General features: G+C 42.8%; 1 protein-coding gene across 1 annotated transcript; it reads left to right on the forward strand.

The window, feature by feature from the left end:
* The first annotated feature begins 10,791 nt into the window (after positions 1 to 10,791).
* LOC145858550 (uncharacterized) lies at positions 10,792 to 40,408 on the forward strand. Its single transcript, XM_082956601.1, has 3 exons — positions 10,792 to 11,097; positions 11,198 to 11,356; positions 38,440 to 40,408. The coding sequence occupies exon 3, from the start codon at positions 38,485 to 38,487 to the stop codon at positions 39,232 to 39,234; it is 750 nt and encodes a 249-aa protein (XP_082812727.1). The 5' UTR covers positions 10,792 to 11,097; positions 11,198 to 11,356; positions 38,440 to 38,484; the 3' UTR covers positions 39,235 to 40,408.
* Positions 40,409 to 60,948: the final 20,540 nt, after the last annotated feature.

Below are 60,948 nucleotides of genomic sequence, written 5' to 3' on the forward strand. Positions count from 1 at the left end.
CTAACCTGTCCACCCCCGCTGGAGACCTCGGGCTGATGCGCGTCGCTGGAGACCTGGGGCTGATGCGCGTCGCTGGAGACCTGGGGCTGATGCGCGTCGCTGGAGACCTGGGGCTGATGCGCGTCGCTGGAGACCTCGGGCTGATGCGCGTCGCTGGAGACCTCGGGCTGATGCGCGTCGCTGGAGACCTCGAGCTGGAGGTCAATTCTGGAAGCTCCGGACTCGAGGGCGACTCTGGCTGCGCCGGTTCCGGACTGAAGGGCAACTCTGGCTGCGCCGGTTCCGGACTGAAGGGCGACTCTGGCTGCGCCGGTTCTGGACTGTAGGGCATCTCTGTTGGCTCCGGACTGTGGGCCGTCTCTGTCGGCTCCGGACTGTGGGCCGTCTTTGCAGGCTCCTGACTGTAGGACGTCGCGGGACGCACTGGACGAGGAACTGTCGCCGGAAGCTCTAGACGGGGCACTGTTGCCGGAAGCTCTGGACGGGGCACTGTCGCCGGAAGCTCTGGACGGGGCACTGTCGCCAGAAGCTCTGGACGGGGCACTGTCGCCAGAAGCTCTGGACGGGGCACTGTCGCCGGAAGCTCTGGACGGGGCACTGTCGCCGGAAGCTCTGGACGGAGCACTGTCGCCGGAAGCTCTGGACGGGGCACTGTCGTCGGAAGCTCTGGACGGGGTACTGTCGTCAGGAAGCTCTGGACTGGAGCTGCGCACTGAAGGCCTGATGCGTGGAGCTGGCTTATGAGGCGCCAGACAATTTTCACGCACCACAGGGCTAGTGCGAGGAGCAGGAGCAGGACGAACTGGATTGGGCTGACGCGCTGGAGGCCTGGTGCGTGGTGCTGGCTTTGGAGGCGCCAGACTGGAGACACGCACCTCAGGGCTAGTACGGGGAGCGGGATACAGGACACACTGGGCCGTGGAGACGCACTGGCGGTCTCGAGCGCAGGACTGGCACCACCCGTACTGGCTGGGTGCCCGCTTCCCCCCGGCAAATGCGGGATGCTGGCACCGTGCACCGTGCACACCGGCCTGTGGATGCTCGGCCTCGAAGCCGTGCGCATCACCCCATAGCACGGGGCCTGACCAGTACCACGCTGCCTCCGGTAAGCACGGGGAGTTGGCTTAGGGCTCAACCCTGGCCCAGCCAAACTACAAACTACCCGTGGAAGCCTCTCAGGCTTCCATGCCAGCCGTGTTCCAACACGCCAGCATGCCAGCCATGTTCCAACACTCCCGGTCCTCTCCAGCCTTCCTCCATGGTCCCTCTCCGGCTAGAATCTCCTCCAAGTCCACGACTCCAGATAGCTCCTCTCCAGCTCCTTTCCCCACAGCGGGTACGTGAATGCTCATATTTACTTTATATAGAACATTACACAAAACAAGAAAACGAAAAAACTATCGACAGCTAAACAGTTCTGCAGGCTAACCATAGCAGTGCAAAAACAACTTCCCACAAAAGACAGGTGGAAAAAGGGCTACCTAAGTATGACTCCCAATCAGCAACAACGATGTACAGCTGTTCCTGATTGAGAGCCATACCAGACCAACACAAAGAAATACACAACATAGAAAGAACATAGAAATACAAAACATAGAAAAATACCCAAAAACCCCCGACAACACAAAACAAACACACCCCTGCCACGCCCTGACCAAACTACAATAACAAATAACCCCTTATACTGGTCAGGACCTGACATTATCATAAGCAGGAAATACTGAAACATGGAAGTGAAGGAAGCCACAGAAGAGCAAGTTCAACCAAACATAGTTTGAACACATGACAAAACATTTTCTGCCCTCCTACTCTCAAATCGCGTGGCTCTTAATTCTTCTTCATGGAATGATAACAATGAGCCTTAGACATCTCATTTGTAGGAATTTTTCCCCCCTGAGACTTATGAAAACTAAGAAAAATGTTGTGAAAATTCTACACGGGGACACTCAAAGTCAATCTTAAAGAATTATAGATAGACTACTCCTGGATGCAACCGCTGTGTCAGATTTTAAAATAGCTTTACGGAGAAAGCACATTTTTCAATATTCTGAGTACATAGCTCGCCATCACAGCAAGCTATGCAGACACCCGCCAAGTTTGGGGTCACCTAAACTCAGAATTAGTATTATAAATATTCTCTTACCTTTGCTGATCTTCATCAGAATGCACTCCCAGGACTGCTACTTCCACAAGAAATGTTGTTTTTGTTCCAAATAATCCATATTTATGTCCAAATACCTCCGTTTTGTTCATGCGTACAGATCACTTATCCAAAGGCATAACGCACGAGCGCGGTACCAGAGACGAAAAGTCAAAATGTTCCATTACCGTACTTAGAAGCATGTCAAATGCTGTTTAAAATCAATCTTTATGGTATTTTTTATGTAAAATTGCGATAATATTCCAACCGGACAATAGCATATTCATTCAAGAAGAAAAAGAAGGAACGGCGCCCTTGCGGGATCGTGCATATCCAATCCCTTTGTCCACAGGCAGTCTACTGATTGACTGAGCTCCTATTATCTGCCCAGTGACAGGAAAATGCTGAAAGAACTTTCTGAAGGCTGTTGACAGCCAATGGAAGCCTTAGGAAGTGCAACGTGACCCCACAGAAACTGTAGTTTCGATAGAGAATCAAAAGAAGAACTGCAATTCTCAGACTTTCCACTTCCTGGTTGAATTTTTCTCAGGTTTTTGCCTGACATGTGAGTTCTGTTATACTCGCAGACACCATTCAAACAGTTTTCGAAACTTCAGAGTGTTTTCTATCCAAATCTACTAATAATATGCATATTCTAGTTCCTGGGCCCGAGTAGTATGCCGTTTAATTTGGGTACGTTTTTCATCTGGCCGTGAAAATACTGCCCCCTACCCTAGAGAAGTTAACTTCCCCAGGAAAGGGGGGCAGTATTGAGTAGCTTTGATGAAAAGCATGCCCAAAGTAAAATGCATGCTACTCAGGCCCAAAAGCTAGAATATGCATATAATTAGTAGATTTGGATAGAAAACACTCTGACGTTTCTAAAACAGTTTAATGATGTCTGTGAGTATAACAGAACTCATTTGGCAGGCAAAAATCTGAGAAAAAATCCAACCAGGAAGTGGGAAATCCTGAGGTTTGTAGGTTTTCAAGTGAATGCCTATCCAATATACAGTGTCTGTGGGTCATATTGCACTTCCTAAGGCTTCCACTAGATGTCAACAGTCTTTAGAATGCTGTTTCAGGCTTCTACTGTGAATGGTGAGAGAATAAGAGCTGATTCAGTCAGGTGTCTGGAAAATTGGCATGACCTCAATCATGGGCGCGGCCGTGAGAGCGAGCTGCCTTTCCTTTCAATTCTAAAGACAAAGGAATTGTCCGGTTGGAATATTATTGAAGATTTGTGATAAAACATCCTAAAGATTGATTCTATACATCGTTTGACATGTTTCTACGAACTGTAATGTAACTATTTTGACTTTTCGTCTGGACTAAACTCGCAAACAAAATGGAGGTATTGGGAAATAAAGATGAACTTTATCGAACAAAACAAACATTTATTGTTGAACTGGGATTGCTGGGAGTGCATTCCGATGAAGATCATCAATGGTAAGTGAATATTTATAATGCTATTTCTGACTTCTGTTGACTCCACAACATGGCGGGTATCTGTATGGCTTGTTTTGGTGTCTGAGCGCTGTACTCAGATTATTGCAAAGTTTGCTTTCGCCGTAAAGCTTTTTTGAAATCTGACACAGCAGTTGCATTAAGGAGAAGTTTATCTATAATTCTGTGCATAACACTTGTATCTTTTATCAAAGTTTATGATGAGTATTTCTCTGAATTGATGTGCTCATTCACCGGATGTTTTGGAGGCAAAACATTTCTGAACATTACACGCCAATGTAAAATGGGGTTTTTGGATATAAATATGAACTTTATCGAGCAAAACATACATGTATTGTGTAACATGAAGTCCTATGAGTGCCATCTGATGAAGAAAAGAGAAATTTGAATTATGAGATTTTTGTTGTTTTGAATTTGGCGCTCTACTATTTCACTGGCTGTTGGCGGGGTGGGACGCTAGCGACCTTAAATGTTGCTGAAAATCCACATTTACCGGGCGTTGCTACGGGGTCCTTGAATGAGCTATCGGACAAACTTTAGAGTCCGTCTCTATGGACCGAGGCGGTTTCAATGCACCTAGTCTTGCGACTCTGGGACTTTTCTAAATGTCGTCATTTTCGTGATGTCGAAATGAATTGCTGTTATTGCAAATGTACGAGGCTGTTTCTCGGTCTGAGAACCTTTTAGAGCCACATAACTCACCGTGCACTATCGACTTGAGCTCTCGAACAGGTTTCTAAAGTTTCAGAGCTCTTGGTCTGACGGTTCTTTGACAATTCGAACAAAGGTAACTATTGCAGGCTCTGTGTGTCTCTAAGCCCCACGCTGTGTCACTCTGTCCTTGCTGTGTGTGTGTGAGTTTTTATTGGAAATCTGATGGGATAAATGACTGATTTACAGTTCATGAGGGTTACCTAGTCACACATATGAAGTTTTGGAAATATGTGACTTTTTTAACCCTTCGAAACTGCAACTGTGACCCCAATTTAAGGTACTTCCGGTTGGCACAGGAAGCTAGAAGTACACACATATCCTCATTGGGGTAGGCTTTTACAGAATCCTGAGTTTTAAGTCTTTATGTTAAGAACTGACTGATTTACACCGGTTTGAATGCAGTAATTTTCACAATCTGCAGGTTGGTTACATCAAAACACCTTTAGGGTGTTTTTAACAACTTCCGGTTGCTCCAGGAAGCTTAGAATCGACACAGGTAGACCTCACAGTGGCCTGATGGATTGTCATCAAAGACAGGTTCATAAGGCATTCATAACACACATAGGCTTCAGGTTGAATTTAGGGGAATAGGCAATGTATTCCTACGGGGAGAGATGTCATTGTAATCTGTGAGATGAAAACCCCTGTTTTTACTGTTAAGGGTTAACCTATTGGGGCTAGGGGGCAGTATTGACAATTTCGGAAAAAATATGTGCCCATATTAAACTGCCTCCTACTCAAACTCAGAAGCTAGGATATGCATATTATTAGTGGATTTGGATAGGAAACACTCTGAAGTTTCTAAAACCATTTGAATGGTGTCTGTGAGTATAACAGAACTCATATAGCAAGCAAAAACCTGAGAGAAATCCTACCAGGAAGTGGAAATCTGGATGCATGGGCTCTCTTCAAGTCGTTTCCTATTGAATACACAGTGACGTAGTAATAATTGTGCACTTTCTACGGCTTCCACTAGATGTCCACAGTCTTTACAAAGTTGTTTGAAGCTTCTACGATGAACAGAGCCCGAATGACAAGGAGGGGAAGTTGTTGAGGCAGGGGGTGACATCACTTCTTGGAGCGCGTTCATGAGGATGGATCCCTCCCGTTCCAAAACCCTTTTTCAAGACACAGGAACCGTCCGGTTGAAATATTATTGAATCTTCACGTTCTGAAGGCCCTAAAGATTGATGTTTTACAACGTTTGACATGTTTGAACGAACGTAAATACAACTTTTTTTAAACTTTTCGTCGCGACATCGTCCGCGCGCTTTCTACACTTGGAGTAGCTTACTGGACGCACAAACAACGAGTTATTTGGACATAAATTATGGAATTTGTCGAACAAAACAACATTTGTTGTGGACCTGGGATTCCTGGAAGTGCCTTCTGATGAAGATGATCAAAGGTAAGGGAATATTTCTAATGCAATGTATGATTTTAGATGACGGCTATCTGTATAGCCTAGTGTACTTTTCTGAGCTCAGTACTCATTGCAAAGAGTGCTTTCCTCGTGAAGCTTTTTTGAAATCTTTCATAGCTTTTGCATAAAGGAGATGTTCATCTATAATTCTTTGAATGACAGTTTAATTTTGTATCAATGTTTATGACAAGTATCTTTGTAAATTGTGGCGCTGATTCACTGGCAGTATTTGAGGGAAAATATTTTCTGAACGTCACGCGCCGATGTAAAATGCTGTTTTTATATATAAATATGAACTTTATTGAACAAAAAATGCATGTATTGTGTAACATGATGTCCTAGGAGTGTCATCTGATGAAGATTGTCAAAGGTTAGTGCTGCATTTAGCTGTGTTTTGGGTATTTGTGATGCATGCTAGTTGCTAGGAAAATGGCTGTGTGGTTGTTTTTGTTGATGTACTCTCCTAACATAATCTAATGTTTTGCTTTCGCTGTAAAGCCTTTTTGAAATCGGACAACGTGGTTCGATTCAGGAGAATTGTATCTATAAAATGGTGTAAAATAGTCATATGTTTGAGAAATTGAAGTTATCCTCTATGGGCTAGTTGGGACGCTAGCGTGCCACCCGTGGTGCACTCCATCAACAGCAGGTGCATTTCAAGAGCGGCAAATTTGAATCCAAATAAATGTCAAAATTCAAATTTTTCAAAAATACAACTATTTTACACCATTTGAAAGATAAACATCTCCTTAATCTAACCACGTTTTACGATTTCAAAAAGGTTTTACAGCGAAAGCATAAATTTAGAGTATGTTAGGACAGTACATTTACAAGAGTTGTGTGTAATGTTTTGTCAAGTCAAAGACAGGGTCACCAAAACCATAAAACCAGCTAAAATGATGCACTAACCTTTTACAATCTCCATCAGATGACACTCCTAGGACATTATGTTAGACAATGCATGCATTTTTAGTTCTATCAAGTTCATATTTATATCCAAAAACAGCGTTTTACTATGGCATTGATGTTGAGGAAATCGTTTCCCTCCAATAACCGGCAGTCAAGTCAGCGTCACAAATTAAATAATTAAAATTAGAAAACATTGGTAAAATATTATATTGTCATTTAAAGAATTATAGATTTACATCTCTTGAACGCAATCAACTTGCCAGATTTAAAAATAACCTTACTGGGAAATCACACTTTGCAATAATCTGAGCACTGCGCCCAGAAAAATACGCGTTGCGATACAGACTAGACGTCATGTTGGGGAGATCTAAAATCGAAAATACTATGTAAATAATCCATTACCTTTGATTCTCTTCATCAGATGTCACTTCCAGGTATCACAGGTCCATAACGAATGTAGTTTTGTTCAAAAAAGCTCATCATTTATGTCCAAAAATCTCCGTCTTGTTAGCACATGATCTAAGCCAGCCGGACTTCTCGTCATGAACGAGGGGAAAAAATATATTTCCGTTCGTTCAAACATGTCAAACGTTGTATAGCATAAATCATTAGGGCCTTTTTTAACCAGAACATGAATAATATTCAAGGTGGACGAATGCATACTCTTTTATAACGTATTGGAACGAGGGTACCCAACATGAACTCGCGCGCCAGGTGTCTAATGGGACATCATCGTTCCATGGCTCTTGTTCGGTCAGATCTCCCTCCAGAAGACTCAAAACACTTTGTAAAGGCTGGTGACATCTAGTGGAAGCAATAGGAAGTGCCAAAATATTCCTCAGCCCCTGTGTTTTTCAATGGGATAGGTTTAAAGTCAATACAACACATCAGGTATCCACTTCCTGTCAGAAAATGTCTCAGGGTTTTGCCTGCCAAATGAGTTCTGTTATACTCACAGACACCATTCAAACAGTTTTAGAAACTTTAGAGTGTTTTCTATCCATATATAATAAGTATATGCATATTCTAGTTACTGGGTAGGATTAGTAACCAGATTAAATCGGGTACATTTTTTTTATCCAGACGTGCAAATGCTGCCCCCTAGCCCTAACAGGTTATAGCATTTATGAGGTATTTGTATTTCGCGCCACGCGATTCCACTGGCTGTTGACTAGGTGGGCGTCCCTCCTTACCCAGGGAGGTTTTAAAATCCCTGACCACTAGGAGTTTCTGGATGAGCATTTTCTTGTTTGCTTATGGCCTTATAGAGTTGGTTGAGTGCGGTCTGTGATGGTAAATAGACTGCTACAAATAATGTACATTACCACTCAAAAGTTTGGCTCACTTAGAAATGTCCTTGTTTTTGAAAGAAAAGCTAATTTTTTGGTCCATTAAAATAACATCAGATTGATCAGAAATACAGAAATATATTCTTCACAGATTTCAAGTAACAGACACATCTCAACATCAACTGTTCAGAGGAGACTGCGTGAATCTGGCCTTTTCTACAGAGAAACCACTACTATTAACATTGTTTTTAAAAACCTTTATTTAACTAGACAAGCCAGTGAAGAACACATTTTTATTTACAATGATGGCCTACCCCGGCGAAACCCTAACCCATACGATGCTGGGTCATTTGCTTTGGGACTCTCAATCACAGCCGGTTGTGATACAGCCTGGAATCAAACCAGGGTCTGTAGTGACGTCTCAAGCCCTGTGATGCAGTGCCTTAGACCGCTGCGCCACTCGGGAGTCCCCCCAAGAAAGAGAAGAGACTTGCTTGGGCCAAAAACACGAGCAATGGACATTAGACCAGTGGAAATCGGTCCTTTGGTATGCTGAGTCCAAATTTGAGATTTTTGGTTCCAACCGCCGTATCTTTGTGAGACGCAGAGTAGGTGAACGGATTATCTGCGCATGTGTGGTTCCCACTGTGACGCATGGAGGAGGAGGTGTAATGCTTTGGGGTGCTTTGCTGGTGACACTGTCTGGGATTTATTTAGAAGTCAAGGCACACTTAACCAGCATGGCTATCACAGCATTCTGCAACGATACGCAATCCCGTCTTGTTTGCGTTTTGTGGAACTATCATTTGTTTTTCAACAGGACAATGACCCAACACACCTCCAGGCAATGTAAGGGCTATTTTACCAAGAATGGAGAGGGATGGAATGCTGCATCAGATGACCGGGCTCCACAATCACCCGACCTCAACCCAATTGAGATAGTTTGGGATGAGTTGGACCACAGAGTGAAGGAAAAGGAGCCAACAAGTGCTCATCATTTGTGGGAACTCCTTCAAGGCTGTTAGAAAAGCATTCCAGGTGAAGCTGGTTGAGAGAATGCCAAGAGTGTGCAAAGCTGTCATCAAGGCAAAGGGTGGCTACTTTTAAGAATCTCAAATATTAAATATATTTTGATTTGTATTAACACTTTTTTGATTAATACATGATTCAATATGTGTTATTTCATAGTTTTGATATCTTCACAATTATTCTACAATATAGAAAATAGTAAAAATAAAGACAAACCCTTGAATGAGTAGGTGTGTCCAAACTTTGGACTGGTGCTGTATATAATCTGTTTTCTTAGATACTTTACAGTTGGCACAATGCATTCTCCTGCCATCTTCCAAACCTAGATTCATCCGTCAGACTGCTAGATGGTGAAGCGTGATTCCTCACCCCAAAGACCGCATTTACACTGCTCCAGAGTCCAATGGCTGTGAGTTTTACACCACTCCAGCCAACGCTTTGCATTGCGTATGGTGATTTTAGGCTTGTGTGCGGCTGCTCGGCCATGGATACCTATTTCATGAAGTTCCCGAAGAACAGTTCTTGTGCTGACCTTGCTTCCAGAGTTACTGTAGTTTGGAACTCGGTAGTGAGTGTTGCAACCGAGGTCAGACGATTCAGAGGTCCTTTTGTGGCCTACCACTTTGAGGCTGAGCCGTTGTTGCTCCTAGACGTTTCCACTTCACAAATAACAGCACTTACATTTGACCGGGGCAGCTCTAGCAGGGCAGAAATTTAACGAACTGATGTCAGCAACAGGTGTGGTTGAAATAGCCGAATCCATACATTTGAATGGGTGTCCACATACTTTTTGTCCATGTAGTGTATGTTTAATGCACCTCTATGACCTTGAGGGTAGTCTTATGTCCACACTTTAGCCCTCTATCCACACACTTTACCCCACTGAACCTGATGAAATCAAATCAAAAAGTGTGTGTTTGAATGTAACCCCAATCCTCACATGAATCATATTTCCAATGCTTCTACAGAATCACTGGTGTTTGGCTAGGCAATTGGATTGGTGAAACTGTGGCCTCAGCTCTTCACTTACCAAACACTCCCCTGAGGGAGCTTGACCTTGACAATGACCGGGAGGATCCAGGAGTGAAGCTGATCCCTGATGGACTGTTGAGCCCACACTGTAAACTGGAGGCTCTGAGCTCAGCATACTCCCATAATAACAAATAAAACAAGATTTTATCAAACATTTAAGAGCAAATGATTGAAAATAAAACTGTCACCTTTCTGCTGTCACCCAACTTAATTTTTTTACTACCATGTTCTTTTCCTTACACTGCATTTTATATGCATCTTCTAGCAACATAGAATTGTCATAAACATGACTTTACACTTGGATTGACGTATCCATTTATTATTTTACCATTGATATTCAAACAAGTAATTTTACACATATTTTCTCTGCCTTAATAGTCTTTCTGGTGATGGACTGTCAGCTGATGGACATGCATCTCTGGCCTCTGCCTTCAAATCATTGAGCCCACACTTGAGAGAGCGGGACCTGAGTGGCAACGCACTGCAGGATTCATTAAAAGAAGTACTCTCTGTCAGACTGGGGAGTCCACACCGTAAACTAGAGAAACTGAGGTCAGTGTTTTTGCTCGCACTTTTGTGTGTACGGTAATGGCATAAACCATGTATTTACTCTTATAATACTTACATATTAAAACAAGGTCAAAATGACAAATAAATTGAAATGGTTTGAATATGTGTTATTCAAGTTAAATCAAAATATGCAAACAAACTCTTTGAAGTGCTAGCCTCAGCTCGAACTCCTCCCACCTGAGAGAGCTAGACCTGCCTTTCAGTGAGTTGCTTTGTGTTTTGACTGAAAAGTCCACACTGTAAACTGAATACATTTAGGTCAGTATGAGTTTTTGTTCGTAATCTAATGTTATAACCTGAATTATCTCTATTACCTAATCTATCTTGATATATTTATTTATATTATTTAGGCTATATCAGAGTAATCTGACTGAAAACTCTTGTGAGGTATTGGCCTCAGATCTCTGTTTAAACTCCTCCTGCCTGAGAGAGCTGAACATGAGTAACAATGACCTGCAAGATTCTGGAGTGAAACCGCTCTCTGCTGGACTGAAGAATCCACACTGTACACTGGAGAACCTACGGTCAGTATTTACACACATACTCATGCTGTAAGTGATTGAAGCAAGTTTTTGCCAAATAATCCCATCCCATGACCTTTCTGCCCATTTTGTCATTATGTAGAATCACAGAGGAAGGCTGTACTTATCTGGCTTCAGCTCTTATGTCAGACTCATCCCAACTGAAAGAGCTGGACCTGAGCAACAACCACCCAGGAGACTCAGGAGTGAAGCTGCTGTCTGCTAGACTGGAGGATCCACACTGTAAACTGGAAAAACTCAAGTAGGTGTAGTTGATGAGGAAATAAATGCAGTACATATTATGACATGGAGGGCCATCATTCAGCAGTCCCTTTCACATATCTGCCTCACACTGCCAGTCAGGCTCATCTAGTCACTGTCTGTCTCTCCGCCTTTCCTTGGACCACAACGAAGAGTGCTGGGTGAAGTTAAGCCTGCTGAGGAAGTGTCATGTCAAAAGCCAGTGTGTTGTGTTCTAGCTGATTACCTATTAGGTTTTTCTGGTGTTCATCTACTTACATGTTAGTCATTTAGCAGACACTCTTATCCAGAGCGACTTACAGGAGCAATTAAGGTTAAGTGACTTGCTCAAGGGCACATCGGCAAATGTTTCACCTAGTTGGCTCAGGGATTCAAATCAGCAACCTGTCAGTTACTGGCCCAACACTCTTAACCGCTAGACTACTTGCCGACTTCCTGTCTGCAGATACCTGTAAGCTTACAGTACATTGGACCCAAACACAGCACACAGGAAACTATTTCTGTCTGAACAGAACAGATCTGTGAAGGGGGTTAGTGAGCAGCCATATCCGGAGGATCCAGAGTGATTTTTGGACTGCCCAATCGTGCTATGTAAAGAGGGTCTGACAGGGCGCTGTTAATGGGAGGCAGAGTGGAGTGGCTTTGAGTTTAAAATCGGGATGACATACAAAGGATCAGGAAGAGTTGAGACGATGGGGGCATTGGACTAGGACAAAATAACAAGTCATGGTGTATAATTCCTCATAGCACAATGTAATTATGATAACTTAAATATATCATTCCCCTTCAGAAATTTCTGTGCAGCTTTTGTAAAATGCAGACTAGGAGTATCAGGACTCATCGGCTGGCACTCTGTCCTTCTACATGGTTGACAGAGGCACATTGACCCACCTGTATACATTCCACTCCACATTCTGAGCCCCTCTACCCAGCATTTCAGATCAGTGTAAACTCAGAATTAATGCTTAGTGATCTTGACTGTGGTACCCAAACTTTTCTTCAAGAATACCCTGTGAGGAAAAGTAATGGGGCTGTGGATTTAATGTTGTACCTGTCAAATTTTACTTTTTGTACTGTTTTTGTGTTTTACATACCCCTCCCCTACCTTTGTTAACTTCTCTAGGGTAGGGGGCAGTATTTTGACATCCGGATAAAATGCGTGCCCGTAGTTGATCAATATTGTCTCTGCACTGTCCACATTTGGATGCGAACAAAGTAATGTTTTTCTAGAGATCAAATAGGGAGCGCCCACTAAAGGTTTTGACCCTCCACATCTCTCAAGACAGCTGGAGCACTGGGCTAGCCACTCTTAAATAAGAAACACCTTCCCAATAACAAGATGGCAACCAGCACAGGTGTAACACAGACTGACTAACGAGATGACACCAATCGGTGTGCCCTACGTGATAACGAGCTATACGTGCTAAAGTCCAACCTCAAAACATACATATAACTAATTTCAGGACACTAGGCATATGTCGCGGGTCACTACCTCACAGGAGAGCCATTTGAATCTAAATGCGTTTTTGGCCATAAATCCCTCCTGGAACATGTGAACTTTCATGTGCCTTAATAACAAACTTGCATGCCATCTGTAAATACAAATAAAATTGGTAAATTACGAGCCTAGTTGTTTTAGCCACAGAAAAAGACAGGAACCTTCCCGCTAGCCATGATTGGCTGAGATAATGGGTGGGCTGGACATGCCGAGAGATGAGTTCTGATTGGGCTGCCATGTAGCCCGCTTCTGACTATAACATGAGCTGGTCTATATGTGTAGGTAATCCTTTCTAATGCAGCTTTTTTGAAAGACATCACGTTGTAGAACTGCAAAGGTGTTGCTCTCCACTTTCTGGAGGACCAAGTTTTGAAATCAGTGGAATGCATGGTGGAATTAGAGTATGATAGCTAAGGAGATGGAGAAAATTCTGCCATTGATTGCAAATATGCAGAGGGAGTCTAAAAGAGAACACACAGAAGGCTGTTGAATAAAACACCAGTCTCCGGATTACATCTTCAAACTAAGTCAACCATGGCATCTGTGACAAAGAGGGAGAAACGTCCATCCATGCATATGGGTAAGATAGTTTAGCTAGCTATATTTTTAGATATTACACATTTCAAATTTTGTCAGAAAGTTGTTTTCGTTTCAAGTTAAAGTTTACTGTTAGCTAGCTAGCTAACATTAGCTGGCTGACTCACTAGCTAACATTACATGTATGATCTTTGTAGTAATATTATTTGTATCTCAGACACATTTGCATTGCTAGTTATAGTCTAATGTTAGCTAGCTAGCTAACATTGATTCTGGTTGGTTAGCCACCTGCAGATTCATGCAGGGTAGTAACTTTATGAGTTGGGATTATGGTTCATTGTGTAGCTAGCTAGCTAGCTATATGTCTAAACAAAAGACTCCACTATGCAAGTACCCATTTCAATACAATGTTCATGATGTTACTGCGACAACTGTCGATAGACGTAGCTGGTAAATTCACTCTGGCTATCTATCTACTCCGATTTCAGAGCACTCGTCTGACTGTGCCAGAGCACAGAATAACTGACAAATTTACGAATTTACAAATTTACGATTGAATATTGCCGGTGTCAGTAAACACTGGCAAAAAAGCGTAATTAAATTGTTGCCAACAGCACAGTTGCAGTCTAATATGATCAGAGTGAGCTGTTCCCTCATTTGTGTCTGGAAGTAGCTAGCCAACATTAGCCAGTTAGCTTGGGTGCTTGACTGCTGTTGTTAGGTCAGAACACTCGGATCAACCCTACTCCTCGGCCAGAGCATCCAGTGTGCGTTCTGAATTCTCCGAGAGCAAAACGCTCTGAATTTACGAACTGACACTGACACCACTCTGAGTTTACGAACGCCCAGAGCACACTCTGGCACTCCAGATTGAATTTACGAACACACCCAAAGTATAAACCAGCCTTTAGTCTTGAAATCTTTGGTTGTTTAGTACATGCAGTTAGCCTAGTGGTTAGAGCGTTGGTGTAATAGCCAAAAGGTTGCAAGATCGATTCCCCGAGCTGACAAGGTAAAAATCTGTTAACCCACTGTTCCTAGGCCGTCATTGAAAATAAGAATTTGTTCTTAACTGACTTGCCTAGACAAATAAAATGTAAAAAAAACATGGCCTTAAATGTGAATCCTTAAAGAGCTGCATGGGGCTAAAGCTTAAGAGGGTGTGAACGATGCTGAATGGGTGTAGACAAAGCTCTCAAGTAGGTGTACCAAAACATTCAAGGGCCATTTTCTCAAAAGTGAAGTTACAAGTTTATCAACTTTTAAAGCAGAATGACTTTCCCATTGTTCCTCAACTGTAGTGTATGATATACAGTTTTCTAGCTCTGAGTCTCTACTTTTATCCAATGTAAAAAACACAATTTCTAATTTTGCTACACAAGACCGAATCGAGCCGGTCGGTCACAAATGGAAAACCACAGCCTGTAATACTCATCATTATATAGTTTAGGCTTGTTGTGTTATTCAGCTAGCAATAATAGTGCTTGCTAACACACTGTAAAGTGGCTGGAAGTGATTGAGCAGTTGTAAGGTGGCAGGTCTAATTTACCTACCAATGATCAATACTGTCTCTGCATTGTCCACATTCGGATGCGAACTGATAGCCTATCCCCACTGGCAATTCCTGGTTGATGAAACTCTATAACTTCACGGTTGTGAAACAGTGGCGGTTCTAGAACATTTCAATTGGGGGGGCCAAGCTGGGGCCAGTTGTACTGTTAGAGGGGCCAGTTACATTAGACGTTATTCTTGTCATATCATTTTCTTCACTGCATTGCAGGCATTATCAGGCAAAAGACCATGTTCATAATCATCATCGTTGCAACTGTCTAATAACGGATGTAAAAAAGAACGATAGCAAAAATTAGTTAAGTAAAAATTATTTCATACTCCACATTTAGGGGAGCCACAAGGGGGTCCAAAATTGTTGTCACAGGGGCACTGCCCCCCCCCCCCCCCCCCAGAACCGCTATTGTTGTGAAAGCATGTGTTGGTGGAGCCACTCGTATTTCCATCTAAATTGATAAGACCATCTTGTCCTCAAAAGTCTGGTGATTGTATGTACTGTTGTATTTGCTGATTTGAATATGAAAGCACATTTATATTGACCTGTGGAGATTCTTACTTCAATAACTATGTAGTATCTCGTTATACCCTGCCTCTATATTGTAACTATTAACGACTTCAATTACCTACTTATTTAGTCTAGGATAGAAAACCTTGAATTAATTATTTGTGGCATGGAGTTAATTTACAAGCGATTGGGTTATTGAAGTTTCTGAGCTCGACAACCATTCAGAATGAGAATATAGTAAATTGACTTTTGATTAAGACTATTAGTGATATAGGATTAATGGTATAATGGATATAATGGTATAATGGTTCCAATAATTAATCAGTACATTATCTTGTAATTATTCTGTACTTATTTACAGAGGTGAAAGTAGATTTAATTTCTTACCGGTAAGGGACAACCAAGTGTGTGCACGCATCATTTTTTACACCACAAAAATGACAGGGTAGCCTACTCTGCTGACACTGACAAACAAGTCAATCAAAATGATGTTGTCTGATCCATATCATTTGCCTACAAAAAGGGGAGTCACAAATACAATATGATGTCCATCTAACCTGGGGGAGGAAATGATTCTCCAAAAACAAACAAAAGTGGCACTGACCCAATGACAAAGATAGTGAATATGCACACTCACCGGGGATATAGCCGATGTTCTCCGCTGGTGCCAATAAGATTGGCTAATGTTTGCTCAATTAAGTTAATCATTTTGATAACTAAAAGACAGATTGGAGTCTTTTCATTGTCATCTCTTTACAACAATAGCCATTTGCTTTCCAAACAGTTTTTTTGTGATTATGTTTTTAAATATGCCACAAAAAATGTATTTAATTGGTTTATAGAAGCATATACCCACATGCCATCTCCTCATTGGTTATACCCATGTGGGTGATTGAAAGATGAACTGCGGCCGGTCGGTTGTGGTAATACACCTTATTATGAAAGTTAGATGACAATCGCCATATAAAGTCCAAAGAAGAAAAAGCCTGGAAGGAGGAGGGATGACTAAAAACGATTCGATTTACCATTTTATGTGTGGATTAATTGTCAGAGTAGAGGAACTTGTGCATTTTAGGTAAAATACCTAAACATTTATATCCCAGGAAAAATTAGCTAGCAACAGCAAGCTAAATAAATAGTAGTCTGGGTAGCCATTTGATTAGATTAGAAGCTGTTTAGAAGCCTCTTGGACCTAGACTTGGCCCTCCGGTACCGCCTGCTGTGTGGTAGCAGAGAGGACCATGTTTAGGGCCTTCCTCTGACACCGCCTGGTATAGAGGTCCTGGATGGCCCTTTGTAGTGCCTTCCGATCGGAGGCCGAGCAGGTGCCATACCAGGCAGTGATGCAACCAGTCAGGATGCTCTCAATGGTGCAGCTGTAGAACCTTTTGAACATCTGAGGACCCATGCCAAATATTTTCAGTTTCCTGGGAGGGAATAGGTTTTTTTCGTGCCCTCTTCACGACTGTCTTGGTGTGCTTGGACCATGTTAGTTTGTTGGTGATGCGGACACCAAGGAACTTGAAGGTCTCAACCTGCTCCACTACAGCCCTGTCGATGAGAATGATGGTGTGCTTGGTCCTCCTTTTCCTGTAGTCCACAATCATCTCCTTAGTCTTGATCAAGTTGAGGGAGAGGTTGTTGTCCTGGCACCACATGGCCAGGTCTCTGACCTCCTTCTTATAGGTTGTCTCATTGTTGTTGGTCATCAGGCCTACCACTGTTGCGTCATCAGCGAACTTAATGATGATGTTGGAGTCGTGCCTGGCCGTGCAGTCATGAGTGAACAGGGAGTACAGGAGGGGACTGAGCATACACCCCTGAGGGGCCCCGTGTTATGGATCAGCGTGGCGGATGTGTTGTTACCTACCCTCACCACCTGGGGGCGGTCCGTCAGGAAGTCCAGGATCCAGTTGCAGAGGAAGGTGTTTAGTCCCAAGGTCCGTAGCTTAGTGATGAGCTTTGACGGCACTATGGTGTTGAACGCTGAGCTGTAGTCAATGTATAGCACTCTCTCACATAGGTGTTCCTTTTGTCCAGGTGTGAAAGGGCAGTGTGGTGTGCAATAGATTGCATCATCTAGGGATCTGTTGGGGCAATATGCAAATTGGAGTGGGCCTAGGGTTTCTGGGATAATGGTGTTGATGTGAGCATGACCAGCCTTTCAAAGCACTTCATGGCTACAGACGTGAGTACTACGGGTTGGTAGTCATTTAGGCAGGTTACCTTAGTGTTCTTGGGCACAGTGACTATGGTGGTCTGCTTGAAACATGTTGGTATTACAGACTCAGACAGGGAAAGGTTGAAAATGTCAGTGAGACACTTGCCAGTTGGTCAGCGCATGCTCGGAGCACATGTCCTGGTAATCCGTCTGGCCCAGCGACCTTGTGAATGTTTACCTGTTTAATGGTCATACTCACATTCGCTGCGGAGAGCGTGATTACACAGTCGTCCGGAACAGCTGGTGCTCTCATGCATGATTAAGTGTTCCTTGCCTCGAGCGAGCATAGAAGTAATTTAGCTTGTCTGGTAGGCTCGTGTCTATGGGAGGATCTTGGCTGTCCTTCCCCTTGTAGTCTGTAATAGTTTGCAAGCCCTGCCACAGCCGACGAGCATCGGAGCCAGTGTAGTATGATCCGATCTTAGACCTGTATTGATGCTTTGCCTGTTTGATGGTTTGTCGAAGGGCAGAGCAGGATTTCTTATAAGCTTCCGGGGTAGAGTCCCGCTCCTTGAAAGTGGTAGCTCTTCCCTTTAGCTCAGTGCGGATTTTTCCAGTAATCCATGGCTTCTGGTTGGGGTATGTACGTACAGTCACTGTTTGGACGATGTCATCGATGCACTTATTAATGAAGCCAGTGACTGTCATTGGAAGAATCCCGGAACATATTCCAGTCTGTGCTTGCTAAACATTCCTGTAGCCTAGCATCTGCTTCATCTGACCACATTTTTATTGACCGAGTCACTGGTGCTTTCTGCTTGTAAGCAGGAATAAGGAGGATAGAATTATGGTCAGATTTTCCAAAATGTACCGTCTGTGTTTGTGGAGTTAAGGTGGTCTAAAGTTTTTTTCCTTCTGGTTGCACATTCAACATGCTGATGGAAATGAGGTAAAACTGATTTAAGTTTCCTTGCATTAAAGTCCCAAGCTACTAGGAGAGCCGCCTCTGGATGAGCGTTTTCCTGATTGTTTATGGTGATATACAGCTCATTGAGTGCGTTCTTAGTGCCAGCATCGGTCTGTGGTGGTATGTAGGCAGCTACGAAAAATACAGATGAAAAATCTCTAGATAGATAGTGTAGTCTACGGCTTATCATGAGATACTCAACCTCAGGTGAGCAAAACCTCGAGACTTCCTTAGATATCGTGCACCAGCTGTTGTTTAAAAATATACATAGACCGCCACACCTTGTCTTACCAGAGGCTGCTGTTCTACCCTGCCAATGCAGTGTATAACCTTCCAGCTGTATGTTATTCATGCCGTCTTTCAGCCACGACTCGGTGAAACATAAGAAATTGCAGTTTTTAACCTCTATGGGCTAGGTGGGACGCTAGGTGGGACGCGCGCCACTGGCAGCCTGTGGCGCGATTTTCAAAACGTTAAAAATCCTATTACTTCAATTTCTCAAACATATGACTATTTTACAGCTATTTAAAGACAAGACTCTCGTTAATCTAACCACACTGTCCGATTTCAAAAAGGCTTTACAACGAAAGCAAAACATTAGATTATGTCAGCAGAGTACCAAGCCAGAAATAATCAGACACCCATTTTTCAAGCCAGCATATAATGTCACCAAAACCCAGAAGACAGCTAAATGCAGCACTCACCTTTGATGATCTTCATCAGATGACAACCCTAGGACATTATGTTATACAATACATGCATGTTTTGTTCAATCAAGTTCATATTTATATCAAAAACCAGCTTTTTACATTAGCATGTGACGTTCAGAACTAGCATACCCCCCGCAAACTTCCGGGGAATTCGCTAACATTTTACTAAATTACTCACGATAAACGTTCACAAAAAGCATAACAATTATTTTAAGAATTATAGATACAGACCTCCTCTATGCACTCGATATGTCCGATTTTAAAATAGCTTTTTGGTGAAAGCACATTTTGCAATATTCTAAGTACATAGCCCAGGCATCACGGGCTCGCTATTTAGACACCCGGCAAGTTTAGCACTCACCATAATCATATTTACTATTATAAAAGTTTGATTACCTTTTGTTGTCTTCGTCAGAATGCACACCCAGGACTGCTACTTCAATAACAAATGTTGGTTTGGTCCAAAATAATCCATCGTTATATCCGAATAGCGGCGTTTTGTTCGTGCGTTCCAGACACTATCCGAAATAGTAAAGAAGTGTCGCGCGCATGGCGCAATTCGTGACAATAAAATTCTAAATATTCCATTACCGTACTTCGAAGCATGTCAACCGCTGTTTAAAATCAATTTTTACGACATTTTTCTCGTAGAAAAGCGATAATATTCCGACAGGGAATCTCCTTTTCGGCAAACAGAGGAAAAAATCCCAAAGGCGGGGGCGGTCGGGTCACGCGCCTAAGCCCAGTGTCCCTTGATCGGCCACTTGAGAAAGGCGATAATGTGTTTCAGCCTGGGGCTGGAATGACGACATTCTGTTTTTTCCCGGGCTCTGAGCGCCTATGGACGACGTGGGAAGTGTCACGTTAGAGCAGAGATCCTTAGTAAATGATAGAGATGGAAAAGAAGTTCAAGAAATGGTCAGACAGGCCACTTCCTGTAAAGGAATCTCTCAGGTTTTGACCTGCCATTTGAGTTCTGTTATACTCACAGACACCATTCAAACAGTTTTAGAAAATTTAGGGTGTTTTCTATCCATATGTAATAAGTATATGCATATTCTAGTTACTGGGTAGGAGTGGTAACCAGATTAAATCGGGTATGTTTTTTATCCAGCCGTGTCAATACTGCCCCCTAGCCCTAACAGGTTTTAATATCCCATTGGTAGGATATACGTGCTTTTAGCTCGTCCAATTTTATTTCAGAGATTGTACGATGGCCTGTAGTACGGATGGCAAGGGCAGATAAGCCACTCATCGGCGGATCCTCACAAGGCACCCCAATCTATTTCCGCGATATCTTTTCTGTCTCTGTCTCCTACGAATGACGGGAATGAGGACCAGTTCGGGTGTCTGGAGTAAATCCCTCTTATACGGCTCATTATAGAGAAATTCTTCATCTAGATCAAGGCTGAGTAATCGCTGTTCTGATTTCCAGAAGCTCTTTTAGGCAATAATAGATGGTAGCAGCAACATTATGTACAAAATAAGTTACAAAAAATGTGAAAAACAAACAAAATAGCAACGTTGGTTAAGAGCCTATGAAACGGCAGCCATCCTCTCCGCCACCATACTAGCTAGGTCCTCTAAGGTCATCTACAAGTGCGCCTAAAAATAAACTGGAGAAAGGATTCAAGTTGTGTGTGTCTTCCTACCTGAGCAACTATGAAGGTATGCACAGTAGCTAGAGCTATTTAGCTATGTGTTGTAGTTGTTATAGCTATTGTTAGCTAACCTGCTGGTTAAAAGGACAGTTTAGGATTTTGTCAATGAAGCCCTTTATCTACTTCCCCAGTCAGATGAACTTGTGGATACCATTTTTATGTCTCTGTGTCCAGTATGAATGAAGTTAAGGGTAGCTTTGCAAGCCAATGCTAACAAGTGTTAGCGAAATGACTGATAGCATGCTAGCAGTTAACATAGATTTCCAGTAATTTCACTAACACTATTTAACAACTGTGCTAATGTTAGCAACTTCCTTCAAACTGCATCCATGTAGTCTGCCACATTAACTACTGATCTACATAACATCGATGTATTCTTTGTCTTTGAAAGAAGACAGTTGTGTGAGGAAGTGAATGAGGATGCCATTGAAATGTTGTAAAGGATAACAGCTGAGAAGAGAGTGTTATTTCAGAATATGAGGTGCTATTGTATATATTCATAAAGATACATATGGTGCATAGGAAGTAACGACAGGAGAACTGTTGAAGATGCACCATGGAGTAATAAGTGAAATTACTGAGTTAAGATTGAAATTTGGTTAATAAGTACTGAGTGAATGTGTAAAAGTGCGTGTGATATTCTATATATATGCTGTAAGACTATAGAATCAATAGGGACCATATTATTTATGACTACATGAACTACTGACTATAGACACCGAGAGTTTATAGATACTGTAGAGACTATGGCGACTGTAGAGACTATAGAGGAACCGTGGCAGTGATACATATGACAGAAGAAAGCTAGAGCTAGTGTTCTAGAGAAGACTAGAGCAAGGGCAAGTAACGGTACCACGGAAAGCCTTGCTGACAGCTGTCTGTAGGCATTTATAAGAGAAGTGTCTACGTGGTCTGTAGCCACTGATAATAGCACAAGGTGCTATTCTACATGTATAGTGAAGACATATGGTGCATAGGAAGTAACGACAGGAGAATCGTTGAAGATGCACATGGAAAAATAAGGGAGATTACTGAGTGTGTTTGGGAATAGTACTAAGTGAATGTGGATGTAAAAGTTGTGTGATTGTGAGATATGACATTTTAAACTGATTCAAATATGGATAATAAAATATTGAAAGTTGGATAATAAAAGATTGAAATGTGGATATTAAGCTGATTGAAATGTGGATAATAAGAGATTGAAATATGATAATAAACTGATTGAAATGTGGATAACAAGCTGATTGAAATGTAGATAATAAGAGGAATGAAATTTGGATAATAAGCTGATTGAAATTTGGATAATAAGAGAGTGAAATGTAGCTATTAACGTCTTACATCTAGACGTTCCGCTAGCGGAACACCTGCTCCAATATCCAGTGATAGGCGTGGCGCGAATTACAAATTCCTCAAAAATACAAAAACTTCAATTTTTCAAACATATGACTATTTTACAGCATTTTAAAGACAAGACTCTCCTTTATCTAACCACACTGTCCGATTTCAAAAAGGCTTTACAGCGAAAGCAAAACATTAGATTATGTCAGCAGAGTACCACGCCAGAAATAATCAGACACCCATTTTTCAAGCTAGCATATAATGTCACAAAAAACAAAACCACAGCTAAATGCAGCACTAACCTTTGATGATCTTCATCAGATGACACGCCTAGGACATTATGTTATACAATACATACATGTTTTGTTCAATCAAGTTCATATTTATATCAAAAAACAGCTTTTTACATTAGCATGTGGCGTTCAGAACTAGCATTCCCACTAAACACTTCCGGTGAATTTACTAAATTACTCATGATAAACGTTGACAAAATACATAACAATTATTTTAAGAATTATAGATACAGAACTCCTTTATGCAATCGCTATGTGTAACGGCCATCGTCAAAATGAGACCAAGGTGCAGCGGTGGATGTGTTCATCGTGAATGATTTTAATGGACCGAATGAACACTATACAAAAATAAACCAAAAAACGACCAGCAACAGTTCTGTCAGGTTAACAAAACTAAACAGGAAAATATTCACCCACAAAACCCAAAGGAAAAACAGGCTGCCTAAGTATGACTCCCAATCAGCAACAACGATGTACAGCTGTTCCTGATTGGGAGCCATACCCGGCCGAAACAAAGCAATCCCAAACATAGAAAAACAGACATAGAATGCCCACCAAAATCACACCCTGACCAAACCTAAATAGAGACATAAAAACGATCTCTCAGGTCAGGGTGTGACAGTACCCCCCCCCCCCCCCAAAGGTGCGGACTCCGGCCGCACAACCTGAACCTATAGGGGAGGGTCTGGGTGGGCATTTCTCCGTGGTGGAGGCTCTGGAGCGGGACACAGACCCCGCTCCACCACTGGTTCAGCCCACTTAGGTGGCGCCCCTGGCTGCGCCGGAGGACTGGCGGGCGACCCTGGCTGCGTCCGGCTGGCGGGGGCCTCTGGCTGCGCCCGGCTGGCGGGCGACTCTGGCAGCTCCGGACAGGCGGGCGACTCTGGCGGCTCCGGACAGGCGGGAGACTCTGGCGGCTCCGGACAGGCGGGAGACTCTGGCGGCTCCGGACAGGCGGGCGACTCTGGCGGCTCCGGACTGGCGGGCGACTCTGGCAGCTCCGGACAGGCGGGAGACTCTGGCGGCTCCGGACAGGCGGGAGACTCTGGCAGCTCCGGACAGGCGGGCGACTCTGGCGGCTTCGGACTGGCGGGCGACTCTGGCGGCTCCGGACTGGCAGGCGGCTCTGGCACAGGATTCACCAGGCTGGGGAGACATGCAAGAGGCCTGGCTCTGGGCGCAGGCACAGGACTCACCAGGCTGGGGAGACCCACTGGAGGCCTGGTCCGAGGAGGAGGCACAGGATAGACCAGGCTGGGGAGACCCACTGGAGGCCTGGTCCGAGGAGGAGGCACAGGATAGACCGGGCTGTGGGGGAGCACTGGAGTTCTGGTGCGTAGGCTTGACACCCCTACTCCAGGCTGAATGCCCACTCTAGCCCGGCACGGGTGATGTGGAAATGCGATACCCTAGGAAGGAGACGGCCTGCTGGAAGAACAGGCATTTCTCAGTCTTGACGTGCAGGTCATGCTCCGACAGTCGTCCAAGTACCTTGCTCACCAAGGACACATGCTCTGCGCGTGTAGCGGTGTATATCAGAATGTCATCGATATACACCACTACACCCTGCCATGCAGGTCCCTGAAAATCCCATCTACAAAGGATTGGAAGACTGATGTAGCATTCATCAACCCGTACAGCATGATGAGGTACTCATAATGCCCTGAGGTGGTACTAAACGCCGTCTTCCACTCGTCTCCCTCCCGGATATGCACCAGGTTGTACGCACTCCTGAGATTCAGTTTAGTGAAGAAGCGCGCCCCGTGCATTGACTCAATCGCTGTGGCAATAAGAGGTAGCTGGTAACTGTACCTCACCGTGATTTGATTGAGACCTCGATAGTCAATGCACGGGCGCAGACCTCCATCCTTCTTCTTCACAAAAAAGAAACTCGAGGAGACAGGTGAGGTCGAGGACCGAATGAACCCCTGACGCAGGGATTTGGAGACATGTCTCCATAGCCTCTGTCTCCGCTTGCGACAAGGGATACACATGACTCCTGGGAAGTGCAGCGTCTACCAGGAGATTTATCGCACAATCCCCCCGTTGATGGGGTGGTAATTGAGTCGCCTTCTTCTTACAGAAGGCGAGAGCCAAATCGGCATATTCTGGGGGGATGTGCACAGTGGAGACCTGGTCTGGACTTTCCACCATAGTAGCACCCACGGAAACCCCTACACATCTCCCCGAGCACTCTCGCGACCACCCTTTGAGAGCCCTCTGTTGCCAGGAAATGGTGGGGTTATGACGAGCCAACCAGGGAAGGCCTAATACCACGGGAAATGCAGGAGAGTCAATGAGGAAGAGACTGATTCTCTCCTCGTGACCCCCCTGCATCTCTTTGACCAGGGAGATGGTGGCTTCCCTTAGCCCGGACCCTAATGGTCGACTATCCTGAGCATGCACCGAAAAGGTCTAACCACAGGAATAATGGGGATCCCTAAACTAAGGGCAAACGCTCTGTCTATAAAATTTCCATCTGCACCTGAATCGATGAGCGCCTTATGCTGGGAATGCATGGAAAACTCAGGGAAACAAACAGGTACAAACAGGTTGACAACAGAGGACTCTGGATGAGAGTGGTGCAGACTCATCTGGGGTGACGCCAGAGTGCCCTGCCTGCTGCCTCGACTCCCAGAGGGACCAACCCGGCACCGACCGGCAGTGTGCCCTCTGCGGCCACAGATGGTGCACGTGAAAGCCCCTCCTCCAGCCTCCCTACGCGCAGCCCCTCCCAGCTCCATGGGCACCGGAGCGGGAGTGCTGGAAGATGGAACCAACAGAGCCCCCTCTGGACATCCACGGGTAGCCAGCAGGTTATCCAACCGGATGGACAGATCCACCAGTTGGTCAAAGGTGATGGTGGCATCCCTGCAGGCCAACTCTCGTCGGACGTCCTTGCGCAGGCTGCATCGGTAGTGGTCGATGAGGGCCCTGTCGTTCCATCTTGCTCCGGTGGCCAAGGTCCAGAATTCCATCGTGAATTCTTGTGCGCTCCTCGTCCCCTGCCTCAAATGGAAGAGCTGTTCCCCCGCCGCTCTCCCTTCGGGCGGCTGATCGAAGACGGCCCGGAAGCGGCGGGTGAACTCCTTGAAGTGGTCCAACGCTGCGTCATCTTCTCCCTACACGGCGTTTGCCCACTCCAGAGCTCTCCCTGAGAGGCATGAGACGAGGGCAGACACTCTGTCCCTTCCCGAAGGAGCTGGGTGAACGGTGGCCAGGTATAGGTCCAGTTGTAAAAGGAACCCCTGGCACTGTGCTGCCGTCCCATCATACTCCCTGGGAAGGGAGAGACGCATCCCACTGGGACTGGATCCAGACGGGACGGGTAGAGGTAACCCCGGTTGTGCTGGTCGAGGCACTGGAGAGACTTCCTGTCTCTCCCAGCGGTCCATGGTCTGGACCACGATATCCATCATGGCACCGAGATGATGTAGCATTGCCGCGTCTTCCTGGACGCGCTCCTCAACTCCTCTGACCGAGGTACCTGCTCCTGCTGACTCCATGGTAGGTGTGAAATTCTGTCAGGCGTGTGCGTACTGGTGGTGAAGTCAGGTGCAGGAGAGCAGAGAATTGTGAATAGGCGCACACTTTATTACGGCAGGAGAGATATACAGATGGACGCAGCTGCGTCAAAAACCTCATCCAGCCAACGAGGCAAAGTGTATAGCGTGTACAAATGTCACACAACATAAATGTATAGCAACACAAATAAGCTTCGTGAAAACACACGGAAAATAACAAAAGCTTAGCCTAATGCATACAACACGTAACACACAAATAATTTCACACAAAGACATGAGGGGGAACAGAGGAATAAATACAATTAGTGTGATTGGGAAATGCAAACCAGGTGTGAATGGAACGAGACAAAACCAATGGATAATTGAAGAATGGAGCAGCGATGGCTAGAAAGCCGGTGATGTCGACCGCCGCCCGAACAAGGAGAGGGGCCGACTTCGGCGGAAGTCGTGACATTGTTGCTCAGATGTTTGCCACTTATGTCATAAACGATGGCACAGAGATGTCCACCACCAGCCAGTGGAGAAAAGCCAAGTACAGAACAAACAACCACAGATGCTAACCTGTCACTATCCTGGCCGTAGCCATCCAGCCTTCTGAAGTCAGAAACAACTGAGTCACCCTGAGCAAAAAGAAAAAAAGAAACAGTATCAGTTGTCGATAATCAAGCTAACATTGAAGACAGATCTAAAACTCAGCTGATGCACTTTCTAGATTCTATACATGAGGGTGATGGAGAGAGAACCTACAGGCTGTGGAAATTCAAAATGCTGCATTTTAGACAAGCCAGGAGAACAAAATACAGCCTGGAGGGTTTGAAACTGCAGTTTGATCTAGCACTACAAAACCCCAGTGTGTCTCATGGAGTTCAGTGGAACTGCACAGTGAATACAGGTGGTGGATCAGGAAACAACATACCATTGGTCTTGAACTACGAACACCATGTGCACCTCACAAAAGACCTCATCCAACATGAAGTGGACAATGTCCAGTACTTTCAAATAAACCTGTTGCACAAATTGGACTATGAAGAACTAGTATGGATCAGCAACCACAAACTGACCTTACACCGTGAGAAGAACAAACCGTCTGCTCCTTTGGCTGGCAGACAGAGGTACAGTTAATTTCAGCTGGAGTGACAATTGATTTCAGCTGTTGCTGAGACCCAAGAAGGGAAATTGTTATCTTAAAATCCACAGTTCGAGAAGTAATGTAGGAAAGAGGAAAGATGATGTAGTACGGAAACCAGTGACAATGTAGACTCACAAAACATGTGTATTTACTTTCATAACATTACATTCTTTGTTGCATTTATTTGTGTAATATTATTAACTGAAAATATTCTATGTACCTTTTTGTACCATTTATTTGTGCAATTACATTCTTCCTGTTGTTGCTGTCTGAAATATTATATAGGAATAGATTTTATGGACTGTGATGTGCACACTGTGAAAGAGCACTAACACAACTGTTATAGCCTAGCCTTTTCCCAGTTTTGGGATTGCATTGCTTGAGGCATCACTACAGATCCGGGTTCGTTCCCAGACTGTGTCACAACCAGCCCGTGGCCGAGAGTCCCATAGGGCTGTGCACAATTTGCCCAGCGTAGTCCGGGTAAGGGGAGGGTTTGGCTGGGGGAGCTTTACTTGACACATCGTGCTCTAGCGACTCCTTGTGGCGAGCCGGGCACCTGCAGGCTGACTTCGGTCGTCAGTTGGGACTTCGGTCCCGAGCCCGTTGGGGAGTTGCAGTGATGAGACAAGATCGTAACTGGATATCACGAAATTGGGGAGAAAAAAGGGGGTCAAATACTAAACTAATTAATTTACAATCAAGTCATATTGTACAATCCACTGATCATTGATGTTTCCAAATCTGGATTATTCATTGAAGTCAAGTGAAGGAAATTATAGTGTGTGTATGGCAAACATTCTACCATTCCATACAGTTCAATGGTAAAAGGGCCTGTTTCCACAACAATAATACCCTAGACTACGTACCGTATGACTTTTGAAGTGTTAAGCAGATAAGACAATACCTACAGTATTAATCAACACAGCATATAAAAGTCCTAATGTATACACAGTCATGTTTGCAAAAGCTCCAAGTTGTCCCACACTAAATCATCATCATTATCATAATCATCATCACTCAAATGTTCACCATCCCCCAAAACACTCAGTGATGATAGTCTCATGTCAGTAATGGGCAGAGCAGAACATTTTTCCTCAATTCAGAAAAGTAAGGGACTTGTGCTCAGAATGTTGTCAATGATTTTGTCAGCCTCACCCTCATTGGCTGATGTGCAATAAACAGAGACACTCCCATGAACAACTGTGTGCACCATACAATAAAGGACTCAACAATACTGGTGCAATGACAACATTGTCATGTTGTAGGTAGGGTGTTAATTTAAAGGAGTGTCATTCTAAGAAAAGGTCAAACATTATTATTTTTTAATACTGGATGCAGAGACATAAACATGGTAACCATGAGTTCATCTGACTCCAGAGAAGTAGGTAAAGGGCATCATTGCCAAAATCCCAAAGTATCCCTTTAAGTCTTTCTTGGCTTTCACTTGTCTACTGATCTGAACCAAAATAGTCTGTCCCACCATGATGAACATTGCTCTAAAAGACCCCTTAAGACCCCATAATTGTATTATGTTTATTCAGATAATATTAAGTTAATATTTGTACCTTTCTGGTTACAAAAATTAGCTTTAATGTTTGCCACAGAGTGACTGAGGGTTGATTTTCCTGTCACTGAGAAAAGGAAACGTGTATGTTGAACAAAGGACACTGTGTATGCATGCCAGTCTCAAGGCTACGAAATACAGCTGTACAGGCAACTGGCAGAGGGGTGAAGGACGCAAAGAAATTCTACAAAGATAAACGAATGAAAACAAATCTTGTTAAAAAAGGCCACAAACAGAGCCCTTTGGCGACAACTTACACAAAATAGTGACTTCAAACTTTGAGGACATCCGCATCACTCTGTCCAACTAAATAATAGTGTCTGCACGCGTGTGAGAGTGAGAAAGAAAGAGAAAGAAAGTGAACACATTTACATTTTAAAATGAATTTATCTTTTGCCCCAGAGATTAACCAATGCCTTGGCATCACAGAGAGATGTACAGTAGATAGCATTTAGTGTAACTAACACACCATGTCATACTAATCTCTGCTTCCAGGCCAGAGAGAAAAGCAGAGACCTCCAGGCTGTAATAGAGGTGCTTCTGCTAAGGAGCTTTAATAACAGGCTTTTTATGCTAATAACGGTGTATGTAAGTAACCATGTTAGTTGGTTCTGTTGTTATGTCTGCTACTATGGTTCTCTCTACTACCGTGTCATTTAGTCTACATTTGAAACCCATTGTTGCCATATGAGAGACCATTTTGGGATGGTTAATAATGGACCTGTCAGACATTTTAAAGGTCATTAGAGAAATGCACATTTTGAAAAGCAGACTTTAGACCCATGACACTATTTGCAGTTGATATCAAAAGAAGGGACAGTATCACCATATTTTTGTTCACATGTGATAAGACCTAAACCAGAGGTTCCCGACAACTAATAAATAATACATCAAATACATATTCCATTTTTGAAGCATGTTTGTCAGTTTGGATTGATTTAAAATGTCAATTCATCTAACTCTCCTCACAACTTTGTCACAGTGTTTTAAACATGAGATGCCTTAGGTATGAAGAATGCTGTAACCCTGAGCTTAGCATTTCTAAAATAAGTATATAAGTAATCTATAATATATAGTACCATTTCAATGAAGTGCTTGTTGGCAGTAGCTATCTATCTGAATTGTCAAATGTTTTAGGTTAAAATGCAAAGTGTTGATTTACTCTGAAACCAGGCACAGATTGCTTTCAGTCTAAATGCCTCTATGACTCACAGAGCAGCCGAATGTTGTAATGATCCAAGCTCGGGTACTAATGGTTATTATTTAATATGGTCAGAGCTACTGGACACCCACAGACACATTCACAGCCAGCTTTAACATTTATGAGAGATGACAGGAGGACAAAATGAAACAATTAATTCCCATGATGGAAAAACAATCATGGCTTTCATTATACTTAGCTTGCCCTATCTGGCTAATGCTCAGTAGCAAGTCACCAGATTTATTTAAAAAGCTGGAAGACAGCTTGGTGACTGCTGTTGGAATGACTACTATAAAAAATCTGCCATCTGTATGTAAATACACCAGATATTCCTATTTGTTTAAGTAGTAAACCTGGAGAATAATAAGTTGCAGTTAAAGGTGGGGATGATGGGTGTATAAAGAAACATAAAATATGAAATAAATGAGACAAATTAATAGATCTTACTCAAGATCATTTCTTTGCCAAATGTTTACCTCATAAGTTCATGCAATCTGTGTTCTCAGGCTTAGCTACCTCATTCGCTACACTGTGACTGAGTCCCAAATGGCACCCTATTCCCTATACAGTGCATTACGTTTTACCAGGACCCATAGATGCCATTTGGACACTGTCTCTCTGTGCAGACACAACATTACCATAACGCTGAAACGGCATGAATAAAGTAGTAGAGTAATGATGCTAAAGTCAGAGATCATCTGTTTACTGTCCAACTAAACTAGCCAAACGTGCCATCCCAAAAACTGGGCCTGTATTGTTCGCTTCACTTCTCTCAGCCCAGGCGTAGAAAACAGAAATCATTTTGATTCGCTAAATACAAGCAAAAGGCGACAACCAGTTACTTTGAGTGGCAAATAGAAGACTCACTGTATTAAGCACTGGGATTTTCCCCTTCATCAGAAGCATCAGGCATCCCTATCATCCTAAACGGATGTCAAGAGCTTGGTGTGCCCGCCTGAATTTCACAGGCACCACAAGAGGCTGGGGAAACACTCAGCTCAATTTAAGTCTCATCCAAAGAGCTTACAACTGTAATTAAATCATTAAATTCTTGTCTACGCTTCACAGAGCGTAGCCAACTTGACTTCCCACCAACCTCATTTTCTATTTGAACAGCAAATAATGATTTTCTGTCAGTCTAATTACAAAGCTCAACATCTGATCAAACCCAGCATCCGGAGGGGAATTATCACATGGACCGGTATTAGACCTCATTACCAACTTGAGTGCAAAATTATTACATCTTGTAATTGGATGGTGAGATTTATCAACACAGTAGATCATCAGGCCAGGGCTGCTTCGTGTTCTTTTGTAATCACAGGCATGGTTGAAGTGGCTAATCATCCCAACTTGGTTGGAAAAGCAAACTAAGAATTTTGTTAAATTAACCTGTAACCTATAGCTCAGAATGTCAACGGTTATACGTTTTGTTTTTGCAGTAAGGGCTTAATACATTGGCTGGTTGCTCAAAGCTGTTTAAATGGTATGTCATACCTTTCACTTGGGTAATCTGTGGTGGAGAATAGAGAGCAGCCTGGAGCAGAGCCACATCTTCTGGGGTTTGTCCCAAATAGATTTAGATTTGAGATTTTATTAGGCTCCAATGGCAACAGCTAGTCCTACTGGGGTACAACATGTAACAAAAAATACATTACTGATAAAAGACTTTACAATTTACATACATTTAAACTCTATTCCCTATATAGTCAGGTTTGGGGAATAACTGATTACATGTCATCTGATTACAAAAAAAAATGTAATCCGTTACGTTACCAGTAAAAATATTGTAATCAGATTACAGATACTATTGAAAAACTATGATTACTTCTTGGATTACTTTTAAATTTAGAAAGGATGTTTGCGAAAAAAAAGAAAAAAAAAGAATACATGACACCTTTGTGTTTTCTCAATGACATTTGATTCAGCATTGAAAAAAGGCGCAAATGTAAGTTTGTTTACCTGAGCGAGTCTGACCACAAGTCAGAGACCACTATGATAAAACACCAAATGTGTTTGATGGATCCTTTTTCACTTCTTCTAATCCTTCATAAATGGAAAGTAATCCAATTACATTACTGAGTTATGTTACTCATTACAATTTTGGACAGCCCACTGGGTACAGACATCAATTTAATATCTATTCCACATTGGTTCAACTGAATTTCATTGAAATGATGTGGAAACAACGTTGATTCAACAAGTGTGTGCACAGTGGGAGGTAACTAGTAACTGTAACGGATTACATTTAAAAAGCAATTTACCCAACCTTATATATAGTGAACTACTATTGGCCCTGGTCAAAAGTAGTGCACTAAATAGGGAATACACGTAGGGTGCCATTTGGGAAGCAGCCAGATAGTGATGCGCTCTGGTCTGGTGAGCACAGGCGAGAGACATTACTGAGAGCTAACTGGCTGTGAAGCTGTGATAGGAGGGAGTATTAGATCTACTGAGTCTAGGGTAAGTCAGCACACAAAGCCTTGGTGCAATTGTAGTACTTGATGGATGCTACTTCAGCAATTCAACAGTCTTTTTAGGAGGGGAGAGACCCTAAAAAGGAATATTTACTGTTTGCTTGATAATTAAATAATATTGTACTATGAACCCCTTCTCAAGATATTAACTTGTTGTAATTCGTACTGATTGTACAGGTTATTTGACTCAGTAAAACTGACAAAAAAAAATTATGAAATGTATGCATTCACTACTGTAAGTCGCTCTGGATAAGAGCGTCTGCTAAATGACTAAAATGTAAATGTAAAAAATGTCAAATGAATTTGAAGTGTAAATTAGTTGCCACAGGTGATCCTGGCATCCTATAATCTTGGCATTGCAACTCTTCCAATCAGAAGAGAACAGGTAATGGAGTTGGTAATTGATCATCATGGTCAGTATTAGTTTCACTAAGAGAATCAATGCAGCTTGAAGACAACACTGACACAAATCAGAAATCCTAAAGGCTTGATGTGTAGCATTATAGGCTTGACTACAAAGCCCAAATCCCACAACCCCATATACCATTCCATCCCCAAACTTGATGCATTTCCCCCTGCTCCCTTACCAAATTGAATTGAGTAATGTTATAGCTGCAGATGCAACAACTAATATTTATCTGGATTTACTTATCTGGCATCACTACAGACCCTGGTTCGATCCCGGGCTGTATCACAACAGGCCATGATCGGGAGTCCCATAGGGCGGCGCACAATTTGCCCAGCATCGTCTGGGTTAGGGGAGGGTTTGGCTGGGGTAGGCAGTCATTGTAAAATAATAATTTGTTCTTAACTGACTTGCCTAGTTAAATGAAGGTTAAATAAAAACTTTTTTTTTTTTACTTTGGAAGGAGGTGGGCTATTGGCAATTGAATGTCTCACCTAAAAACGAATACCCCAGTGTGAACACACCCAAATGAACTCAGGACGATAGAATGAGGATAGCTATAACAGAAATACAAATATTCTACCCACCCACCCTGATCTCAACTGAAACAGCTTTTTCACATCCTGACAAGAAGAGATGTCAATCTGGCAGGCACTCTAATTTGCCTCTGTCTGGAGTTCCAAGTTCTCCTACTTATTCCAATATTGATCAGGCATAGAGCTGAATCAATCTCCATCTTGTTACAAGGCCGATTCCTGTGTAGTACAACGACACTGCAGCCTGTAGTGAGTCACTTGCTGTGCAAAGTGACTTCACCGTTAAATCAATGTCTGTTTGTTACTGATACGAGGTGGGATAGAACATGAAATGGCAACAGTGGTAAAGTTATATAAATTAGAAGGCTCTAGCACAGGTATCCTGAGTTATTGTGGACACGTTCTCTTTTGCAATGATGGCCCGTGGTTGCGTTTTTAAGAAGGTGAAAGAACTTGGACCATGTAAAGTGTGTTTGTGTGTGTGTGTGTGTGTGTGTGTGTGTGTGTGTGTGTACGAGTGTGTGATACAGTATTGTGTCTGAAATCTCAATTGACCGCTTTAATCGGATGATTACTTAACAGAAACTGAAATGAGACTTTCTCTCAAGCGAGTAAAACATAATAGACGGGATCACACCATGTGATCCGGAGAAAATGCATATGTAATTTCGTTATAAGGTTGATGCTCTCAAAAATTAGAATGTAATTGCTAAAATTAAAAGATGTCTCTGAGATATTCCCAAGAGTTTTATTTTCCTGTTTGCAGAAAAGCTGAATTGGTGTCATCATGTGGCATCTTTCTTGATGTGCTACATGAAACAATGCTTTTAGTATAATATAAAAATAGATCCTTTAAGAGAGGATAAGATCAAATAAAATACATTTATTTTAAAGAGGATTTAGGTTGACTCATCATGTGGTTTTATGAAAAGATGTTTGATTCTAAACACTAACCCACCTGTTTTGAGTCCCATCTGATTAGATTTTTGTTGTTGCCTGTTTTGCATGTTATTTTCACATCAACACATGTGACATATCAGTCTGCAAACAATGTTAAAAAAACCCTCATAGCCTGGTTCCTCTCTAGGTTTCTTCCTAGGTTCCGCCCTTTCTAGGGAATTTTTCAGAGCCAACGTGTTTCTACACCTGCATTGCTTGCTGTTTGGGGTTTTAGGCTGGGTTTCTGTACAGCACTTTGTGACATCAGCTGATGTAAGAAGAGCTTTATAAATACATTTTATTTAATTTTATTTTTGCTTTCTTGAGTAAGGCAGCTCCCAAATGCAGGTGTTTCAGCCTAGCTCAGTGCTTTCTGTGGTGGTGAGGCAGCCAGTGGAAATACGGAGCGTAGGGGTTGGTACTGTTCTCTAGTTGCGCTGTGATTAGCTCAGTGTTCTGTCACCCATGGGGACACTACGTCACCGCAAAATCTATGTGGAGAGCTAGAAAAATCAAGCCCCTTGGGTGCTACCATAGATTTACATTAGAAGTGCCCATCCAAGAAGGCTCAAGGTCATTGGCCACAGATAAAATGATTTCAAATCACGTTATATCTATCGTAGATTTGATTGGACTGATTATGTCAACATCATAGCTTTCATTGTCAGCCTATATGCCCCAATTATTTATCCTACGGTTCTGACTTGGTGTAGAGGGAGTATACTGTAAGAACGGCCCATGTTCAGAATTCTGTCGCTGTACATTTATAAAGTGATGAACAAATAGTTATATCATCTACGTCAGTCCTAGCTCGTTCATTGATGTCTTAATCGAAATTACGGATTGCCTCTTATCCGCTTGTTATCCCTTTATGCCATAGTTTGTACATCTCAATTGTCAGTAGAAACCACATTTGTGGAAGCAAGTCAGCCATACCATAAAAATAATTGTAAAAAAAAACAATCATCATAAATAATAATAAAGTCAGCCATATCAGCTATGTTTACTAAAAGGCAGTAAAATGTGGCTGAATGAACTGTTTCGCTGCCAGACAAGGCTCCGCTGACAGTTTGTGGGCACCGTTTGTCACCGTTATAGTGCAATTAATGTATTGTTTAGTGTTGTGTTGTGTAGTGTGGCATAGTGTAACTTTGCTGGCATGCATCTAAAAACAAGAGTTTTTTTTGCTCCACCAAGATTTACATGCTAAAATCGCCACTGGTTTTTCTATAAACTAGGGTACTAGGGAGCCTTTCTTGAAATGGACAACTGTTTGAAGCTGTTACAAAGTCATTAATAATAATTTGCCTTTTTTATTACGTGAATACATTAAGATATAAAAGGAGGGGACATAGATACTGTAACAAGGCCTCCTAGTAGGAGGGGGGGGGGGGGGTGTAGGAATCAGGAGCAGGAGAGCAGAGAAGTTCCAGTGGCACACAACATTTAATCAGGCGGTCCCGAAGGCACAATACAAACAAGTGGGAAAACACACACTAACGTAGTCGCCACCCACAGGGGATAAACTACGCACACGGAGGAGAAACCTCAACTCGACAAACAAAGTCTCGTAAACACACAGTAACATTTACCGAAAATATAAAACGAAACCCCATGCTACAGGCATGCACCCCTAACATGCAAATACACAACAAATAATCCCGCACAAAGCCTAGCCCGCAGCGGGGTGTCTATAAACCCACCGAAATCAACTAAACTGAACACAGGTGTGAAAAAACAGACACAAACGAAAAGGAAAATGGGATCGGTGGCAGCTAGTAGGCCGGCAACGACGACCGCCGAGCACCGCCCGAACAGGAGAGGAGCCACCTTCGATGGAAGTCATGACAGATACATTCAATATAATTCATTAGTTGAATCAAACCCTATGTTTAAACCCTTTCTCAGTCTTCATATGAAGATCTCGAAGTGTACTGTAACCTCACAACATTTCATATCTCCCAGTTACTTTTGAAAACAGTTTTCATGGGCACACATCCAAAATAATGTAAAAAAGTAATGGATTGCAAAATTGAATGCTTCTGAAAGAAAGAGTCACTTTTAACAAGATGAATCAAACTAAAATTGATATTGTCGTTAACAGGGTTCTTCAATGATTATGTATAATAGTTGTTTGATACACATTTGATGACTAACTGTTAAGTTACATGGGGAAATTATCTTGCAACATCAACCAAGTCAGGAATGGATTTTCTGAATGACAGTCAACTGATTAAAAAGCTGGTGTGATACTGCACACGACAGCCAAAATATGAGAATTAACATTTATCTGAAAAATTGACAGAATATTTTGGTGTCTATGTTATGGCGTTCAAGATAATTAGCTTATGTTGTGGACAACATGGGCAGAATGAGCGGAGATTACAATCTGGCAGGTGGCAGGGAAGGGGACTTGTAGAGGTCTTGATTATGGAACAGGTTGCAGCTGGTGGGGATCTGCTCTGACTCCAGCACACCTGTCTCCGCCCACACAATCACACACACACACACACACACACACACACACACACACACACACACACACACACACACACACACACACACACACACACACACACACACACACACACACACACACACACACACACACACACACAGAGGGAGAGAGGGAGAGAGTGCTGGGGGAGTGGCAGCAGGTCAAGGAGACACAGGATGAGCGGTAGAGGGCGTTGCAGGAGCAGATGTGACAATTAGCTGCCTGTACCATGCCACAGTGCCAAGATAATGTAAGATTTCTCAATTTCTGCATAAGATTTAGTCTGTATTGATTTATTAATGAACTGCTGTTACTGTAAATGGATAGCTGACTGATATATCCTCCTCAACCCTCCTCTCCTCCCTTTCTGCATCCTTTGACTCTCTATGTCCCCTATCCTCCCGACCGGCTCGGTCCTCCCCTCCTGCTCCGTGGCTTGACGACTCATTGCGAGCTCACAGAACAGGGCTCCGGGCAGCCGAGCGGAAATGGAGGAAAACTAGCCTCCCTGCGGACCTGGCATCTTTTCACTCCCTCCTCTCTACATTTTCCTCCTCTGTTTCTGCTGCTAAAGCCACTTTCTACCACTCTAACTTCCAAGCATCTGCCTCTAACCCTAGGAAGCTCTTTGCCACCTTCTCCTCCCTCCTGAATCCTCCTCCCCCTCCCCCCCCTCCTCCTTCTCTGCGGATGACTTCATCAACCATTTTGAAAAGAAGGTCGACGACATCCGATCCTCGTTTGTTAAGTCAAACGACACCGCTGGTCCTGCTCACACTGCCCTACCCTATGCTTTGACCTCTTTCTCCCCTCTCTCTCCAGATGAAATCTTGCGTCTTGTGACGGCCGGCCGCCCAACAACCTGCCCGCTTGACCCTATCCCCTCCTCTCTTCTCCAGACAATTTCCGGAGACCTTCTCCCTTACCTCACCTCGCTCATCAACTCATCCTTGACCGCTGGCTACGTCCCTTCCGTCTTCAAGAGAACGAGAGTTGCACCCCTTCTCAAAAAACCTACACTCGATCCCTCCGATGTCAACAACTACAGACCAGTATCCCTTCTTTCTTTTCTCTCAAACTCTTGAACGTGCCGTCCTTGGCCAGCTCTCCTGCGATCTCTCTCAGAATGACCTTCTCGATCCAAATCAGTCAAGTTTCAAGGCTGGTCATTCAACTGAGACTGCTCTTCTCTGTGTCACGGAGGCTCTCCGCACTGCTAAAGCTAACTCTCTCTCCTCTGCTCTCATCCTTCTAGACCTATCTGCTGCCTTTGATACTGTGAACCATCAGATCCTCCTCTCCACCCTCTCCGAGTTGTGTATCTCCGGCGCGGCTCACTCTTGGATTGCGTCCTACCTTACAGGTTGTTCCTACCAGGTGGCGTGGCGAGAATCCGTCTCCGCACCACATGCTCTCACCACTGGTGTCCCCCAGGGCTCAGTTCTAGGCCCTCTCCTATTCTCGCTATACACCAAGTCACTTGGCTCTGTCATATCCTCACATGGTTTCTCCTATCATTGCTACGCAGACGACACACAATTAATCTTCTCCTTTCCCCCTTCTGATAACCAGGTGGCGAATCGCATCTCTGCATGTCTGGCAGACATATCAGTGTGGATGACGGATCACCACCTCAAGCTGAACCTCGGCAAGACAGAGCTGCTCTTCCTCCCGGGGAAGGACTGCCCTTTCCATGATCTCGCCATCACGGTGGACAACTCCATTGTGTCCTCCTCCCAGAGTGCTAAGAGCCTCGGCGTGACCCTGGACAACACCCTGTCGTTCTCCGCTAACATCAAGGCGGTGACCCGATCCTGTAGGTTCATGCTATACAACATTCGCAGAGTACGACCCTGCCTTACACAGGAAGCGGCGCAGGTCCTAATCCAGGCACTTGTCATCTCCCGTCTGGATTACTGCAACTCCCTGTTGGCGGGGCTCCCTGCCTGTGCCATTAAACCCCTTCAACTCATCCAGAACGCCGCAGCCCATCTGGTATTCAACCTTCCAAAGTTCTCTCACATCACCCCGCTCCTCCGCACACTCCACTGGCTTCCAGTTGAAGCTCGCATCTGCTACAAGACCATGGTGCTTGCCTATGGAGCTGTGAGGGGAACGGCACCTCCATACCTTCAGGCTCTGATCAGGCCCTACACCCAAACAAGGGCACTGCGTTCATCCACCTCTGGCCTGCTGGCCCCCCTACCTCTGCGGAAGCACAGTTCCCACTCAGCCCAGTCAAAACTGTTCGCTGCTCTGGCACCCCAATGGTGGAACAAGCTCCCTCACGACGCCAGGACTGCGGAGTCAATCACCACCTTCCGTAGACACCTGAAACCCCACCTCTTTAAGGAATACCTGGGATAGTATATAGGAATCCTTCTAACCCCCCCCCCCCCCCCAAAAAAAAAAGATGTAGATGTACTATTGTAAAGTGGTTGTTCCACTGGATATCTTAAGGTGAATGCACCAATTTGTAAGTCGCTCTGGATAAGAGCGTCTGCTAAATGACATAAATGTAAATGTAAATATCCTAGCTACCTAGCTAACCATTGGTAATCTTATTAAATTATGCTATACAGCCAAAACAACAGTATCTATTGCTAGACTAGAGATTTGCCCTAGTTATAGTTAGTCAGTGGTTTCACATCTAACTAGCTGGAATGAAGCATGGGTGAGAGTAGTAGACGTAAATATATCCTTTCACTGTTTACAGCAGGTCTTCAGCAACCCAGAACATTATGATCAGCCTGATAGGGTGTCATGTGTGTCCAGCTTACAACTGTGCAAACCCATCAATCCCTCTCAGATCTCCAGTATCTAGGTGTTGTTTCTGGACAGGCCATGGGTATTATGGTAGTGCAGTCAGTCAGTCAGTCAGTCAGTCAGTCAGTCAGGCACTGTCTAAAAATGTTACAGGGGCAGTGCAGTTAAAAACGTGATTTGCCTATTTTTAAATGATATATCCGCACACACACTATGAGGTGGAGCTTGGACGATATCAGTATCGCATTGTTTTTTCCTTGCCAAAAATTTTAACACGAAGCAGACCAAACTCTTTCGTCGTTTAAAAACCTGCTGTATGTAAAATATTGTGTGCTATAGCTTTGAAAATAAATAAATGTGTCACGTCCTGGACAGTATAAGGGTTAATTGTTATTGTAGTTTGGTCAGGACATGGCAGAGGGTATTTGTTTTATGTGGTTCGGGGTGGTGTTTTGGTAAAAGGGCGTTTGATTTAGTATTTCCGGGGTTTTGGTTTATGATCTATGTTTATGTAATTCTATGTTTAGTCTAGGTAGTCTGTTTCTATGTAGAGTTAATTGGGGTGGACTTCCAATTGAAGGCAGCTGTGTGGTGTTGCCTTTGATTGGAAGTCCTATATTAGTTGGGTATGTTTGTCTGTGTGTTTGTGGGAGATTGTTCCGTGTATAGCATCAAGCCTTACAGGACTGTTTATTGTTGGTGTGTTTCTTTTGTATACGTGTTTATTTTGGGTTTTCCTTCTTTCAATATATTAAAGAAGATGAGTTTACACATACCTGCGGCATTTTGGTCCTCCTTAACCGACGACAACCGTGACAAAATGTGACTGGATGACAACATAATGATGTTTGTTTCTAACATTAGGGCTGTTTTTCTAAAGAAGTTAAATCCACTAAGTGTTTTGTTTCATTGCCACGATACTAACGATTATCGTGATACTGGTATCGTTACGGCCCCACTATGAGGTCGAAATAACACTCTGAAATTGTGAAAATTATGATAATGCCCTTTATGTGTAAGAGCTGTTTGAGTAAATTGCCTGAAATTTCTGCCTGTGCAGATGGGATGGAACTTTTGGCACATGTCACAATGTGATCTGATTATAATAGACCAATGACTGTTCATCTGGGTAAGGGGGTGGGCTCTAGACCATCCTACCAGCCAATCAGGGCTGTGAATGTAAATATCGGCACATTTGTTTTCCAATGCCCACACGATCAGACTGAGCATTTCAAGGGCAAAAGGAGGCTCAGGGAAATAAATTATAAAAAAATAGTTATTACATTAAATAAACACACACAGTGATTTATTAGACATACAGTGAATATTGAAAATTTAAATTACAAAGACTGCATGGGGGCTTTAATAGCTGTCAAATACTTGCTTCCTATGTCCTTGGGAGAATCTCAATTGCATTTCCTTGATTCCTCACATCCTCTCACAAAACCCACTGGATGAGAAGGTCAGAGGTCCCCTTCCCCTCTCACCTTCTTATCCAATGGATTTTGAGAAGGAGGCGAGTAGAGATGATGAGGAGAGAGGAATCAAGGAAATGCAATTGAGATCCTCCCCATTCCTCACCTCCATCTCAAAGCACATTGGGGGAGAGGAGTGAAGGTTCCTCCCCTCAGACTACAATGCACTATCAAAGAGAGGCAAGGAGTGGAGGAATCAAGGACAGAGGAAGCAAGAATTTTACGGCTAGTTTTCAACCACAGACTCGCACACACAACGCATGAAGATTATTACTGATTATAATGATTTCATTATTGGTTATTATTATTGTCAATGATTTTGTTGACAGAACCCATTGTATTATGTTATCACTATATTATTATATCAACTATTCAATTATGTTTATCTTTTTCATTCTTAAGGAATGTTTAGTATGGCTATAAATAATAGAGAAGTTGACTAAAGAACAAAAAGACCTGGTAACTAGGCACGACAAATAACATTTTTATTTTAATGAACCTTTATTTAACTAGGGAAGTCAGTTTAGAACACATTCTTACTTACAATGACGGCCTCCCTAAAGGCAAAAGGCCTCCTGCGGGGACGGGGGCTGGAATTAAAAATGTAAAATATAGGACAAAACACACATCCCGACAAGAGAGACGACACAACACTACATAAAGAGAGACCTAAGACAACAACATAGCAAGGCAGCAACACATGACAACACAGCATGGTAGAGGTCTCTCCAGAGATGTTCGATCGGGTTCAAGTCCGGACTCTGGCTGGGCCATTCAAGACATCAGAGATCTGCAGAGAGGAATGGGAGAAACTCGCCAAATACAGGTGTACATAGCTTGTAGCATCATACCTAAGAAGACTTGAGGCTGGAATCGCTGCCAAAGGTGTAACAAAGTACTGAGTAAAGGGTCTGAATACTTATGTCAATGTGATATTTCAGTTTTTTATTTGTAATAAATTTGCTAACATTTCTAAAAGCATGTTTTGCTTTGTCATTATGGGGTATTGTATGTAGATTGATGAGGGGAAAAAATTATTGTAATACATTTTAGAATAATGCTGTAATGTAACAAGAAAAAGTGAAGGGGGCTGAATACTTTCCAAATATGCTGTATATCAATACATTTTGAAATGTTGACCCTATTTATAGAAAGACCCATATACAGTATCTATTGGTTGTCTGAAGTACACGTGGGTAGTAATCAAACTTGTCATGGAAAACATAAAGGCCCATTGGCTATGTTGGCTTAGTTAAACTGTAGATGCAGTATGGATCTGTGTTGTCTTTCTCAAGCTTTGTTTAAAGCTCTCTTTGTTTTGTCATTTTATATATAGCTAAATCTGTCATTTTCCACATATGTTGTTCTGTAATGAGCAAACTTATCTAAGGCCTGAAGAGTTGTGTTAGCTCCCCAAGATAACACCTAAACTTTAACTCAGTGGGCTAAAACAATCCTGTGGTGTGCAGGAGAACCAGGTTTCTAGAGGTAGCCTAACACTGTCATGATGATGATTGTACCATCCCATTACCAAGCAGCACTAACTACATGTATTTGTAGGGAATTTATTAAATGAGCCTATATCCTGTATTATGTCGAACAAATCAAGCCTGACTTTGAGATATCCTGAGCCTTTATGTTCAGAGTGATCTCTGCACCTTGTCATCCTTTCCCTATGTAGTGCACTACATTTGACCAGACTCCTATGGGCCCCGGTCAAAAGTAGTGCACTATAAAGGGAATAGGGTCACATTTGGAACGCAGACAAAAAGACAAACCAATTTCCTAATGATCAATCGCTGCTCTGTTGTCTTCAAATTATGCTGACAGCTAAATGTGCTTATTTCCAAAGGAATCAAAAGCCTGACATGTGTTCCTTTCATTTGGATTCCATTTTGAAGAGCTTGGCTAATAAAATTAGCATCTAATGAATAGTTGTTGTTGGAAGAAAACAGATGTTATCAGAGGAAGACTCTTTAAAAAAAGTTGAGCTAAAACAAATTAGCTAACTTTTGGGTGGTTTTGTGGAGCAGATTTGGTCATATTGAGACACTGTAAGGAGTCTGAGAACAGTATAGAAACTACTGTGTTTTGAATGATATTTGTAACTTACCATAATGATCAAGATCAATTAATTTATGTGTCTGTTGTGGTCAGGAATTAAACCTATATTGAAAACAGATATCAACCACCCTGCTACGAACCTTAAAAACATATTTGACAGTGGAACAGTACTGTAGGTCTAAGTCATGTTCTAATAATTGGTGCTGCACATGTAGAGACACAATGAAACAATCATCATTTTTCACCTCATCAGAACCACAGTCTATTGTCTCTACCAATTTTCACAGTCAAAAAAGCTCATTTTGATAAGTCTCAGATAAGATAACAGAGGGGGAATTTGTTTTTTTAAATCAGCTTCCTTCAAACCAGAAAATCAACACATTCAAAGAGCATATTTTATTTGTGGAGTCGTATTGTACTGATACTGAATCAGCAAGGCAATTTATTCATTGTTTGACAAAAATGAATCTGAAATTTGCCAGAGGAGAAAGAGTAATATAATAGAGAAAAAAAACTATAGTATAGAAATGAATTGCAATCAGCCTCTTTTTCATATCTAAAATCAGAATATTAGCAAGGTATATAGCCTTTAGCATAGCTCCCTGACCTTAACCCTATATAACAATACTGTATGTCTCATCAAGCCAATACTATACTATACTATGGATCCAGTAAAATATATTGTTAAAGCCCACTAGGTGATTTATACAGCCCTTTTTGGTAATTTAAATGAATGACATACTCATTGATTATCAAATTCAGGAGTGGGACTTTAAGGATAAAAAATATTCAGAAACTGGTCTCCAACAGCAGCATATTCTGATGATAATTAGTAAGGTCTTCATATCGCATTTCCTTACTGTGTCCAGTTGAGCGAACATAACTAAGATATACAGCTAAACCAGCGCTGTGACTCTGCCTCATTTTACATTGAGCTGCCAGCATGTGCAACATTATCTTCACATAAAGCTGATAAATCATACTCAGTCTAATTCATCATGACATGAGAGGGACAGAGAGAGAGGGAGAGAGAAGGAAAGAGAGATAGAAAGAGAGATAGAGAGGGAGGGTTGGAGAGAGAGAGAGAGGACAATGAGAGGAGAACGAACGAGAGAGAGAGAGAGAGAGAGACAGACAGACAGAGACAGAGATGTTGAAAAAGAGATGAGCGTATTACTCCGTCTCTCTGAAATGATAATGAATGAGAACCAGGAAGGGGTTTGACTCACATCATAACATAAATGCTGAAATGTAAATAAAGCTGTGATGATCTCTGTGGTGCCATAAGGTTCCTTCATGGGACATTAGCCACCGCTCCTCTAACAGGGCCAGTAGGGCTCACAGGAGACTCATTTATATGTCAATAGACATCTGGGTGGAGTGATAACAAATGGCTATTAACACAGCAGGCTTTAAATATGGCTTCTATGAGCTGGGGTTACAGCTCTGATTGATGTACTGTGATATGTGTGACCAAAGCACAAACAGTAGGTGTAACTCAACTGTATGTGACCAAAGCCAACAGTGCTAATGTTACTGTAACTATTGTATTACGTGACCAAAACGAATAGTACCTCTGCGTAATGTACAGCACCCGATGTCACAGGAAGGACAAAAAGATCATCAAGGACAACAACCACCCGAGCCACTGCCTGTTCACCCCGCTACCATCCAGCAGGCGAGGTCAGTACAGGTGCATCAAAGCTGGGACCGAGAGACTGAAAAACAGCTTCTATCTCAAGGCCATCAGACTGTTAAACAGCCATCACTAACACAGAGAGGCTGCTGCCTACACACAGACTTGAAATCATTGGCCACTTTATTAATAAATGGATCACTAGTCACTTTCATAATGCCACATTGATAATGTTTACATATCTTGCATTACTCATCTCATATGTATATACTGTATTTTATACCATCTATTACATCTTGCCTGTGCCGCTCTGTCATTGCTCATCCATATATTTATATGTATATATTCTTATTTCATTCCTTCACTAGATTTGTGTGTATTAGGTAGTTGTTGTGGAATTGTTAGATTACATCATAGATATTGCTGCACTGTCGGAACTAGAAGCACAAGCATTTCGCTACACTCGCAATAACATCTGCTAACCATGTATATGTGCCCAATAAAATTTGATTTGATTTGATTTGAATGACACGGCCGAAACAGAACAGAACGGTGACCACTGTGTGAGCACAGTTAAAAGAAGTGCTGTCATTCTGCTTGCTATGTGACAATAGAAGGAGAATTCAACCATAGGTGACCACAGCTGGGGGAATAACAGCCACCATAGCAGATATGATATAAAACAAAGTTTAAAATAAATAAAGACAACACCAACAAACAAAACAATGGAAGCTAGCACATAAAACAAACCAACATGAAACAGACTAGCATAGCAGAGTGAACGGTCCTGAAGGAGCTCTCGATGGATAGCCTGTCTTCTCTCTTTCTCATCAACGCAGCACAATCCCTTTGTGGCACATTTATTTCTTTATCTAATAGAAAGTAATGATACAGACTGTGTCTCCGGCCCTCTTTGACAGGACCCCAGGCCTCCAGAGGGGAAACACACAAACACAATAAGCATAAATGCATAAATGCCAGGCAGCGCAGCTCTTTTTGGCTGCTGAGAATGATGGCTAGCTTGTTGCTTATCAGAGCCCTATAAATCTCCATGGCTGGGTGAGAGATGGGAACGGTTATCACCTCATGGCAGAGACGATGTGAATGGTGCCTGACAAAGTAGAGCATCTCCTCCAATGATTTATTGATGGGGGGGGTATTTAGCAAGACAAGAATTAAGGAAATGGGGAGAAATGAAAGGAATTGTGAAGGAAAGAGATAGGGGTAGAGAGAGGGAATTCTTGGTTTGGAAGTAAACAGAGATGCCCAGAAGTATTCAAGAGTGTTGGAATGGGACAACATGATAAAGTGCAAACTCTTCCAAGTTAGAAGGGTGTACACTAGTAAATGACTAATAGTTCAGCTACCTATTGTAATCCAAAGATGGGTCACCAGCAATACGACTTGCTAATATACCAGGAAACAAATCTGACATGAAGATGACCTGAAAGTACATATCATGGGATGGCAGATTTACTACTTTATCATGAAATTTGAAGAAGCCCCCATTGCTAATTTTAACACTGTATATGCAGGTACATCTTAGGCAAATTAACTTGGATCAACTGAAATCGTGACTCAATGATTCAAACAAGTATAAAGAAAGTGTTAACTCTTGGAATATCATGGGTAGCTATATCCATTGCCATGAAGCAGTTCATAAGCTTGGGCTGGCTGGGTCGACCAGAAAATGATTAGGCCAATAGGCCTATATGAGAGCATACTGTAGGCTACTGTGGAAGTTAATATAATATGGTGGCAGTGCATAGCTCCTGTCACAACACTGACTTACTGAAGTAGCCTTTTCTCAGCTGTCTCCTGGCTGGTGAAGTGATATGGAGGCCTGTGCTCCGGCTCCACCACACTCATCATTGCCACTACAGGGACAGGAACTGACTACGTTGGGGAACACAATGAAATATAATTAGGACTGTCGCACTCACACAGCACACAGTCTTCACACTCCATTGATCATTATCTGGCTTCAAATCGACTGAAGCGTTTTAGTTCTGGCAACAGGAGGAGGGGAGCGCATCACAGACTTATTGCACAGATAAATTATTAATGTGTCGTTATACAGTACATCCAGAGGAAACTAACAGTGATTTAATTTCTATAAATAAGTGGTAGCCAGTAAAGACAGAATACCATACGGTCTGTTATTCCCTCCAGATAGGGAAGAATTATGCCTGGATGTAAAGGCTACAGTAGCCTAGTTCATTATAGCCTCAAAACAAACACAATGTGTGCTCAGCTCAGTTTGAGAGGGAGAGAGATAGAGAGAGAAGGTAAAAAGGAAGCTGTCACATTCTGCTAATAAAATGGTTGATTTGTTTGTTTTCTCTGCCATCACACCTCAAATGTCACGTCCAGCCAAACACCGGCTTCTCATTAGCTGAGCTAATTAACTTTGCAACTGTCAAACTAACCGGCGCTAACGAAACTGACGGCGGGAAAAGCGGCGGTTGAAGGGTGCTTATAACTCAAGAGGCTAACAACAGCTGACACGACGCTCCCTTGGATGCCGGGAAGAAAAAAAGGAAATGTTGACATCAAATCGAGTTATCTCTGAGAGGAAAGGGAGAAGGGTTCGAGGATGGAGAGAGAGAGGGAGAGATAGACAGAAAGAGAGAAAGAGAGAAAGCAAGCCAAGGCAATCTCATCTTTAATGCTGGGTTATTGGCACCAGGCAGAGTAGGCTTTGTTCCCGCTGTTTGCTCTGGCTTTGAGTCCGTGCCTCTTCACGGTCCCTCTGTCGGAGCCAGTAAAGAGGCTGTGAGTGACTCTCAATCTAATGATGAATAGTGCCCCGGGAAGCAGCGGGAGATTACTCCCCTGAGAACCTGAAAGCCACGGCCGCTGTGATTTATGACATATTTATCTGCCGCTATCTGAGGTGGCTGTCATCGGCCGGGAGAGTGAAGGAGGAGATGAGGGGATGACGGGCCGGGAGAGAATTATGCAGCTATAATTGTCAATCATGGGCAGGATTGAGCGGTGAGCGCTAGCTGTTTTCATAACAGAGGTGCATAAAGCTGTCTCGGAGGGCAGGGGGGGACTCTTAAACGAGAATGATTTCCACGTTATATATATTTATATATTTATATATAGCATTACACTTAGATATCTTCTCCTCCTCAAATTATAATTATATTCACATTATTCTTCACCCAGTCACCCACTGAGGTGATCACTTTAGTGTGTAAGGCCTCTGCCCAGGGCAATCGACAGCCCCAACATTTACTACGGAACTGAGCAAATATGTGCAGATCTCATCCAGATTTTCATCATTCATATGTAGTGAGCTAAGTGTTTGGATTGTTTGCTTTTGTCTGCTTCAAGTGGCACGAAACTCCCCCCAAGTGTCGTTTGTCATTTTCCATGTTTGTAAACAGTTAATAGGTTTACATATCTGTATTTCATTTATAGCTGCTTCGTAGATCATTTTTGACATTCACTGTACTTACTCTTTCATTTACTTTATATATGAAGCCATACAATATAAATGTTTATACGTCCCCTTTAATTGCACCTCTTAACACAGCTGGATTTCTTTGTCTCAGTCTCTTCAGGCATAAATACGGGGATCAAATATTTATGGGATGTGGAAATAAAGCTTTTCAACTCTGAGTTAAAAGTAAATAGCCACATTGATTTGGACACCCTCCTCCTTGCACTGCTCAGAATGGTTTGGTTGTTCAATGCGGTAAGCAGCAGCTCAGCTGCCAGAGAGAGTGAGATCCCAGGACTGCCAATCAGTCTGATTACTGTGTGTGCAGTCAAGTAGAAAACTCATTAAACAACGTATAAGCCCCTTAATCAAATCAATAGCCAAAGCAACTCCAAACTGAGTAAAGCCTCAGTCTTTTCTCATTTAATTATGAGTATAAAGTCAGAGCCGGGATTTGTGTTAGAAAAAAACAAGATGATTTTTGTCTCTTTGGTTTAGCAGTAGGCCTAATGTTCTTGAGCAAAGGTGCATGGTCGTTGAGTATTAAATATACAAAAGTAATGGCATTGTTATGACTGGTAACTCCACTTCTGTTTTTGATTTTGTTATTCATTTTATAGAATGTATTTTATGTATGATACAAACTCTAATATGTGTGTGTTCGAGAGAGTTTCTTTAGACACACTTGCGAACATGTCTCTGTGTGCCTATAGGTGTGTGTGTGTGTGTGTGTGTGTGTGTGTGTGTGTGTGTGTGTGTGTGTGTGTGTGTGTGTGTGTGTGTGTGTGTGTGTGTGTGTGTGTGTGTGTGTGTGTGTGTGTGTGTGTGTGTGTGTGTGTGTGTCTAGTAAAGTGCTGATGGACTGGGGAACTGGTGCGGGTAATTAACTCACTGAATGTGCAGATGTTTCTGAGGACTCATGGCGTTAGCACACACACACACACACCACACACACACGCACACACACACACACACACACACACACACACACACACACACACACACACACACACACAGCACACACACACACACCACACACACACACACACACACACACACACACACACACACACACACACACACACACACACACACACCAGCATCTGCCTAAGCACCTTCCTGAGCATGAGGAGCTCAATCTTTTCCACTTGACAGCAGTGCAAGTGAAGCCATTTAGTGGCAGCTGGTTCGGCATGGCCAGGAGTAGATGGGTTGGAAAACCCTGTGTGCTTTAATTAATTGAGGGGAGATTACATGGTCTTCCAACCATGTAGTTTGTCATCAGAATCCATTACACATTGATATTAGACGTTTCTCCACAGTGTCAACAGCACTTTAGAGGGCAGCTGAAGTTTAAGGAGTGTGAAGGAAGTTTTATGCTGAGACCTGATTATAGTGGTAAATGACATTATGCAAAAAAGAGGTCAGTGACAATCTAAATGGTCTTGTCAATTACAGCCATTGTCACAGAATTTGCTGTAAAATAACATGATGTGATCAGACATTTTCTAGCACTTAAATGGAAACAGATGAGTTGAAAAATCCAGATTATCCAAGCCCTCTACAAATATTGTTTTAGTTTGACAAGCATTTCTGAATCTTCACCCTCACCTGAATTGTGGAGAGTTCACTATTCCGCATAGTGATTTAGCTTCATAGCTTCCAAAGGTCTCTCCTCATCTCATAGTTAAATCCATAACCACTGTTGTTTACATTGATGACCTGTCAGCTGCAGGCACAATTTAATGACCAGCAAGACTACACTTATTCTGCACCACTTTACTCTAGGCACTCTTAAAGACCTCTCCTATGGGTTATTACTGTCTCTGTCAATGATAGCATTTTTAATTTGCTACGTTTGTAAATCTCTGACTGCATGGCTGGGGGAGATTGAGTCCGTTTAACACCCACAGTCTGGAGACAGACCTCATAATGGCAGACTGTAAATAAAACATAAAGCTTTCTTTCCAAATGGCTCTCTATTCCCTAAATAGTGCTCTACTTTTGACCTGAGCACCTTGGGCCCTGGTCAAAAGTAGTGTACAATAAAGGGAATAGGGTGCCATTTGGGATGGAGTCCAATTATGAGCTCTCTGAGGTGGAATCTGCCCATTATAATCACATCAAGTGTTTGTTTACTGGAACAATGGGAACAATGGGGCAGAATGTTAGAATGTTCCATTACCTTCTGGAACTGAGGAGATAATAATTACAGGTACAGAATCTATCTTCCTCTCTGTTGGTCTTGTTTCTTACACTTGGCACTTCCAAAACGAGGAAGCAAAGATGTCTTTGACTTTATCTCTCTAGAAGCTCTCGATTGTATAGCCTCTGCTAAATCTTCTGAAATACCTCAGTGTCTCTGTGACAGAGAAGAGAGAGAGCTGGGAGAGACAGAAGGGCAAAAGGCGGTTGACAGCAAAAGTATAGTAAATATTTACCATGTGTCTGTTCCTTTTTGAGTATAATTCAAAATAATCTGTGCTCTTTGACAGTATTTTTCATGGAGGAGCCAATTCAGTAGGGAGCGTTTTAACCATTTCAAAGTTTAAATGTCTAAATTTTTTTACATTTTAATTGCTACACTCATCTACTTTAAACAACATTCAATGATCCCCCAGAGAGCGGAATAAAAACATTGTTTTAACCGTGACATTTCTTTCAAGAGTTTTTGAGTTTGAGTTCAGACTCAAAAAGGAATAGTTTACAAATGAAAAAGCACAAAAGTCACACATTTGACTTTAATTTTTACGTTAAAAGGGAAATTATTTATTTTTTAAATGACAAACGATCCATCTTTCTTTTAGTGGAAATTAGAATATGTCAGTCTCAGAATTATCTCATCTGATTAATTTACAATTCATGACATTTAGCAGACGCTGTTATCCATAAATGTGATGATTCATGATTTATGAAACACTGTCAAAACCCCCAACAATGATACCTGATTGAATCTGAATATGTGGGAATAATTTAAAATCAATGTCAAGTCATTTTGCCTTCCTCGTCTGTGACATTTTTTTGTCATAGTGGGATTATTATTGCATATAAACTCTATTGGACATCTGTTAAGAGTAACCTCTATTCTTCTAATAATACCAACGGACATGTTCAGACTCTTCATTTTGCATTATTAGCCAATAATCCCTTTGACAAATGAAACAGGATTAGTTGAGATTAACACCTTGGCATTTGTTCTATGATGAACAACAGCTGCAATATGATAGCTGTGACCACAATGACATTGTTTGGGGTAAAATTACATGTGTATCCCAAAATATGCACTACTGTCTAGACTGTCGACATTTAATTGAAAGTCACATGCAGGAGATGTTGGACTTGGATTGATTTTCAGTTTTTCTTTACTGTATAAAGGACTTCGAGCTCAAATAGACATAGGGATCCAAGGGTGGAGAGGATGGGTGACAAACAATAATAGGACCCGTAAAAACACAGCACCCATAAAAACACAGGAACCATAAAAACACAGGAACCATAAAAACACAGGAACCATAAAAACACAGGAACCATAAAAACACAGGAACCATAAAAACACAGGACCCATAAAAACACAGGACCCATAAAAACACAGGAACCATAAAAACACAGGAACCATAAAAACACAGGAACCATAAAAACACAGGTCTTTGGCCCAATATTTAAATGTATTTGGCCTTGACCATCCTGAGAGCCCAGAGTGCCAACAGCATCAAAGATGCTCTCCCACCAGAGCCACCAGTCTAGTCCTAATTACCCCTTAGCCTCCTGCCACCATCTTCCCCACCTGCAGGGTCAGACGAACAGACAACAAACAATACCTCCTCATTCCCTGGCCGTCAGCCAGGGGCGGCGTAAAAATGGAGTAGAGACGTACGGCAGCTGATAAAAAGCATAAGCCAATGTGAGTGGACTGTGATTGGAGATGAAGAGATAAGAGAGCTACAGATGTAGGATCTTAATTTGATCACTCTTTTGTTGCTAGGAATTTTCCTTCACAGCAAGAAATGCAAACTAAATCTATCAACCCCTACCAAAATGTCCATGAATTATAATCCACAGAATAATTCACATTTCCTGTTGCTGCAGGATTATTTTCCTGCTGGAGCATACTGGCCCAAATTAAGATCCTACATCTGTATTCATTTGCCCCCTTGAGATATAACTAAGAGGGACCCCCCCTCAAGCTGCAGTCTAAAATAGAGAGGCGTTGAGTGGTTAAGTGGATGGTGGTAGTAGGTCTACTGTAGTCTAGGCAGTCAAAGCGGTTGAATGTGTGCTAAAGTCAGTGCATGCCGTTTCATTCTGTCTCTTGCTCTTCAGTAAATCTCAGTTGATTAAACGTTGTTAGCGGAGGACAACTGAGTCCCACCATCATAATTAAAGAATAACAGCGTGCGACATTCTGAGAAGGCAAATGGTGTCATATGCTCTCCAGACCAGCTGCCTACCAGCGCAAACATCCGACCGACACTTATCTGGTTAGGATTTATTGAGCTAAGGCTGAGCTGAGCTGGGTCCTGGAATCTATGGTTAACTGCCTTATAAAACCAGACAAGCCCCTCTCACATTAAGACTGATCCCAGGGCTGTTTAAGAATACTACCTCGGCCTGCTGGCGATTAAAGTTCCTCACAGTCATTCATTAATTCACGAGGGGTGGGCGGTTATTGTCAGTTCCAGACAATTGGAATTAGGCATGAGATTTAGAATGCATGCAGCAGAATACGTTTAGCTGATCCATCAGTTAAGTGATGGTGTGATGGTGTAATGTGCAAATGGGGATGCAGCTGTTAGTCTGCTATCAATACAGGTCAGGTGTCCTGTACTTTGAAATGGCACACACATACATCCGCAAACAGCAGAGACAACAACACACAGCACAACTACAACTCAAACGTCAACAAATCAGTTTGTGAAATTGCTGTGTTAGCTCCAGTTCCTGATATGTATGGGGTAACTATGCACCTAGACGGTGAATTACAAGACCTTGTGATTCCTTCTAAAACGGTAGATTGAGCTAGAATGCATGCATTGGGATCTTTGATTTGGCAAGAATGTCACTGAAATCTAATGAATGTCTCTTGTCTTGTCCTGTCCCAGAAAACAAGATTGACATCACAGAACTCTCCACTCTTAGAAGAAAAGCTTCCAAAAGGTTTCTTCAGCTGTCCCCATAGGATAACCATTCATGGTTCCAGGGAGAACCCTTTTTGGTTCTGCATAGAACACTTTTGGGTTCCATATGGAACCCTATGTGGAAAGAGTCCTACATGGAACCAAAAATGGTTCTACCTGGAACCAAAAAGTGTTCTTCAAAGGGTTATCCTATGGGGACAGCCAAATAACCATTTTAGGTTCTAGATAGTATTGAATGTCTCTTGTCTTGTCCTTTTCCCTTGTCAGTATGTAAAGTACGGTGTTTACATTACCATAGGGAATTAGTACCATATCCTAATGGGAATTTGTGTATGCATGTGTTCCTGGCTGTGCAAAGTTGAAAATAAATAAATACATGAAACCCACCCGGACTGGCCAAGGGTAATTATCAAAGAAAGAATCTCATTCAGTCCGCGACCGACAGATATCTCATCTCATTACATGATCAAACCACATATGGGCCAAAGCCAGCGTTACATAGCCCCACTACGACACTGTAGCCTGAACTTCCAGCCAGCTGGCGTGTTCCTCTGTTCAATTAATGATGTTCAGAGCCGCAGCCTAGCAGGTGAAAATGTGCCGCTACAATTATTCAGACCGACGCTGGAATAACAACCAGGCAGCCCACCAAATGGTGCTGTCAGCCCCCGGGTTTAATTGCCTTGGCACCGGTGCCAGCTATAATCACCTGTCACCGCAAACAACGGCTGCATCTGTTTACACGTCTGTCAGAGGTGCCAGAATGCGCTGGCCTTCGGGACGAGACAGCTTTCACCGAAGATCGCGACCCAGACACAAAAGGTCACGGACCCTCCTGCTTTAGAAGTCATTCACCCAGCAGGAAGAAAGGCACTCAGAAGGAAGAGGAACAGTGGTGGTGGATGAGAAACGACGCCCCCGTAAATGTTACGGTGCTCTTGAATGATGAAGTTTTCTTGGTTGGAAACATTACATTCTTGTGAGCTATTGCAGATGATGTGCAGTTTCTGCACAAGACGTGCCATTTAATGAATAACTTTCTACCCTGATGTGTGTGTGTGTTTGTGTATTCTGGTTGCAGAAGAACCAATATACAGTCTTAGAAAAAAAGGTGCTATCTAGAACCTGAAAGGGTTCATCGACTATCCCCATAGGAGAACCCTTTGAAGAACCCTTTTTGGTTCCAAAAAGAACCCTTTTGATTTCAGGTAGAACCCTTTTGGGTTCCATATTGAACCCTCTGTGGAAAGCGTTCTACATGGAACCTAAAAGGGTTCTACCTGGAACAAAAAAGGATTCTACCTGGAACAAAAAAGGGTTCTCCTATGGGGACACCCGAAAAACCCTTTAGGAACCCTTTTTTCTGAGAGTGTAGGCCCAGCCATCCCACCTGAGTACTTTGACAGCCAGGCCCTATCCCCCCCGAAACCACCAACCCTTCAGCCACCATAGGTCACCCCATCCCTATTCCCCCCACCCCCCAGGTCTGACCCCCACCACCCGGCCCAGTGCCTCCACAGAAATGGCCACTGACAGGAGCAGCTGGGTCTCCACTCGCCAGATTGATGAATTTTTCATAACGGCTTTCTTTCCCCAAGTCACCGTTCACCTTCAGCATAATTTATTACCTGCTCAGGAGCCTTGAACAGACAATATGCTTGAAGTGAACTGGAACAGTGTGGTGGATTATAACCAGTCCCTAACAACAGAGGCATGTAAATTCTTTACACTGTCATATCAACTGATACTATATATTATAGGGCATAAACAAAAACTCTTCACAAATATATATTTATCTCAACAAGACTTTACTTTCAACCAAAGGCTACAGTATCATACTGTTTGCTTGTATGCTGTATCTGAAAAGGGGGGGCCCTTGTGGTTGTAAAATATATCATTTTCAAGTAAGGATGCATATGGTGGCAGTCTGACAACTCCACACTGACACTACATATACTTAACCTCTCTGCAGCTTTGAGCATACCGACAAGCACTCAACGCAGTACATTAACATTAGCATTGACATTGACCTTAACCTCTTCCTCCTCACCATTTAAACAGCCTGGTCAATAACCAGCAGTAATTAGTGTTCAGGGCAGACCGGGCTACATCCCAAATGGCACCCTATTACCTATAGTGCACTACTTCTTACCAGAATAGGGAATAGGGTGCAATTTTGGATTCAGGCTGGGTCTGCTGCACTGTGCTCAACTGTCTTGGGAGTGTAGTGTCAGACAATGAAGCTTCTCATTAAAGTCATTGGATATGCACACAACAGTCACTTTTTGACTTGGTTATGCAGGCAGGCCCAAGAACATGTTGTCAGTTGCCACACCATCAGGAGATAATTGTGAAAATAGATGATTAGATGGCTTTACGGTGATATCAAATATCAACATCACTTTATATCAATATCAATATAAATCTGCTGCATTTCTACAACTATGTGACTGTATTGTTTAGTGGTTAAGTCTCTTGTGGCAGCAGAGAATACTTTGACGATGTTAAAAATCAACTCTTGATATTTCCCTGTTCCGTAAACAGAACAAAAATATTAGATTAGTGACACTTTAATATATACAAGCTATTCTAAGAAACCTCTGTGGTGTCAAATCAAAGATTAATTCATGTGTGTAAACACCACATCAGACACAGCAACGGACACAGTCTGATCCAGTAATCAGTCATTAACAAGAAGAACAGGCAGTGGGTGCGTCCCAAATAGCCCCCTATTCCCTACATAGTGCACTACTATTGACCTGAGTCCTATGGGCCCTGGTCAAAAGTAGTGCACTACGTAGGGAGTAGGGTGCCATTTGGTATGCACACACTTTGACTCATGGACTACTTAAGCAATAGGGTCCGAGGAGGTGAGGTATATGGCCAATAACCCAGCTAAGGGGCTGATCTTAGGCACCACGCAAAGCCTTATTGGTATTATAAACTGGTTACCAACATAATTAGAACAGTAAACAAGTAATTTTGCGTCATACCTGTGGTATGTTGTCTGATCCAGGCCCCAAACATCCCGGTTTATAATAAGTGATAATTAACGTATTGCTAACTTAGAGGGGACATTCATCTTAAACCTAGTTGATATTCCTGGATGTCGGGCCGGGCCAATCGGGCCCTGGCTGCAGTTTTGTAGTGTATTGTAACAGCTCAGTCAGCCTTGTCTATAAATCACACAAGTCCCTGTGGTGGTCCTCCCACACAGACAAGCACAAACGCACGCATGCACGCGCTCACACACACACACACACACACACACACACAAGCCATTGCCAAGCACTCCATCACTATGGCATTTATTCTGTAAAACCACCATGAAAAATGAGTATGCCAACAGACCTCTTCTGCTCTCTCACAGTGATACCCAATAGAAGAGTCCACTAATTGTTCTTTCAGTCCAGGGGGGAAGTGCTATTCATTGGTCTAAACAGCAGGGTTGGCAGAGGTGAAATCACTCCTATGAAGATGGATCTCTCTCTTTCTCTCTGAATGTGTGGCCTAGATTTGATGGCGAGAAGTCCAGTACAGTACAGTGATCTCAAGCTTCTCATGGCCCAAGAGTATTTACTCTTAAAAGAACAATACAACCGAGTTACCATTATGGTACATACATGGCTGACCATTTACACTTTTATCATGACATAGACAAAGAGCTAAGGGACATCATGTAGGATACCGAACTTCCCTTTGTCACACATACACACTCAAAGGATATTTTCATTGCTAAGTCAATCACGTCATATGACAGAACACACAAAATTATACCAGAGTATTGTTTTTACTTTACTTTCTATGCGAGTTGAGTGAGGCTACGCAATGACATTAGACAACCTGCAGATGACTGAATTACATTATCTTCAGCCCGAGAATATACTGTCAATATTCTACCCAGACATCAATAAGTTAACCTTCCTTAGTGTACAGAAGCTTCTCCGATACAGTCCACTGAAGCTATCTAAAAACGAATCACTGCAATAACACTAAAGTGCATATGTTTATGTTAATATGAAACCAATTTAAAACTAGACTGCTGTAGAAGCGGTGACCCAAAACGTACCTACAAACGTCACGCTCATAGACACCTTTGAAACATGTGTAGCAGGTGTAGTGTGGCAGAGGTGAATGAATATTCAACATTATGACCTATGATAACATAAGGCTGCCATGGCCCTGCGCTGCGCTGCATGAAAACAAACACAACAGAACAGTAACAGGACAGGACAGAAGGCTAAGCCAGCAAAAGGGTGAGTGAGGGAGTACGGCCTCACAGATAGCGGTAACCAAGTGCCACCTAGTGTCACATGGGATTTATATGTGTCTAGGCCTAGTTGTCTTCCCTGCTGTTACTGCAGCCTATAGTTACTTTTCCAGTTATGTCAAGAGCCATGTTGTTGTATCTAGCTCTGTCTGGTCTGCTTCTCTGACCCTGTTCCTCAAGGCACAAAATACAATAGATCGATGGGGCGGCAGGTAGCCTAGTGGTTAGAGCGTTGGCCCAGTAACCGAAAGGTTGCTGGATAGAATCCCAGAGCTGACAAGGTAAAAATCGTTCTGCCCCTGAACAAGGCAGTTAACCCACTGTTCCCCGGTAGGCCATTGTAAATAAGAATTTGATCTTAACTGACTTGCCTAGTTAAATAAAGGTTAACATTTTTTTTACAAATGTAAAAATAGATAGATAGATAGATAGATAGATAGATAGATAGATAGATAGATAGATAGATAGATAGATAGATAGATAGATAGATAGATAGATAGATAGATAGATAGATAGATAGATAGATAGATAGATAGATAGATAGATAGATAGATAGATAGATAGATAGATGTGAATGTAGGGCTACAGTATGGATGTGGCATGCCTATAGGGATAACATAACAATAAATTAGCTATACCCAGATAAAGTATGTAAAGTGTTCACCCTTTCTTCTGACCTTGTTCACTTTTTTATTTTCACTCGTTTCGTTTCACTAACCTCTCTGGTTTCTAACCGACAACAGGATCTGACCCGCTGCCCCTAGTGACACTCATCTGAATAAATTGAATAGAACCAGAGACAGCTACGACACATTGGGGGGGAAATCTCCCTATATTACAATGGGGGAGGGAGGGGAAAGGAGGTGCGAAAAAAGTGCCCTTTACATGCTCGTCTGATCATGTGCTTGACAGTTCTGTTTTGCAGTGGAGGGGGTACGGCCTGTTGAACAAAAGGCTGAAAAGCATCATGGAACTCAACGACAGGCCAGCTCTGACAGTCAAACTAACACTGACCTGACATACAGACAGATAGGCAGACACGACTTGCCTTCGCTCCACAGCAGACCAACCGGCAAAACGAAAAAGCACCCTGACCCACTCCAACCCTCCAATAAAGGAGAGATGGGGAGCAGAGTGGGGGGGTCAAAGGTTAGGATTTACAGAGGCAGCCATGAGAGGAGACTGTCATGCCCCAGTGCTCTCTGCGTGGCAGGCCTGGAAAGGAGCATGCAGAGTGAACTCATTCTGTCCAGTCCGGCTCTCATCTCAGCCTTCTAAATTAGCCCCATTGCCAATTCATGAAAGGCAGAGAGCTGACAGTCTGCCTGTCAAATCCCTGGCTGTAAACCAGGGCTCTTTTTCCATCTCAGATTACAAATAGGCCTACATGCAAAGTTTTGGGATTATGTATAGAACAGGACCTGATTGGTGGCCCTGCTGCTTCCATTCACAGAGGGTGGTCAGAGGGAAAGAAATGGTCCCATTTCAGATGAAAAGGAGAAACATGCAAAACATGAAAAGGCATAGAAAGAATAGCATCAAACATAATAACATTCATTAACTTAGCATTACTGATCTTGTAGGCCTACGTTAGAGACAGTATAAAAGACCAACACACAATGCATAAGAACATTAACTGAATTAATGTGCAAATAATGCCTATCAGCATACAAAGTAGGCTACTGTACCAAATACTTTTAGATACTGACTGCACCAAAGATTTTGGAACACATTAATTCGCCTCTTCCTCTCTGACTGTAGGCTACTCGTCCACTCCTGAAACTACATATCCAATAATTATTTTGAAACACATGCAGACATGGGAACAGGAAGAAGGTTGTTTACTAGCAACTGTCGCTGAGGAGTGAACTGTTTAGGGAATTGATAGTTAACTGTCCAAATAATTAATGTATGTTTTACACTTAGACAGATATTTTCAAACTTAACAATAGCTAGCTTGCTTAGTCAATCTAAAACTAGCTAATTGATACTTAGTATCAGATTCGAGCTGCTTGTTTTGCTAGCTAGCTACTTTAGGTAGCCAAACCTAGCTACCTAGACTGTTTGTGAGCTCAGTCTTTTGACCTAGAAAGATAGAAACTGATTAAGCTAGTAGGGAAAGAATAAGATGTACACCTATTCAAGACAGTGATCTAGTAGTTGCATGTTTTTCCTCTGTCCTTCCTAGCTACAACAAGTCACATTTAGCTATTAAAGCAACCAAGTATTACAGTGGGGCAGGCTATGCCCTTTTAGGAGGCTGTGTCCTGTTAATTGTCTTTCATAGATGGGTTGTAACTATGTCTCTCAACCTTTATTTCCAGATTGAACCATGTCTTCATTTGCTGACAAGATGGTGGGCGATGTGCCCGATAAAGACATCACCCTAAACCTCCCTCAAATTAGAGTGGGATTACCAGGTTAGTAATGGCTTGAACTTCACCTTACTTTACTTTACCTTATGTTTGTCTCTAAACTGGCAGTAACTTCCTGGCTCTGTTTGCAGAGTCGCTGATGGCCCAGAATGCCCGTGCACGGCAGGCGATCTTGCGGGTGAGCAGGGAGGAGCTCACCCGTAGCTCCATGAGGAAAACCTGCTCCTCAAACAACACACCCAGAAACAGGAAGACAAAATCAAGAGGTGGGAACTGCACCCCTGCATACACACACAAACAAACACACACACAATAAAGGTTTCAATCCCAATGTATACCCCTACAGTATCAAACCTTAGAGGTCTGAGAATTCTTCATATGTGAATTTCTTAGATATATATATTTTTTTTGGGGGGGGGGGGATTTTTTCCCCCTTTTCTCCCCAATTTCATGAAATCCAATTGGTAGTTACAGTCTTGGCCCATCGCTGCAACTCCCCTATGGCCTCGGGAGAGGTGAAGGTCGAGAGCCATGCATCCTCCGAAACACGACCCTGCCAAGCCGCACTGCTTCTTGACACACTGCTCGCTTAACCCAGAAGCCAGCTGCACCAATGTGTTGGAGGAAACACCGTTCATCTGGCGACCGAAGTCAGCTTGCAGGCGCCCGGCCCGCCACAAGGAGTCACTAGAGTGCGATGGGACAAGGTAATCCCGGCCGGCCAAATCTCCCCTAACCAACTGTGCGCCGACTCATTGGTCTCCCGGGCACGGCCGGCTGTGACACAGCCTGGGATCGAACCCGGGTCTGTAGTGATGCTTGAAGCACTGTGATACAATGCCTTAGACCACTACACCACTCGGGAGGCCATATTTGGATTTCTAACCCTTTCTTCTATTCCCATTATAT

The sequence above is a fragment of the Salmo salar genome, chromosome 10, assembly GCF_965601325.2.
Source record: "Salmo salar chromosome 10, fSalSal1, whole genome shotgun sequence".
Taxonomy (NCBI): domain Eukaryota; kingdom Metazoa; phylum Chordata; class Actinopteri; order Salmoniformes; family Salmonidae; genus Salmo; species Salmo salar.

What these genes read in the sequence shown, in the direction of transcription:
- LOC145858550 (XM_082956601.1), top strand. Translation starts at nt 38,485, where the DNA reads ATGACGGATCACCACCTCAAGCTGAACCTCGGCAAGACAGAGCTGCTC.